Below are 69,550 nucleotides of genomic sequence, written 5' to 3'. Positions count from 1 at the left end.
TCCATCCTGAGGCAGAAAATACTGCTGGCCCAAGCTCCCCTTTTCAGTGAGGCTGAGCAGTGTGGTCAATACTCATTCCAGGCTTTTATTCCTTCCTAGGAGCAAGACAGAAAGGCTCCCCACGTGTGCACTCAAGACAAATCTGTTCGTCAAGAGGTGTTGGCTCCCTCCTCGCTGTGGTTATGGGAAGGCCTTTTTGTTTAAAGAGGAAAGCAAATGAATAGACTCCCCTGACACCCAGCTTTATCAGGCACGGACCCAAGGGAGTCCCTTGTTTAAACATCAGGAGTACATTGCTGGATAACACCCCTCCTCTCCCTCCCCTCTTGGCTTTGTCTTGGTTGGCTCGGGCTGTTTTCTGCTTCTATTTGCTCTTTCTGGGATGCTTGCTTCTTGTCAGTCTTTCTTGGGGAAAATGGGAGGACAGTGAGAGTCCTACAAGACAGAGCTTCTGAGTTGGAACAGTACAGGGCCAGCTCTGCTCCAAGGAGTTGCCATGGCAGGGCTGGAGGAAAGGATGCTGCGAGCAGGTGGCAACATAGTGCAAAGTGTTTGGGGCACATCAGGGCCAGGACACAAGGAGACTGAAGTGGGTGAGAAAGTTCCATCTGTGCTGACCTTAAGCTTCCCTCTCCTCTCTGCACATCTAAGTCAGTAAAGCAAAAACTGGTGTGCTCTCCTCCCTGCCCTACAAAAATAGAGACCAGAGTCAAACTTGGAATTCCCCTCTGTCTCATCACTGGGGAGACAGGGTCTTGGTGGTGATCTCACTTCATCAGAAACCATTCTGTGCACAAGGTTAGCAAGCAGTGAAGAGGGAGGCTAGGGAGGAGGAGGGGCGTTATGGCAGGAAACCAAGAATACATCAGACACTCTAAATTTAGATCTTTTTTATTCGGCTCGGACAATATTCCTTGATTTCTCATTGTTCAGGAGAGGGCAGAGGGCAGGGGATCTATTGAGAAGCTTTGTCCTAAGAGATGCCACTTTGTCTGGGTATACAGGGGTGGAGGGGTCACAGATCAGGTCTGTTCTGGCAGAGGGAAGAGGCATGTGTCCCAGTGCTTCAAATGGCCTTGGGATGGAGAGTGAGCATCTCTGAGCGGCCCTGAGCCTGGGGCTCCCCTCAGCCCCGCACACTCACCGCTATTCAAGGGCACGGCAGCAGTAAGAACTGGCACAAGGGCCCCTTGGCAAGCACCTGTGAGCAGCAAGCGGTGCTTTTGCCTCGGGGCAGGTCCCCATGCCAGTGGGGTATCAGACGCAGGGCGTGTAGGATAAACACACACCCGCTCCATACGTCTCGCTGCCTTTCCGGCGCTGCAGCTCAAAGTCTATTTTTAAACTCCCTCCTTTATTACACAGAGCAGCAGATAGCAATGGCCTGCCTCCTGCCGTGCCACAGGTGCTGCTCCCCCCTGCACCCTGGGCAGCAGGGTCTCTTCCACACCATGCAAGAGACACCCTGCCCAGAGACAGGGATGGGCTTTGGGCACGAAGCCACTCAGCTGCCCTGTCACAGGCTGGGGCTGGGGTGGGTTCAGGCGAATAGGGGTGCCCACCTGCGCATCTGCTGTTGGAAAACAGCTGTTGACTAAGCTGGCACAAGGGTGCCACACGGTGTTTCATTCCACTGTATCAATGGGATGCCAATTTTACTCGGGGCCCGTGGCTTATGGGAAGTAAATGAGCTGAGGGTTGAGCAGAGCATCGCCAAATCTGCCCGCTGCTGGTGTCAGTGCAACTGAGCCAGCATGGGTGGGAGGACCAGCTGTCATGGGTAGTGCACATGGGGCATTTTGCTTCAGCTGGTGCCCTGACCTTCGGTGAGTAGTATTTTGAGTGGTTTTTGCTCTGTGACATGAGCATTGATAGAAAGTGGGGGGTGGGGGGAGGGAGAGCTGCTTGCTTTTGGTTTTCGACCCTCATCTTCATTTCACATCATGAGTCATGTTACGTTCTGAGCTGAGTAACTGCTAGGGCTATTTTTACTCCAGCTCAGCAAGCTTCCTTCTCACTGCTGCCACCACCACCGCCGCTCACTGTGGACCCAGGGGCAAAGGATGGGGAGATGGTGAGTGGCAAAGGATGGGGAGATGGTGAGTGGCAGAGGCTGAGGGCAGGGGAAGCGGTGTTCGGGGTGGTGTCAGTGGAAAGGGGGACCACTGCCCACCTAATCAATTTGGAAACAAAAATAGCCCAGGGCTCTTGAAAAACAACAGACGACCTGCGATGTGTGGTGCATTCACACACACACACATACGTATGTATTTATTATACTGGGAGAGGGGAAGGGGGGAGGGAGAGAAATTCCTTTCGAGTGCTATTCACCAGTCTGGAAAAATAAAGAAGGAAAGCAGAACATTTTTTCCTTTCATCAAAACAGGAAAGAGAGGGGGAATGGGGTGGGGAGCAGATCCATAGACATAATGGATGGTTGCCAGAGTAAGGAAATTGTTCCCTTCTACCCTAAACTTGGGGGTTGGGTGGGGGGAAAGGAATATATGGTAGTGTGAGCAGGGAAGGCTGCAAACCCTCCTCCCCACCTGGCGTAGGAACATGTATGCACACGGGAAAGTGCTGGGAAATCAGTCCCTCCAGCTTTGCCTGAGCTGCACATCCTCAGAGATGTGAGATGCCTTTGCCTTTTCCTTCACCCCAAAGCACAGGGCAGCGAGCTGTGGCCGGCACAAGCCCTCTCCGTCTCTGCCGTTGTCAGGAGCCATGATCTGCCCTCTGCACGCAGCTGTTTGCTCAGCTCCCTTCCCCATCCTCTCCTCTCTGCCAAGTTTCTGCCAGGAACGGGTGAGATGAAGGAGGTGGTGAGGGGCTGAGGGAATCCCTCCACTGGGGAGAGACAGGCAGAGAGGGGGTTCCCGGAGGAAGCCTGGCAGGTCCCATCCAACGCCTGCTTGTCAGGTGACACCTTCCCTTTCCCCTGGAGCTAGCTGTTCTGTGAGGGCTTTACTCATCCTTGGAAAGCAATTTCCCTGCCGGTGCCAGGGGCAAGAAGGAGAATTATGCAAGCCCTGGGCACCCCGAGGCTCTGCCTTTCTCCAGCACCAGCTGTAAACACCAGGCTCCCTGCCTGTCTCTGTCTCCTTCCTTTTGTCTCTCTTCTCCTTTCCTCTTTTCTTCCTCTGTTTAGACTGAGCTCAGTCGTTAGGAAGTTGAGGCAGCTCCCACCGCAGTAACCTCTGGGGCAAAGGGTGTCAACTGCGGCATAAGCTACGTGCGGTGACTCTGTTCTTATCACTTGGGTTAGGGTAAACCTCATACAGCCAGGCAACGTAGTGTAAAACCAGATGTACCCGCAGAATGAGCCTCCACGTGTAAAAGCTAGGTGTAAAAACTTACTCTAGGTGCTTCATTGCAGTGTCACAGCTGCTCCCCTCCATTGACGGCTGTGGCAGCCCGGCAAGGGGGGGAGGAGGGGCGTAGGGATTGCTCATCCTTCTCCTGAACTTAGAGACCAGAACGGGAGCAGCACCTAAGTTAGATACCTTGAGTGGGCGGGCTGACTACACGTTGGCTGTCAACACCTCCTAATTTCTTTCCATTGATTGTTTTTCAAAATAGGACTCATCATGGAGAGGCTGAGACATCTCAGCTGTTCCGATTGAGTCTTGCTTTCCATTGTAAGCCCTGTTTTTCTTCCTGCTCTTTCACAATTCTATTCCCCTTCTGAAAAAAAAAAAATGGTTTAAAAAAAAGAAAAGGTAAAAAAAGAAGAAGATATCACCCCCTCCACATCATGCCTCTGTGCATGGTGGCTACTAGATCACTTTTTCCAGCAGTATGAAATGAGGGGAGAGCAGCCTTGCAGCAAGGAACTGCCTATTGTCCTCAGACACGTGTTGCCCTCCTCCCTAGTGATAAGGAACTGAGGAGATGAGTTCAGCTGTTGGCAGGTTGGAGAGCAGTAGTGGTGGTGCAAGGGTTTGAGTAAGGAACCCTGCTCTAGGCTCTTGTGAAACCGCTGTTTTTGTTGTGGTTTCTTTGCAGGGCTATTGCCTGTTAGCACAGTTGTGACCAGACCTTGTCAAGGCACCATGCTCGAACAGGACATTTTTATGATCCAGCTGCTTTGTGTAGTCTCAGAATATCTTCCCACCACATCCAATGGCAGTTTCAAACTCTTCTCCTGTGACATCTGGGACATGGATAGCACCACAGGCCTCCACAGGCCTGGTGAGGGGAAGATAGAGTCATCCTCATTAGATGTAGGGGTTTGTGGGATAAATTCCAAGCAATTTCACAAAAGCAGGAGAATCAAAAGAGCTTCCACCTGGCTCACAGGTGGTTTTTAGTGCACACACTCCTGTTTTACCTCATAGCAGTGAAACTTGTCCAGTCTTCATTGAGTCTGAAGACCTCAACAGAGATAAATCTATCCCTGTCTTAAAAGCAGAAAGAGTAAGGAAAAGCAACTGAAGCCTGAGAGGCTTGAATATCATATTGCTCTATTTCCAGGCAGGGTCATAGGTAGATGATTAGACAAATTCCAAACATCCTCTTCCTTGCTGTCTGGAGGTTCAACAGGGATTAGCTTTTTTGTTTCTGATGTCAAGTGTCTGAGAACTGCCTGGCATCATCCACATGAAAATAAATAACTCTATTTCTATCCCAGCTCACATGTAATGTAGCCGGATATTTGGGGAAGAAAACCACCAAGAACAAAAAAAGAGCACTCCATGAAGAGCCCCCTCCCCCAAAAAAACCCAGGCCCTGCAGCAGCTCTTGTTGCTACCAAGCAAGAAACTTGCAGCAGTCCTTGCTAGCTTACTGTGAGTCCTTCTCCTCTCTGGCAGTGATACCTCTCTCTCCCTGCTGAGGAGTTTAATCAACCCTCCCACATGCAGGCTGTTCTGTCCTGGCCAGGCAGCTCCTGTGGCATGGAGGACCCCCTACACAGCTTGAGTAAGGTGGTGTTAACATGATGGGGCCACACCAGGTTATTTGAGGGCAGAGATCCTCGAAGGGTATCTAAGCCTCCATTTATGCCTTATGAAATTTAAACACATAATGGGGCCATGGACATTTATGACCTGGATGTCCTCAGCTGCTTCTACACAGAATGACTTCCAGGAGCTGGTTCGGTCTATCCAAATCATAGAATTGTCAGGGTTGGAAAGGACCCCAAATATCATCCAGTTCCAACCCCCCTGCCATGGGCAGAGACACCTCACACTAGATCAAGTTGCCCAGAGCCCCATTCAGCTTGGCCTTAAAAACTTCCAGGGATGAGGCTTCCACCACCTCTTTGGGCAACCTACTCCAGTGGCTCACCACCCTCACAGTGAAGAACATTTTCCTCACATCCAGTCTGAATCTAGCCTTGGCTTTCCTCCTGCTGATTGCCAAGTAGCTCTGCTAATGGCACTTCGCTGGTTAGTGCCATCTTGAGGGACATGAGATGGGACCCAGGCCCTTTTAAAACCCCTTTTTTAGAGCCTCCTACAGATTTCAGGAGTTTTAGCACTCACATAGATGGTAGCTCCAGCCGGCTGGGGGGTCAGAGCCAAATTGTCCTCGTGTGAAATGGCTGCTACACTGCTAGCAGGCCAGGATGGAGAATGAGGAGAATTCTAAGAGCGTCCTGAGGAATCTGGGGTGGGACAAGGCTAGCATGGCTGGAACATCTAAGGTAAAGTCCTGTTAAGGTCTCTGGCAGTGCAAATGAGAAAAGGTATGTGTTGCACTCCTACTTCCTCCCACTTGAGCTCCAAAACTGGGACAGAGCCACTTCAGACTCGGTTTGAGGGACTCCCAGGACACTCCTTATCTCTGAACTCACGCACCTCAAATGACCCCAGCTTTGGAGCTGGCAGGACTCTGACAAACTGCCCACCTGAGGGGAAATCTGGGCACTCTTATTCCAGGGTCAGGGTGAAGTGCAATGGTCCCTTGGGACCTAAGGGCATTGTGTCACGATACCCTACCTTAGGACCTTTCATGTTGTGTTTGACTTACCTGTCTCTGTGATGGGAGGTGCAGAGGAGCTATGCTATTTTAAGAAGGCTATGGAGGACCCCCAGCCCTCCTTGTGTCCCTGTACTTCCTGACTGACATCCACATCCATGACACCAAAGTCAGGTTCAGAGCCAAGCTGGGAGTTGTTGTCAGATGCCTACTACACAACAGCATTTGGTGGGCTGCCTGTTGCTGAGTTCTGGTAGCTGCTCCTCGTACGTGGACATTTTGGACTGTGCATACATGAGTGCTGGCACAAGACGGTGTGTTTTGGAGCGGGTTGGCTGCGTGACACTCACAGGCACCTAGATAGTTTATGGAAGCATGTGTGAGGCTGTGAGATGAGGCCACTGGTATGCTGGTGGGTGTGTGTATGTGAGAAAGGAAGAGAGAGAGGGAGAGTGAAGGAGAACACATGGATGCCCAAGGATGTGTGAACGAGACAAAATTTGCACATAGCTGTGCATGCGAGCGGCTCGACTAGAAGAAGCGTGTGTGCAGCATAGGAAAAGCAAGGAAGATGCTTGGGATTCAGAGCGAACGGCTGCCGAGCTCCTGCGGTGCATGACGGTGCAGGAATGTATCGGTGGATACGAGCCTGCACAAAGATGGTGCAGAAACCCCTCCTGGTTGTGCCTGGAGTGCTCTCTGCCAGTGTGCCCGCAGCGGGAGACCGCTCGTACGTACATGAGAGGGCGTGCATGCGGCTGGCTTTTAAATAGGCTGTGACTCTTTCTTGAACTCACCTGTTAGCAGCCTTCCCTTCCCCATCCCTCTCCTCCCCTCCCTTCTCCCCCCCCCCCCCCCCCCCCCCAGCGAATATCTGCTTGCTTAATTTCCCTTCAGATGTTTATTACATCGTGGAGATAATCATCCAGCAAAATACCTCCTGGTGCCACGAGCAACACCAGATTGTCTTGTAGCAACGTTTAGATTTCTCTGGCTTTTTTTTTTTTCCCTTTCCCCCGCACACAAAGAGATGTAAGATATTAAAGCCGTCTCTGTCTTCTCTCCCCGGAGCTAGTGGTGTAGCAGGGCAGGGAAGAAGATGAGTGAAGCTTAAAGAAATGGGCTCCAGACTGCAACAGCGAGAACCTGGGGCCAAAAAAATAACAAACTACCGTGCCGGGAACTCCTCTCTTCTTATCTCTTGCCGAGGAGGAAGGAATTTCTGTCCCCGTTCCTCACGCGATATTAAAGCCACATTACACGGCTTATTACAGCATTAGTCATTTTAAATTAATTTATCATTTAAATTAACACACTTTTTATTTTGTCAGCAATGGACTGCTACTCCCTCGCTAGATTTTTGCCTTGATACCCAGCCAAGAGGAGAATGGCAAGTTATGCTCCACCCATCTCCTCTCCTGTATAAAAGGAACAGCCCCGAGTGCCAGTTTAGTCTCTCTTGCAGCTCGCAGCCTGAAATAAAGACCCATCGGCTCGCTCGCCTCCCCTGCAATTTTTACCTTTTTTTACCTTTTTTTTTTTTTTCTTTTCCCTCTCTCCTTTTCTTTTCTTCTTGTTGCAACAGAGCACAGGAGGCAGCAGCAGCAGCGGCTCTGCTCCGAGGCTTGTCAAGGCTCAGCACACACACACGCAACCCGGAGTGAAAACATTTACTCTCACCTGTCTTCAAACCCAAAGCAAACCTCACGTCCAAGCAAACTGCCAACACTTCGAAGGAGAAGACACCCAAGCCAGAATCTAATGTAAGGGGAAGAATTTAAATGTGCACTTAGCAACTTCTCGCTGTAAAGCAAGTGGGCATAAGGAAGGAAAGAAGCATTTTAAGACAAGGACCCCTTGAAGAAGATTTTGTGTTTTTTTTTTTCCTTTTTGGGTTTTGTACCAAACTTTGGAAAAGTTGTGGGCTTTTAAATTATTACTTTGTGCATCTTTTTTTTCTAAGAACACTGAGTCACTGTTTCCCGTATGTAAAATCTTTTTAATACATATATTTTCAAAAGGAAGACAATCAAGAGGAAAAAAAACCCCAACAAAATAGCATGTGGAGCACCTAGCAGAAAGGAATCCTGAAGCATCCCTTGTGGCCAGGGGGACACAGACTCTGGATGCGTATAATTTCGAGGGACTGCATTTTTTTTTCCACCGGATTTATGAGATAGCGCAGAGGCAGGCGAGTCACCGAGAATCGCTTGTGTCTCCCCTCACCACTATCACCATCACCACCTCCTCTTCCAAGGGCTCCTGCAACTCTCCCAGCACCAGCCCGGCTCGGAGGGGAAATGGGAACGCGGGGCGCCTTCGATGCCTGAGGTCGAGCGGCCGCGGAGCTGTTTGCGGGAAGCGTTTCCCTCTCGGGGCTCGCCGTCCATGTGCCCGCAGCCGGCGGGGCCTGAAGTCGGGATGAATTTCGGCGTGGTCTTCGCGTTCATCCTCTCCCTCCCCCTGGCCCGCCTGGAGGTGAGTTTCCGTAGCCAGCTGCGGGCGGTGCTGCCGAGCTGCGAGCTTCGGAGTGTGCGGGGGAAGAGAGCGGCGGCGGCGCCACCCGCCCCGCAGGTGCGGCGGGGTGAAGCCCGGAGTGGCTGCGGAAGGGAGCGGAGCCGCACGGCGGTGCGAGGAGCCCCGGCGGGCGGCGGCTTCCCTTCTTTCGGAGGGCAGGGCCGAGCAGGGGCGCGGACGCGCTAATGGCGGGCACAGCCAGCCGGCCGCCCCCGGCTCTGCGGGGCAGCTGCCGTTGGGGCCAGCTTCCCGCCGAGCCCCCTCTCAGGACGGGGCGACTCCCCAGGGACTGGCCCCGCCGGGGAGGTTTCTCGAGGAAATAAACCCATCCCCATGTATGTCCCCCGCTGGAGTCAGCGGCAGGCTGGTGGAGAACGGGAGGCCGGGTTTGAAGTGGTCCCTGGTTGATGAGGAGGCAGGGGTGCAGCTGGGGGTCGCGGCCCCCAGACCGGCTGGCAGCTTCACCCAGCAGCTGTCACCCAGCCGCTGGCTCTGCCTAGTCTCTTGCTCCCTCTGGCTATTTTAGCATCGCAGCAGCAGCATGCGTGAGGCAGGGACCAAGGCCCGGTTCCTACCTCCAGAATAATACACAGTGTGAAACCCAACCTGGCATCACCAAGGGGATGATGGATAAAGGGCAGAGGGCTTTGAAAGGGGTGAGGAAAGGGGAAACATGGCTACTGACAGTGGCACTGGGGTGGCATGGCCACTCAGTAAGGTGTGTGACTGTCTGGGGCCATCTGAAGAGGCAGGAGGTAAGTGTCTCTAGTGCACTTGCACAGTCACACAAGCATCTTGTCCTGCAGCTCTCCTGCATGCTCTGCTCAGGGAGAAGCTGGGCTCAAGGCAGTGGCCAGGTGGTGAATTTAACTGATGAACATATACCCCAACCCTTCTTTAGTGTCTCTGTGAGTGGAAGTCAAAGCCCTGTCCCAAGCAGTGGTGGAGGAAAAGCAGCCCCAAGACCCCAAATCCTTGGGCTTCTACTGTCACCTTTGATGGTCTGATGGCATGTGGATTGAGGGGGTCAGAAAGCCACCAAAACATTTACACACAGCATTCAATCCCCACTTTAGTTCTACCCAAGGTGGCAAAAACACAGGTTGGAGCTGCAGTTTGGGGGGTGTCAAGGGCAGGAAATATCTTTCCACCAAAATTTCCCTTCTGTGGCATAATTTCTTTCTCTTCCTTCATTTTTGGGCAGCCTCTCTTTGTGGGTGGCAGGGAAGGGGTTGGGTACAAAGCATCACATCACCGCCTTTATGGGCCCGTTTTGACCTTGCAAAGCCACAAAGGGAAGCAGTTAGAGCTGTGGGCTGCCCAGTGGTTATGTTTGTTTTGGGCAGAGCATGGTATTTCCTCTGTGGGTAGCACAGATCTCTTGCTCCCTTTGCAATGTGAACCATAATCACATTAAAAGACTGTATGACAGCCTAGTAGAGTTTGGCAATTCTGGCTCAAGGTTTCTTGAGAGGAACCATGATGTTATTATTTTATGACCCAGAGAACCAAGAAGGTTTCTGCTTTGGTAGGTGCTTCTGCCTGCAACCAGTGCTCACATCTGCTTTGAGGGCAGTTGTGTTGCACCCTCTGCACTAGGTGCATACAACACAGCTGCTGTGAGGCTGCTGAACCACAGCCATCCTCTGAATGGGGCTGGCACCTCCTTTCCAGCCCTGGCAGAGAAAGTGCATGGGGAATAGTAGCTGCCCCTGATCAGCGAAGGTCCAAGTTGGGAGATGAAGCCTCCTGAGTTCCTTTCCCTCTTCAATCACACCCATCTGAAGCTGGAAGGCCCTGGAGTTCTTCCACCCAGAGGGAGCAGGAGCCTCAACGGGAAGGTATTTGCCAGTTGGGAAGTGAGGATGGTAAACCAATTTGCATTTGCCCCACGGGCTGTAATAGTTGCCTTGCAACATTTACAGAGCTGGGCTGAGCCCAGTGTGGTTGTGCTGGGGTGAAGCCCCACTGGCAGGGCTTTCTGGAATTCCTGAGGAATGGGGTGCGGCTGGGCGCTTGCTTGTAACCTCAGCCCAGCTCCCGGTTATGTTTTCCTGGTGCAAGGCTCTGGGGTTCTTCCCGAGTCATCCTAGCATGAGGCTGTGACAAGGACAAAGCAGTGGAAGCTGGGATGGATGACATGTCTGGGGTGAGCTCGTGGAAGGAGCCAGGCAAGTTGTCCCTGCCTCCCTCTCACCATCAGCTGATGTGCTGCAGCAGGAGAGAATGACAGTGGTTCCTATGCTGCTTCCAGTGCTGCTGGTACACAGCTGGCCTGAGGGAGGGAAATGCCCTCAGCCCTAGGAGAGGTGTCAGGGGAGCATGGGGAAACTGGGTGGAGCAGTGGAGTCCCCCTTGAAATGGGGAAAGGGTGGGTAGGTGTGGCTGTATTTTAGGAATGTGGGATAGATCAAACATTATGTTTGATTCTTTTAAGGGAGGAAAACATAAACTGTTGTCCTCTGTGGAAGGGGCATGTGTGAGGAGGGTTGTGTCTGCTGTAGGGAGAGGCACAGAGGACAGGCGATGCCAGGAGTGGTGCTGAAAGGATGGAAGCCCTGTGCCAGGGGAACAAGAGCCTCTGGGGTTCAGTGGGCTGCTGGCAGATGCTGGTGGTCCGACAGGGAATGTGGTGGAGTCTCCCCTCAGGGTCCTCATGTCAGCTTCAAAGAGAATTAAAAAATGCTATTTGTTTGGGTTTTTTGCCTGGCTGATCACTTGAGACCCTGCTGGCAAAATCCTTTGCCACTGTCAGTGTGGAGGTGGTCTAGAAAGTCTTCCTCCCATGTGCAAAATGAGTAGCTGAGTGCTTCATTACCTCAGACTGCTGCTGCTGCTGTCCTGTGTGCAGTCACACATGGATGTGTAGACACACTACCTCAAGAAAGAGGACTGGAGGAGTCATCACCTTGGAAATATCCTTAGCTGGTTTGTTTGAGCCCTGAGGGTCTGTTTTCCCTGCCAGCTGCACAGCCTTTTCTCTCTCCTCCTCCTCTGTATTTGCTGTGCTACCAAGAGAGATACACCTTTGGGCAAGACTTTGAAACCCTTGACTGTGAATAGTTGGAGGAAGGACTGGAGCACAGCCCTGCATATTCCCTGCACCACCTCAGCAGTGACTGATGGCAAGGACACCTTTCAGCATCCCTGATGCTCAGAAGCAGTCATTGTCAGAAAGCTCCAGAAGCAGAGTTTGGAGCGGTTAGGGAGGAGGCTGCTCATGGGAAACGGTGTACGTGGGGAGTTAGGAGCAGGGAACGTCCTGTTTGCATGTGTAGCAATGCCCTGAATTGGTTTGCAGTGGCCAAACAACTCTGCTGACGTCTGGAAGGAGGGAGGCAAAGCTGGCGTCACAGCCGCAGCACAGAGACGCTGCCGGGCAGGTGAGGCCTCTGCCCAGGTGACCTACTGCCTTGTGTCAGGTGTGCCCTGGCTCTTGTTCCCCAAGCACCAGCAGCTGAGGGAAGGGCAGGAGATGTCCCTGCCAGTCTCCTGGCAGAGTGGGGGATGCCCCTGAGGTTCGGGGGAGAGCCAGACACTGTGGGCAGAGGAAGGAAGGGAAGAGCAAACTTACTTTCTTCTAGGAATTCAGGGCCTCGCAGGAATATGAGGCCAGGCCTTGGGGCACTTGACAGCCAGCCAGGAGACCATTGAGACAAAAGTCTTCTTTGATCTGCTGCACAGTTTAAAAGCAGATTGTTAACCTGTATAAGACAAATAACTCCAGAGGAGCTGGTAAGCAGGAAAAGCACCAGCTGCTTGAGCTGGTCTGTTGGGCATCCCACCTCTTGCAATGTTCCTCCACCTTCTGACCCCATGGGCTCAGAATAAGATGACTGATGGACCTCTGCTTCTCTGTGTCCCATCCCCACTAAGTGCCCAGAACCTGGGTGTGTGTTGCCCCAGTATGAGAGCCCTCTGTGCATGGGGCTGGCATGGAGGGCCAGAGGCATGAACGTTCCAAATCACAGACCACAAAGGGAGCAAGGACAAACTGTGCAGATCAGGTCTGTGTAACTGCTCTTAGTGCAGCCTTGGGCACAGTACTGCACCACTAGAGGAAAGTAAGGAGCTTCACAGGATTTTGATTGTCATTGGCAGAGCTGCCTCACAAACCCTGGGGAGGAGGACAAGATTATGAGCCATGTGGGCTGGTGATACGCCGTAGCCATGCTGATAGTATCTGCAACAAGAAAAAATTGGCACCTAAAAACTAGTGCTGTGAGCGGGGAGTAGAGCTTTCTCCTACAGACAGTCCTCAGCAGTTCAGCTCCCGAGGGCCTACATTTGCAAGCCCTGATTGGTATCTGTTCCCCCCGCTCCCTTAGCAAGGTGACACCTCCCAGCCTGCCTCCAAAGTCACTGAGTCTCGTAACACCTGCCCACGCTCTCCCCCAGCAAGTGCCGGAGTTTAAAATAAAGTTCCACTTCCTACACGTATTAAGTGTCAGGAAGGACCAGGGGTACCCGTGCGCAGCAGCGTTTGCACACAAATGCATTGGGCTGACAGGTGCAAGCGTTGCACAGCCTGCAGCTTCATCGCCCAGCACTCAGCCCTGGCTGCAAGTACTGGGAATTGCAAATGATACCTTTTCCAGTAAATGTGTGTGGCGCAAAGCAGGGAAGTGCTGCAGAGCCTCTCCAGCACTGGGCTGTTGGTCCCACTCTTCCTCACACAGCAGGAGTTGTCAGAAGGCATCTTCATTTCGCAGCTATTCAGTGATCCCTGAATTACACAAGTCTCCCTCTCGCTGTGCATTCATGACTGATGCCACTTCCCTCTCCCTCAGAGACTGAGGAAGTAATGCCTGGGGATGTAAAATCTGCTTTTTGCTGCAGGCGGACAGCCAGATCTGTGGTGAGATGTGACAGTGACAGGGATGGAGCAAGGCAGAGAGGCTCAATCTGGCTCGAGCTCTCTGGTAGATCTGACTGTGAAGGTTTAAGAAGCTAGTGCCCTCTGCTCTGCAGCTGTCCTAGGAGGTTTCTGCCCCCATAACTTGGGCTGCAGCCACCTTCAAGCCACCAGTCCTAGTTTAAGTTATGGTATTAGAAGGTGAGCTAGCAGGGCTGAGGGGGCAGCACTCCTGTTGCCCTGTTAGTAGAGGCAAAGGGTGAGTAGCCAGGCACATGTGGGAGGGTGCCAGGCTCAAGCAGCCATGCAAAAGTGGCTGCAGGTTTGGGCTCAAGTCCTAATGGTTTAAAACCTAACATTTAGCCACCTGCCTGGTGGTTTTCCTCTCGTCCAAGCAGAAGGGAAGTGTTCTGCACTGAACACAGGCAGGGAAGGAATAGCTGTCCACCAGAAAGACCACACACATGCCACCAACTGCCCATTAAAAACCCACACGAAAATTGCTGCGCTTCACAAGTACACGAGGCAAGTTCTCTCAGTTACAGAGGCATGTGTAGGGCTGTGGCTCAGACAGCATCCAGCAGCCAGCTGAAAGGGCAGCTTTTCCGCATGAGTAGCCCTGAATGAAGAGAGCTGGGAGCTAAGCAAACACTTTGGCCAGTGCTTTCCTCCGTCTCCTTTTCCAGTCTTTCGGAAGTACGTTTTAATCAGTGCTTGCTTTCCCACACCACTCCTTTGTAGTCTTGCTAAGTGCTGTCACTGAGGCCCATTCAAGCCTGGTGCCAGAGTGAAATTCCCAAGAAGCGGATGGCGTGGCACCTGCCTGCACAAACTCTGAATCTGGCCCATCATCTGATGTCTATAAACCCTCTTCCTTAAGATTTTTTTGGCATTGACATGCGATGACATCCAAACCCCCACGTAGTTTCTTCAGCCAAATCAGCTCAAACAGCCTTTCATGTCCTCCCCGCAGCATTTGTGGTTTTACCACAGGCTTGTGCTGGAGCAGCCTCAGCTGCAAAGGTCAATCTTCCTCTCCAACCCTCACCTTTGTTGTTGTGTGTGTGTGTGTGTGTGAGAAGAGTATGCAAATGCTGTGTATTATTGGGCCGTGGTCTGGAAGCACACGCGCGCGCACACGCACACACACCCCGTATCTGACAAAACCCGTGTGAGAGAGTTTCATAACCGAGGGAAATATTGGGAAGGTTTTTATCTGATAGCATAAGGGAAGTCTGTTAAAACGCCTTCACTGCAGGCAGCAGGAATAAGAAGCCACCTGGAGAAGTCATATAGCACCGGAGAAGGAAGCCTTGCTGGCTGCATGGATAGCGTCGAGGGCTCTGCTGCGCAGTCTGGCCATTTGTTGTCTTTTTTAATCTGCCGACCACTTTGCATATGCTTTTTTTTTTTCTTGTCTAGTGATAGGATGAAGAGTAATGGCTTTAAGATGGAAGAGGGTAGATTTAGACTAGATATTAGGAAGAAACTCTAATAGATAGCTATTAGGAAGAAATTGTAGTGAGAGTCGTGAGACAGTGGAACAGGTTGCACAGGGAGATTGTGGAGCAACCTCATCTAGTGGAAGGTGTCCCTGCCCGTGGCAGGGGTTGAAACTAAGTGATCTTTAAGGTCAGGTCCCTTCCAACCCAACCTATTCTATGATTCTATAATTTACATGAGAGGTGACAAGAGGGAATCTCACTTTTGCTCAGGTTTCAGGATGAGGCCTTCATGAGGACATGTCTTTGTGTTTTGCTGCTTCTGTTGTGCCTCCTCCATGCTCCTTCCATTCCCCCGACTCCCGCCTGGTCTTGCAGTCAGTATTTGCAGGTCACCTCTCTAATGCTTGCTTCTCTCTTTCTTTTCTTTGTGTCACCTGGCAGGGGGACCCAATACCTGAAGACATTTATGAGATTTTGGGCAGAAGCTCAGTACGTTCCATCAGCGACCTGCAGCGTGCTCTGCGGATAGACTCCGTAGGTAAATCTCCTCTTCGCCAAACATTCCTCTACTTTTTCTTAACTCTTTGGGGTGAAGGGAGGGGTTGTTCTGTTTTCCAGGTGGCACACTATTAGCAGACCTCACTATAAATGTAGGATCCATTCATGAGCCAGGACCTGACTATTTATACGACTAACCCCCCTGAAACCTATTCCAACCTTGGTGATTCTGTGAATTAGGCACCTAGATGTCTTTTTAGATCTCCTCCTATCTGGTCTATCAAGGGACACTGGCTTCCAAGAGTGATAGGAGTTGGCCAAGTTGAGTGCAAGGAACTGGGGTCAGCACTTTTCACCCTGGGAGAAGCACAGGCAGAAAGACTTGAACTGGGCAAGGATCAGTTTAGCAGGTGGTGAAGAGGGAAGTGGAAATAGGGTGACAGAGTAGGAAAGACCTGACTGAGCTCTCAGGTTTAGCATCCACGAAAGGCCCCAGGCTGCCAGAGGCGCTCAGGACAGGAGCAGCAAAGCATTGGCCGCGAGTGAGATACAGGACAGGGGCTATGAGGGTAGGATTGCTTCACCTCCTGCCCCTAGAGAAGAGCCCCGGGGGCTGCAGCGCCTCGGGGTCACTTGGCCGGGGCTGAGCGCGGCGAGCCGCAGGGGCGTGAAGCGTGGAGGGGTCGGCACGTGTGGGAACCGGAGCACGCGCCACGGCGGCCGGGCCGGCCCCGCGATTTATTTATAAACGGTCTCTTCAGAGCAAATTCCTTTCTATTCTAACCCTGCTCCCGCCCGTCGTCCCCCGGCCCCCCCAGCTCGCCTTCTCTCTCGTGTTTTGTCTGTTTGGAGCTTTGTAATCCTTGCCGAGACACTATCTACGGGGGAACAGAATTTCCTGCTTTTGTTTCCTATGCCAGTCCAACCACTGGCGCAGTCTCAAAAGCATTCCCGCTGCCTTTCAAAACGGCCCTGGAGGGGCAGGGGGGGGAAAGCGAGGGGGAGGGCACCAGCTGCGTTCAGCTATTGTTTGCCTCAGAAAGAGGCGACAAGGCTCCCCACCACCACCAGGGCCACTCCCTGCCCTCACCAGTTCCCTCCTTGTCCATGAGCCGCACAATGGGGCAACTTCCAAAATTAGCTGTTCTGGATTGTCCCAGGCGGGTGCCCCCGCCCCAGCCTTCTCCGTGGCTGACCCAGGGTGTAGAAGGACAACCTGGGAGAGAGAGAGACCCAGTTTTCAATAGGAGATTTGGGTTGAGTCAACAGTTGTTCCTAGTTTTCTGCCCCGCCACCAACTCAACCTCTTTGCAAAAGGCAGCCCCCACCTTTGTTTGCTAAACTGCCAGGAAGCACAGGATAGAGGGGTGGGGAAGGAATGGCTGGGAAGATGTGTGCAGTCTGTCATGTTCTGGTGTCTAAGGAACATATACTTATCTATTGCAGTTACTAACTGCCCTCATGATTAAGAAATAGAATGGCCTTGAAAAGCCCAGTGGTATGGGGAAAAGCTGCAGAGCTTTGAGTCACTGGTTTCACTTCAGGTCCCACATGGGAAAGGCTGGTCAGGGAAACAGAAAGTAGTGCTGTGAAGCTCTGTTGCACCCTGTGACTCTCATCTGCACCCAGGTACTGACCAAGGGATATCACCATTTGCTCACGTTGTGTGGAATTAGTGTATTAGCAAATAAATGTATTAGCAAAACAGTCCCAAAGCACCTGGGGCCATTCTCTGTGCTGTTCACACCCCATGTATGTGTCACAGCTGCTGCCCTCCACTGACTGTGCAGGCAGTGAGGATTAAGTAGGTCCAGGAGTCAGATGAACTGAGATACCACTGACCTGCAGTGATACTGCAGACCTTAACTGCCCACAAAGCAGGCAATTCTCATCTAAGCCAGTGATCCAGACACCTTCTGTAACCCCCTGGAGAGCCAGAGCATGATCCACTAGATCTTGTTTTGGGTGTCTGCCTCAGAGTGAAGTGAATGGTGTCCTAGAATTGATCATGCCTCTCCAGCTGGCTGGCTGTCCACCTCACTCATAGGCATTCACTGCTTAGGCACAGGATTCCTGCCTTGTGAATACAGCCTCTGTGCACCCATCCCAAATCCTTCAGCACTTGCTTCTGAGCTGAGCAGAGAGCAGAGTCCCTGCTCCCTCTTATAAGAGGGCTGCACTAGAGCAGGGCTGAGGAAGAGGGATGGGACATGATAGGTATGGGAAGTCTGCTCCAACACGCATCTGATAAACAGACATCTTCCACTGGCCCCTAATTCCCTTTAAGAAAATTGCTCCCTTGATGCTGACGTCCATTCAGCTTCCTTCAGCTGCTAAAGCAGGTCAGAGAAGGAAAGAGCTATGGCTGGGTGGGAGCTATCTCCAAGTGTGGCCATTGTCCAGAGCTCAGGAGGGGCTGCATGTTGGAGTGCTCCATGGGGATTATGGGCATTTCTCTATTCAGCACTTCCTATGGGAAAAAGCAATGGGGTGGGAGGGAACTGCTCAGGGCTGGCCTGAATGCTATCTGCCTTCCTCTCCCATCGCTGACTGAAATACCTCCAGACTCTGCAGCTTACCTTAGAGCAGGATATGAAAAAAAAAGCCATTTCGACTTTATTTTTCTGTTCTTCTGTCATGAAACTAACCCTAACCTACAGCATCTATAGTGGGTTGGGAGAGAGAAAGTAAGCACCCCACCTCCCACCCACCATCCCCCTTTGCCTCTCTTGTCACACCCAAACTCTCCCAGTCCATCTCAGTGAAGCACATCAGTGTTATATAGCAAACTTGCTGCTTGTTCCATCTGGTCTTTGATCCTCCTTGCTATATTAAGGCCTCAGCCACCTGATCCTCTCTGACACTAGACAGCCCTGCTGTAGGTCTTGTCATTCTTAGACTGGAGTTTTCCTCTCCCAGACCTGATTGTGACTCCTCTTTCATGATAGGCTTGTTATTTTGAACTGCCTAGTCTGAGAAAAGAGCAAACTGAGAGCTCCTGTGCCCCAGCATAGCTGTGGCCTTGCTGGTGGATTTACACCTAGTGTGAAATACTGGGGCATGTCCCCATCTCTGCACTTTGCCTGATGAACAGAGCATGAGTGCCTGCCATCTTCTCCTGCCTCTTACTGGTGCTAACTGATCTTGTCTTCCCTTTTGCAGAGGAAGATAGCTCGAGCCTGGACCTGAATGCAACTCAGATTGGTCAAAACCCCATAGTCCTGTCTCGAGAGCGACGAAGCCTAGGTGAGTGAGGGGTGTTGTACCCTGTGATTGTTGGGGCTGTTACCTGAGCAGATGTGGGTGGGTGCTGATGCCTTTCTGAAATACTTGTGTGGGAAGAGAGGTTATGGAGGGTCTGGGCTTCACATGAGAGCTTGGTGTTGCCCCCCAGGAGGGCAGGAGAGGGAGTCTGGAGCTCTGCAAGCTGTCCTGCTTTAAATCCTGCTGGTGCTGATTTGCTCTAAAGAAGTGTCATCTCTTTTTCCTGGGGGCTCTGTCCAGGGAGGGAGCTGGAGGGGCGGGAGAAAGAGAAAGGGTGTGTGTGTGTGTGTGTGTGTGTGTGTGTGTGTGTGTGTGTGTGTGTGTGTGTAAGAGCGGTGTGAGGCCCCTCTCTTCCAGCAGAGGTGGGTGCAGTGGGTTGGTAGCAGCTGCTAAGCCTGTTTCATCCCTGCTTCTTCTCTTGGCCCTCTGCAGACGCTCTGGCAGCAGCGGAGCCAGCTGTCCTGGCGGAGTGCAAGACGCGGGCGGTGGTCTTTGAGATCTCCCGCGACATGGTGGACAGCACCAACGCCAACTTCGTGGTGTGGCCTCCCTGCGTGGAGGTGCAGCGCTGCTCCGGGTGCTGCAACAACCGCAATGTGCAGTGCCGCCCCGTGCAGATTCGCGTCCGGCACGTCCAGGTAAGGCAGACGCCCCCCGCCGCTCCCTCCTCCAGCAGGCCACCTCCAGCCCCACCCCTCAGGAACTATCACCGCAGCAGGGCTCAGGTGAAGGCTCACACAGCTGTTGGTTCCCCCGCATCCCCTCTGCAGTCATGTGTTCTGCATTAGCACAAAGCGCTGCAGCCTCTGCTGTGGGGTGACTGACATCCGTACCAGCTCCTGGGAGGGCTGGTGCTGTCCAGCAGCTGGGGACTGTCACCACAGCAGAGCAGAGCTACAGGGCACCGGCCCCAGCTGCCACTTTGTGTCTTGGCTGTTTCTGTGGCTGGAGACAGCCTTGTCTGCTGTGTTAGAGCAGAAGAAACAGGACATTTTCACCTCAGGAACTGACTTTGATGAAAAAAGAGGAGGGTTTGCAGTGTCAATGCTCCATCTCCCCTCTGCTGCTGCAGCTTCTTCCCAAGACACACACTGGAGCAGCTTCTCCTCTTTCTCAGCCCCACAGTTACCTCCTGACCCACTCCAGCAGCAAGCATGCACCTTGACAGCTAACCTCCTGCTCTGATCCTGCCCTCCTCACAGCCACCAGTGATGTCCTCACAGCTTCCTCCCAGACAGCTTGTTTAAAAATAATACTCATCCCGTACTAATCCTCTGCCTGAGCTGTAAGAGACTCCCCCAGGCAGGCAGCAGAGGTTGGCTGGGAGAGGTTGTATTCACACAGCCCTTTTCATCAGGAAATTCCTTTCTCAGAAAAGCCAGGCTGAACGAGGGAAAAATGGGGGGGAGCAGGAGTTGTTTTTGTGGAAAAAACAAGTGAGAGGTCAGAAGCCAGCCTGAAAAAGTGACCTGGAAATGGTTTCTTTGAGGACAGAGGTCTCGCTATTGTTTGGCTGGAAGTGTTTGTCTAGCAAGCAGCGTGTGGTCTGAAGCGTGTGGAGTGGGCTTTCAAGGAAAGATAAACAGCCTGGCTGCTTCAGTGTTGGCTGAGGGATGCTGCTGGGGGCAGTGGGTTTAGAGGAATTCAGTCCCAGATGCAGGCAGAGTGAGTATTTATAGCTTGTGGAGCACTTCAGGGACTGCGGTCTTGGTAGATAAGCTGAGTGGGGTCAGGCCTGGCTGCTCCTGGAGTGGGAGGACCCCCTAGAAGCTTATGCCCTGTGGTGGGGTGTGAAGCAGTAAGTCTTCCCTGTGAGTCAGCATTGGTGGAGAGTCTGAGGGAATTTCCAGTGCACCGCCTTTCCCGTGAAACACAGAGCTGAGGGCTTCAGCCCTGCGAGTTATTAAAGAGCTTGAGACAAATTCAGACAGGCCTCAGCAGAGCTGGTTAAGCTGTGTTTGCTTGATTGGTCCTTAGTTTTTATCCTTTTACCCTTCCTGTAGGATCCTGTGGAAACTAATTTCTGGTTGCCCCCAGGTCTCTGCCATCACATCTGTCAGAAACAGGCTATAGTGTGTTCTGCAGGTCCCACGTTTCTGTCTGTGATCAGCCAGTCATCCTGCTTAAGCAGCAGCAACAGTCAGGAACAAGGGAGACAACCAATCACATCCAAACTTGCCTGGCCTAGGTCTGCTCTACTGTTGTGTGCAGAATTAGCTCCCATACAACCCACCCCTGGGTTTGAACCGTGCTCTATAAACTGTCTCCTTACTCTTTAGGAAGAAGGCCAGTGCTGAAGCCTCCTGGCACTGATTATTTTCAGAGCAGGATCTGCAGCTCTGTTCATCTTTTTCTTACTCTCTCTCTTCCAAATAGGTGAACAAGATTGAATTTGTCCAGAGGAAGCCAAAATTCAAAAAAGTTGTTGTGCCTTTGGAGGACCACGTGCAGTGTCGCTGTGAAGCGGTGTCCCGTCCGCCCCCCAGGAGCAGCCGGCCAGGGCCACGCGAGCAGCGCCGTAAGGACATGGGCATTACTAGAGTGGAGGGAGGCATGAGGAGACAGGCTGGGGAGGGAGGAAAGAGCCCTCCACTGGTTTCAGTCTGCTTAACTTCACTGAATCCCATGGGTTGGCTAATCCCAGCCAAGAGACTTCTCTCTTTGCTTGCCAGCAAGGGGCTGAAATAGAGGGGAAGGTGAGAGGTGAGGGGAAGGGCATCGTGGGAAAAGGGAGAGGGCAAAGACCTTAGAGAACAGAGGACAAGGGACAGAAGAACAGAAGGAGGCCTTGTGACCCTCCTGTCGCAGAGCTCTTTGTTGATAGTGTGTGGAGAAAGGTATTTCAACGTGAGCCAGCTGCCCCTTGCTGCATAGACACTCTCCCTTCTGTTTTGGCAGGCTTGTCCCCCGCGTTCACCACAGCCGCTGTCTCGCAGCGGCAGCGAGTACGCCGGCCGCCGGCGCAGAAGAGGAAACATAAGAAGTACAAGCATGTCAACGATAAGAAAGTGCTGAAAGAAATCCTCATAGCATAGAAGTGCTGGCAGGGGAGAGAGCACAAAGCAGGTAACAGCAAGCTGCTTTTCCTGTTGGGATGATGTTCTCCTGTGACATGGTTCTACCCAGACCCTATCTCAGACCCTCCCTGTGTCACTGGACACTTGTTCAGTGTGGAGCTATTGCAGGGCCTGGGCATGATAAAACCCAGGTTGAAGGAGGGGGAAGGATTAGGTTGGGACCAAACATGTGCATCCCATTTAGGGCTTTATAGCTCTGTGCAAAGGTGGAAAGATCATGCTGCAACCATGCTTGCCGTCAGGCCCTGCCCTCTCCTTTCTCTGCCTCCCTTACAGGCAGAGAGTGAGCCTGACTTCTTTCTACACCTAAATCCCCTCAGGGTCCATGTAATTCATCTCTTCTATGTAGCAGCTCTTGTTCTCCTTTCTCTATTGATTCTCTGTTGAAAGCAGAGAATTAATGTTGCTCTGGGGATCCCTTTTGCTTTTATTTCATTAGCTGAGTTGGCAGAAAGACTGAAAATCAGCAACACTTTCAGTTCGTCTCTCTCCTAGTGGGAAGCCTGTGTGCATGAAAAAGGTCATGCCAGGGGAAAGGAGAACAGGAATCTCTGGCAAGAGATCTGGACTTTGTCAGTCCAGGATCTGATTCTTCTCTCCCTGACTTGTGTAAACAGGAGTAAGTCCCTTGTCATTAGAAGAATTTCACTGGTACGAGGGAAAGGAGAACAAATTGGGTTATTAACCCTGGTTTCCCATCAGGGAAGCAAAGGTGCAAAAGAGAGAGAAAGAGTAGCCAGGGCACAGACCATGGGGCTGAATTTGAAGAGAGGCAGTGCAGCCTAACAGGGAAAACCCTGGCCTGTGACTCAGCAGTTCCAGCTCTGCCACAGCCCCTTGAGTGTGCCTGGGCTATTTCAATGCACATTCACTTCCCCTTGCCTTGGAAGAGGAGCTGGGGACCAGGGGCTCCAGGCAGTATCTTGGAATTGGTATTCCCATGCTTAGCACCACAGGGGCTCTGATTATCCCAGAACCTTCCTAGCCAGGCCGAACTTCCCAGGGTAGGAATAGTGCAAACCCATGCTAATCTCAGCTCTGGCTCAAGCAGTCCAGGGTCAAAACCAGAGAAGGTCAAAAGCCTTGCAGGAATTCTGTCTGGCACTTTGACACAAACATTTCCAGAGGAGAAAAGAGGAGAGGAGGGGAGTTGCAGGGGAGAGGGTTGCATATTCTAATGCTGTGTCTGGTTTTGTTTCACTTCCAGGTTTATTTAATGTATTTGCTGTATTGCCCCCATGGGGTCCTTGGAGTGATAACTTTTCCTCTTTGTCCATCTGCCTCGACGTCTGATTCAGACGGCAATTGGTGCTTCCCTTTCCATCAGTGAACCTTCTCCCACCAAAGCCTCTCCCTTCTTTCATTTATTAGCATAATTTTAAAGTTTTACACACACAAAAAAAGAAAAGAACAAAGATGACCTATATATATATATATATATATATATGAGAGAAGAGAACAAAGTACAAATAAAACCATGAACCCTGACAGCCACAAGACGCAACGAAGACAGGACAATGCCTTCCCTGCTCCAGAGGACAATGTGAAAAGGAAAGTGGGTCCAATTTCTTCCGAGGGGAGGAGAAAAACAAACAGACAGAGAGGGAAAGGGAATATTCTCCCTTTCCTCCACGGTTCTGGTAAGGATGGGGGGCCTGGCTGAGATCAGCACTTGCACTGGACCTGCATGTTGGAAACAGGCAAATCTCAGATTGTGAGCGGCGACCGGTGGTGGAAAATGCACTAAGGACTCTGAGTGCCCTACCTGGACAGATCTCTATTTTTAATGTGCTGTGGATATTTTATTTTGAGAAGAGGAGAGAAAAAAAAAAAAAAAAAAAGAAACCACTAAGATACACAACATCTCGGGGAACAGAACAAAACAAACACACAAGAAGAAGCAAAACAGAGAAGCCAAATGCATTCCCCCCCACCCCCTCTCTTTCCCCTCCTGCTCCTGGTGCTGACTGGAAGGTGTCTGAATCATGGGGAAGGAGCAGACGGTGGCAGGATTGTCTCCACGTCCCCGGCCCCTGCCATGGGGAGCCCTCTTTGCACATGCTGGTGGAGAATTCAACTTTCCAGGCTAGGACCTGAAATTATTTTTGACATTTGCTCTGTGTGTGTGGGTGTGTACATGTGTGTGGGTGTGTGTGCGTACACACACACGTGTGTGTGTGTGTGCTTCTGTGTGTGTGTGTGTTGAGTATGTGTATTTATACATACATATATAAATATATATATATATATATATATGTTCTTAAATGGATTTCATTCCCCAGTGGGAGGAAGCTCTGAGGCATGTGAATGCTTCGTTGGGCTGGCAGAAAAGCACACTGTTACTGCAACGTGCCTGTGAGGTCCAGGATGGGATGGAGGCAGAGACATCCTCTGATCTCTGTCTTCTTGCCCTTTTCTTTCACTCTCCTCCAACCCCCCAGCACGACTTCCTTGCAGGAGGCGAAGTGGCACCATTACAAGACCAACAACAGCCAAACTTAGAAGCATGACTTAATCTCAGTGAGCTGTCCTTGCCTGCTCTGTGGTCCTGAAAGCAGAATCCTGTCATTCCCCTGAGGTTTATAGCCCCTTCACGGGTGTCCTGCACACTGTGCCTCCACTGCTCTCTCCCTGCCAACGTCCCCGTATCTCCCAACATTTTCCTCACATTTTCCCTTTCAAATTCCATCCAGATTTTTGCCTGTTAGATATGCCCAGCCCAGCTGGAAGTTGATCCAACATGTGGACAACTCTCTGTGGGTATAGAAAAAGAAACTGGGTCTTTGCAGTTGGCAGCAACCATCTGAGACAGAAACAACCTCTTCTAAATGAGGAGGACTCAGGGAACAACTGGAGGGTCGGTTGTGGAGTCCCTCCTAGGCTACTGCCTGCTCCACACAAGGGAGGGGATCTCTGTGGGCCAGGGCTATTTCTGCACATCCAGTAGCCACCATTAGCAGGAATGTTACATATAATGGGACTTGCCAGCAGCACTTTGGAGTCCCAGGCCTGCATGGTGCCATGATGGGCTCTGCAGACTTACACATGAAGAAAATGCCTGCCCAGAGCTAGCACAGCAGTCTCCCCTGTTTCCCTCCTGCCTCCAGCTGCCCCTTCTCTCGCACAAACCTGCACCTCTACTGCAGGGCAAAGCCCTGAAGGGAGCCAGGGGAAGGAGACAAAGCCACGAGCTGGGAGCTGTTACAAGTTGTGGAAGGATCTAGCCCTCGCCTCCTGCAAGCCCAAAGCACTTCTTGTACCACTGCCAAGACACTCCTCATACCACCATCCTCTATCCCCAAGCCCTCAAGTCTTAAGACACTTGTTTTTCCTGTTTCAATATCTGTTTCCTTCAGTTTGTAAAGATGGTGAGGTTTTATTTTATTAATTTTTTTGGCCTTTTTTTAAATGTAAGATTAATTTATACTCAGTGCTGTATTTAAAGTTGTAAAAAAAAGAAAAAAAAAAGAAAAGAAACCACCTCTCAAACAACATTTTCTCTTTCTTTTGTGAGCTGACTGAATTGTGGAGTCCAAACCAGCTCACCCTGGGGCACAGTGGGATTCCCAGGGCCTCCAGTTTCATTTTCAGGACACCTAACTCTGGGACTGCAGGGCGAAGCCACCGAAGTTGGGAAAGTCCTCTGGGAGCCCACACCCAGCCCTGCACACGGCCGGCAGTGCTGCGCTCCTCCTTCCTGCCCATTGCTGGTTTGGAATGACTCAGGTGCTGAGGATTTTATCTCTGAGAGATCCCCTTCTTTGCTGCTCTGTTTGGACACCCAGCCAGAATTTCCCTGCTCTTTCATCTGATCTCCGGATTCCTCTGCTTTGAAGGGCTTGGGATGGTCGGCACTGTTTACACTGCCCTGAAGCTGCACAAACAGTCGTCCCCTTCCCTCCTTAGTCACATCGTCTAGACAACAGCGGCTCTTCCCCCTGTCGGAAAGGCCGTTTCGTTTCCCTTTCCTCCTCCCAGCGAGGGAGGTATCGCACATCTGGCACTTGGGCACGAGGCTGTGAGAACTGAAGGCAGCTGCTGCCCTGTGCTTCAGTTTTGAGGTTGCCCCCCCCCGGCACATGCACAGCACCTCCTAATCTATGACTCAGCTCTGAGGAGCACAAGCCCAAGTGGGGATTTGTGCTGCAATAGTGAACCCGGAGAGCTCATTGCCTGGGTGTGCTCCAGGCTGTCCTTCAAGGACAAGCCTGGGATTCCTGGATGTGTGTCTCTCTCCAGCATGGTTCATTTTGGGGTGAGGACAAAGTCAGCTGAAGTAGGAGTAAGACCTACCTGCCTTCGAGGATGGAAAGCATGGGAAAAATCACAGAGAGGATAATAACCACATCCCTGCCCTGATTTCCTTAGAACAATCAGGTGAGAAGAAAGATTTTTGGCATGAGATTTATTAGGGCTTGAGAGCCTGTCAGCAGAGAATTTGGGGAGCAACGGGTGCAAAGAGGGGTAGAAAGCATAGCAAGCATAGACGCATCAGCCTGGACAGAGAGGTGGGAGGAAGGGATAAGCATCCCTGGAGGGAACCAGCACCCCTCCGGGACACGGCGGTCCTGGGTGAGGCACGCAAGCCGTCCGCAGGCGTGCGGCTCCTCTCTCAGCAGCTCAAAATGAGGAGGTGCTGAAAGAAGCGGCGGCCCCGGGCTCCCGAAGCCGACAGCTCTGCAGCGCCTGGCGTCCGCTCGCGGCCGCCGCTCAGCTCCCGCTTGAGCTGCGCTGGCTCGCAGCGCCTTGGCCTGCGTTCAGCACAGGTCAGCGAGGGGCGCAGGAAGGCAGGCGCCCGCGCCGCTTCTCGGGGCTGCAGCAGGTGGTTTACATCCAGCCCACAACGCTGAGCTTGGGAAATAAATCTCGGAACAAGCCCTGGGAGGGTTGCAGCACGCTGCTGGAAAGCAGCTCTTTCAAGCAGGGATGCCAGCTTGGCTCGCCTGGTGCTACAGGTAACCTCAGAGGAGCTGAGGAGCCTTGGCAACGCTCCCTGGTTTAATTGCTCTGCTGCTGCTTTACCTAAAGGCCCGGCCTTGGGGTACGTCATTCAATTTGAGGTTCATCTTGTGATGGAGGGAATGCATCCAGCATTCCAGGCAGCGGAGAGAGGCTTCGGTGATGGGTCCTCCTGTGAGAACATGGCTCCTGAAAGCGGCAGACAGACAGGAGAGGATGCTCATGGGCTGTTCACGTTGAAAAAGGAAACCCCTGCGTTCCAGACGGGCTTTGGGCTTTTCAGTACTGGAGGTTTATAACAGCATTGTTGTTACCTGGCTAGATAAAATGAAAAATCAGTTTGCAAGAGCTTCCTCACTAGCCCCAGGAAAACTCTTGGCAGTTTGCTTATTTTGTTGGCACTCAGGAATACAAAAGGCTTAAGCTCACCCCCACCTCACCTGGCTGTGGCTTGAAGGAAGAGCCCTCTTTGTGCCAGCCATGTGACACGAAAACCACACAGGCGTTTTCTTCTCTGCCTCCCTGGCATAAGCTGTGGCCCCCACTATGGCTTCCCTGACCTGCCCACACTCCAAATGTGTCTGGAGAGGACCTGGTGGGAGTGACTTCCGCCCCACTGGATCCTGGGGTAGGACAGGGATGTGTTGGAGGGTGGCCCCATCTTGGTGTCTGTGCAGCAGTGCCTGGTGGGCCCTGGGGGCAGAGAAGCCAGCTGTGCCAAGGGAAAAGTAGGGTACAAAGAGGGAGGAAAATATGAGGGATTAAAAGCTATCTAGGGGAAAAACAAAACAAAACAAAAAGAACACCAAAAACTTCTTGCCTGAGCATGCAGCTGTTCCCCACTTGCCTTCATGCAGCCTATGACCAAATGGTGCCGTGACCAAGTGAACTTATTGCAGGCTTGGGAATTTCCCATCTTAAAAGACACTGCAAGTCAGCCAGGATGGTTTTGGCTTTCATCATAGGGTTAAAGGAATGGCAGACACCCACACCCCACCCCCCCCAGAAAAAATGAGCAGGAAGAGGGTGGGAACTGGAGAGAACCCCAAAAGTTGGGGCCTCCTTGCAGGCAATGCAGGCACTGGATTAACATGAGCGCCCCAGTCACAGTGGCAGGGTCCATGAGGCTCCCAGCAGGGCAGCCAGAAGGCTGAAGAGTCCTGGTAGGCTCGCCTAGCACTTTTCCTTCCCCAGCCAGGAAGATACCAAACAGGATTCTCCCTCATGATGGCCTGCCTTGGTTTCACAGCAAAGGCTGTAGCAAAGCCAGGCAGAAGGCAGCCTCAAGGGAAACAACCCCCTTGTAATGACTAATTCAATAAAAGAAGCTGTTTGCAAGAGATTAAGCAGCAACCCAAACACAGCAGGGACCCAGGCAGCAGGGAGCTTTGTGGTTTCACAGTCTATGTGTGTTTTGAAATGTTTGCTGCGATTTTTTTTTGCATGCACTGCAAAAATGAAAGATGGATCATTCAGAGATGCCAGGCAAGCAGCTCCACTGTGGTTCTTGCCCTTAGCAGCTTTAGAAACTCCCAAGATCCCAAACACCCTGACCTTGAGCACTCTCCACCCCCAGCCAATGCAGTCGAGTGAAGGCAGGCTCTGCTCCTCAAATTCAGGTCCTGCTTGGGTGTTTTCTGCGTGAAGAGAAAATATTCTTCATTATGAGTTTTGACACAGACCCAGGAAAGTGTAGAGGAGATGATGTTAGCTACTGCTGGGCCCTGCAGCACAGAGCTGGCTGTGAACAATGATGTCAGAGTCAGAAGTAAATGAGGCAAACACAGGAGAAGTGGTGATTAACGAACCAAAATGCACTCCCAGAAAGAAGCCCTTACTCAGACATGAGGTGGCAGCCCAGGGCGACCAGGAGGTGGGCTCTGGGTGTCCCATAAGTGACCTGGTGACATCAGATGTTGCCCCATGAGGGTATAGCACATGGGCAGCTTGGTGTACACACATCGGGTCACTTGTGAACCACACCACCTGCCCACGTAAGTGCTTTGGATGCCCAAATTAGGCAGGCATTCTGCAGTGCACATGGAAGGTGGGATGTTCACTCTCTCCTCCAGTGAGCAGGCACCAGGGTTACCAAGGGCAGGCAGGGCTGTGCAGAGAGCAGCAGACCTCAGCCAGGTGTATGCAGCCAGGTGTGGAAGAGGTCCTGGAGATGGCCATCTCCACAGAAGGGATTTCACCGCTTCCCAGGACTTGGCTGGGGATGCCGGCAGGCTCCATGATGTGCACAGGGTGGTGGGGTACACAGGAGAGCTGACATTTGAGAATGCCAGGGTGTTGGCTGCTCCCAGAAAGGAGAGCAGGGACGTTTCCTGTGATCCTGCATACAATGGTTTGATGCCTGCAAGGAAAAACCCTGTGAGCTGCCTGCCCCAAGCCCTGGACTGGCTGCATGTGTCTGGATAAAGCAGGACAGCGAACAGCTGCCCACCCCCTGCTTCAGCACGGCCACAGGAGAGTATCTCTCATGCCAGAGGGCTGTGCAAAGGGGACTGCATCTCTGAAGAAGTGTTATTTAGGTGGAAAAACTGTTTCATCCTGGCTGTGGAAATTGTTTGTATTTCACTAATTGACTGAGGAGAGAGAGAGAGAGAGAAAGGACCTTCCTTCCCTCGGACAAGTTCAGGAATTTTTTCCGCTAATCAAGAAGAAAAACAAAATGCTTGTACTGGGAGGGGGAGGGGAGGAAAAGGGGGATCTCCCTGGTGTCCCATAAACCCAGTGGCTGTGGACAAAACACCACAATTGCAGCATAGCCTTGCCTTGGAAAGATTGCGGCAGCTCTGTCTGGCAGCAAGAACAGGGAGCACACACCTTGCTTGCAGGGGAGCCCACTGTGAAGGATCTCCAGCTGGGTGACAGGCAGCTCCCTCCCAGAAGGATGCATAAATTCAGATCAGGCTCTTGGCCCTTGAAGGGCAGGACTGGCACCTGTTGCAGCAAAGTGGATGCCCAGTGGTGTAGTTTTGTCCCCAGGGAGGGCTGAGGGGTGCTCTGACGAGTAGCACATCCCTCAGCTCATCCACCGGTTTTGTCAGTTGGTTGTAAACCCAACTTAAATGGGTGCTCTGTGCACTCAGCTTTGGCTAGGACAAGGCTCTCCCGGCTCTGCTGAGGCAGAGAGGAACAGCCCTGTAATCAAATAAAGCATTTTCCCGGCACAGCTGCCTTCAAGTGTGTTACATGAAACAGAAAGGAGCAGCTGAACAGGATTTGCAGTTTTTCCCCATGATCTGTATTTTCCCTTTTCCATGGGTAGCCCCACTGCTACGCTGGGACCTATTGTTGTACTTATTTATTTACTCAGGTTTTGTAGATGGTTTCAAAGCTCGTGGCCAGGAAGAAGCAACCAGATGCTGCTAGTGTGTGGGACAGAAAACCTACCCCAGTTTCCCACTTTGAACACGGATGCAGAGCCAGGTGCAAGCCCCAAACCTGGAGCTGAACACTGTTCCTTTCCCTCTCCGCTCTAGCCCAGCCACTGGGAAGTGGGATGAGCGTCAACAAGGCCAAATGCCAGGTCCTGAACTTGGGTCACAACAACTCCAAGCAAAGCCACAGGCTTGGGGAAGGGTGACTGGAAAGTTGTCTGGGAGAAAGGGACCTGGGGGTTCTAATCAACAAGCAACTGAAGATGAGCAAGCAGTGTGCCCAGGTGACCAAGGAAGCCAATGGCATCCTAGCTTGGATTAGAAATGCTGTGTCCAGCAGGAGTAGGGAGGTGACTGTCCCCTTCTACTCAGCTCTGCTAAGGCCACACCTTGAGTGTTGTGTCCAGTTTTGGGCACCTCAATACAAGAGAGATGTGGAGGTGCTGGAGCCAGGGCAGAGGAGGGCAAGGAAGCTGGGGAAGGTCCTGGAGAATAAACCTGATGAAGAGTGACTGAAGGAGCTGGGGCTGTTTAGTTTGAAAAAGAGGAGGCTGAGGGGAGACCTCATTGCTATCTACGACTACCTGAGAGGACATTGTGGAGAGGCTGGTGCTGGTCTCTTCTCACGGGTAATTAGTGATAGAACAAGAGGGAGTGGCCTCAAGCTGTGACTGGGTAGGTTTAGATTGCATATTAGGAAACATTTTTTCCCAGCAAGAGTGGTCAGGCATTGGAATGTGCTGCCCAGGAAGGTGGTTGAGTCACCAAGCCTGGATGTGCTTAAAGGTGATTTGGATGTGGTGCTTGGGGATATGGTTTAGGGGTGAACTGTGTAGAGCAGGGTTATCGGCTGGACTTGGTGATCCTGGGGGTCTTTTCCAACTTGAATGTTTCTGTGATTCTGTGATTGCAAATTCATTCTGTGTGGGTTTTTTCCAAGCAAGAGGCTAGATGGTTGGAATGGTTTGGATTAAGGAGCTGCTTCTCCATTTGGAGAGAAAGCCAGCTTGGGTGGATGTGTGTAGGAGAAGCCCTGGGAGCTTGGTGGCTTCCCATGACCATGGAGAGGAAACGCACCAGTTCCTGAGGAAGGCCAGTCAGCAGCAGGGTATTTTTAATATCTGGAAAGCATTAATATTTATGAACTTGGATTAAAAATCCTTCTAAGGAATCTAGGTGCATGTGAATACCCATCCAGGAAGTGGAGGCCCTCAGGCAGCAAACGGTGGGAGCTGGCAAGGTGCTGCCATGCCCACCATGGTGCTTCACCTGGACTGTGGGTGTAGCCAAGGAAGGATGTCGTCATTGCTGGCAGCATCCCTGGTATTTTGGGTGCCTGTGGCCACAAAGCCAAAGTGTGTCAAGTTTGACAGTCTTACACCTCCCAGCCCAGGGTCCCTTTCTTGGGTCACAACAGTTGAGTGTGGCAGAGACAGCCATTTCAATCAGAGAAAGTGCAGACACCAGGATCTGAAGGAGACCTCAAACAGTTGGGATTTTCAGAAACAGGAATGTGTACTTGTAGGTGATTCTACCTGCACAACCACGACCAGAAGCACCCAGCTGGGTCTACAGGGTCCAGAAAAGCTACTCCACTGCAAGCTGACCACCTGTGTTCAATAGGCTGTTGAGTCCCCTGGAGACTGGGACATGACAGCTTGCCTGACAGACCTCCTGCTGAGCCCATGGGTAAGGCAGATGGGCCTGTGATGATTTCTTACTGAACTGGAGTGGAGGGAAAAAAGCCTGGTGAGACCTGGATTCTATCTGGAGTAGGTACCATCTGGGACTTACTGCAGGCTAAGGTCACTGCAGTGCTTGAATTTAGGGGAGCAATAAGCTCCACTGCTCTCCAGGACTGGTAGAACCTGGCTTCTTGGGATACCTGTCACTAAATAGGAGAGGCCACAGCACCAGGTTTTGGCAGTGTCAGAGTTGCTTTGAGTACAGGCATCTTCATCTTGGGTTTCCATCTCTGATATGAAGTGCCAATAGTTCTCATCCACAGGCTTGAAAAAGGACCTGAGAAGTTTGTGAGGAGCTGCAAGAACCAGCTCCTGAGGGAGTGAACTCGTAGAGGGTGAAGCTAAGCCCAAGAAAGCATGGAGCTACATTTTGGGGAGCTTTTCCCTTCACTCCTTTCCACCCCTCACCCTCCACCACCCAAAGAACCCTCCTGGCTGCCAGGAAACTTGGTTCGGGCAAGCATTTTGCCACCTGGCTTATGCACGCACCAGTCGAGGAAACAATTCTGCACTTGAAAGAGGAAATTTTGGTCCCAGCTATTTCCAACCTCTATTGTTTGTTACTCAACTCATGCATTACACAGAGCAGTAAGCAGGGCAGCAAGATTGCAACATGATGCATGTGCTTTCAGACATTTAATTTTAGCATTGCAAGAAGGATTTGTGGTATCGAGAAAGCCTAGTTCCAAGGAAAGAGGAAACCTGTGATTCTGACACTTGCTTTTGACCATAAAAGGAAGCAGATCATTTGAGAGACCTAACAGGTTTAGTGGTCCAGGCTGTAATCCTCTGGGAGTCCAGAGGATTCCTCCTGGGGCTTTCCCATTCCCAAGCAGCTGGGTTGCTTGGGAGCCCTGGGCAGGGCTGAAGTTCTGGAGTGACTGCAGCTGTGTGCTGCAGATTAAGCTTCTGATCTTTGGACCTTTTCTCTGGGCAGCATGGGACTCACGCATGCCTCTTCCACAGAAATCGTGGGCTGGGCCAGGCTTTGCCAGGGATCATCAGACCTTGACACTGTTCCTCCTACAGCCCCAGATGTGTTTATAAGACATTTGTCAACTTGTGCAAAATCTTGCCATGTTTCCCCAACACAAGGCCTCTCCTCAGCTGCAGATGTAAAAGGCTCTTTGAAACAAAGTTGAATTTAAGGAAATTAGGAGTAAATGGAACTCTGGAGGGAGCCCCTGTGCATCGCTGGGGGCTGAGTTCAGAGTGCAGAAACCCTCTTTGCCTTGTCCTGCACCAAGTGCTCTTGTGCAGTGTGGCTTAGTCCCCTTCCAGTGCAAGGATTAAAAGGGCTCTCCACACTGGGAAGAAAACTGGGACCAATGCACAGCACCCCTTCTCTGCAAAGGCCAGTGAGGACTCACCTTCATGATGAGCAAAGTCCCCTTATCTGCTGTTGACCTGGAGACCTCTGACCCTGCATTGCAGGGGTTCCCCCAGCAGAAAGACAGCAAAGAAATACACAGATCTAACAAGATCACCCTGGCTTGCTGGAAAGTGTCCACCCTGCAAACCAACCAAGTAAAACCCAAACCTCACCAGCTCCTCACCTTGCCACTGACAAACAAGCAAGCACCAAGTAAACCCAAAACCTCTCCACCTCCTCACCCTGCTGCTGCCAGGGCAAAGGCACCAGGTGCTGGGGCGAGGTTGAGGTCCCTGCACCCAGGGTGCTCCAGTGGCTGCAAGAGAGGGGTGGGACTCCCTCAAGAGCCTCTCACCAGCCTGCTGAGACTCAGGGACACAGCAGCTCTGGTCACTTCCTAAAATGCAGAAGCACCCTTGGGTTTTTTGAAATCTTGCAGATATAACATGATTTCAATTCCTCAAAACATGAGGTTTTGCATGTGACAAGAGGCACTGTCCTCTTTCCTCCTGCTGCCTTCCCTTTCCACCAACACACGTGTGAGCAGCTGGTGATGGGAGCCTAGGAGTCTCCTTCTCCTTTTTAGCAGTCACTGGGGCTACAATGGGTGCCTGTTCCATTGAGAAAGTTACCAAACCATGGCAGGTTGTGAAAGGAGAAAGTGAGAAGCTGGAGAAGGTGGGGCAGAGGTGTGTTCCAAGTACCTGGTTGTGCAAGACCCAAAGAATCTTGATTTGACCACGAGACAAAACCATCATGACAAAGTGCTGGCTGAGGGTCAGTGCTGGCTGAGGGTCAGAGTTGGCCCTGTTTGGTTTGTTCTCTCAATGAAAAAGAGGGGAGAAGAAATAAAGCAAAGAGCTCTTCTTGCTGCAGATCTTGAAATAGCTGGATTGCAGATCCTGGATCACTTCTGCAAGGGTGGAGAGGCTGGGAGTGGGTCCAGGCAGTCAGCTGAGGGGCACCCTTGAGCTCTGTGCTTTGTTTGGGAGTGAAGCAGGTCTGTGGGTGCTCTCTTGCACCCCTGAGAAGTGAAATGGTTCTGACAGAAGGAGCATATCTCATGGGTTCCTCCATCATTGTACTAATTCTTAATGGGAGCTTGGGAGCAGAAGTGTGAAGCATTTTCATTTATCTGGAGCAGCAAGAAGCCCATACTGGTCAGAGATTATGGAAGAGGAAGGAGCAGGATAAATCTGATTATTGAGAGCTATATTCTCTGGTGCAGACCAGAGTAACTCCACTCCTGTGTATCCCTGTCCTCCCCATGCACAACACCCTAGTGGGGAAGGGAGTGAGACTTCCTTATCCAATGAAACCCTGGACTGTGAGACCTGAGTGTGAAGTCCTTGCAGTATGTCTTTGCTGGTTGGCCAGAGTGGACAAGGGCAGGACAAAGGGGCTTGACAAGGTCCTGGAGCCTTTCATCCTGCAGCAAGTGAATCCCCGGGATGGGTTCATGCTGGCATGCTCTGCTGCAGGGCTGGAGCATGAGGGCTGTTCCAGAAAAGGCACTCCAACAACTTGTCTGAGAAGGTCAAACCAAGAGACAGGTGCCATAAAAGGGGCCAGGGCTGTCAGGGAAAGAAGAGATGCTGAGAGGGCCATGCTTCTCCCACCTGGGGACCTGGTGGCCACACAGGGGCAGCCCAGGCTGACCCCTTGCCCTGACATCATGACCAGACTCAGTGGGAAGGTATTGATGGAGCCAAAGCATCGGTGCACAGACAGCTGGGGTGGTCACCCGTGGGTGCCCTCTTGTCCCCTCTGGGCTGTTTTGCAGTCGCCAGCCAAGGCAGGAATGCCAGGAATGCAAAATCCTGGCACACTGCCCTGTCGTTGTTCCCCCCCCGCTCCAGCTGCCCCCTGTTTCTCTGTTCTGTCGCAAGAACAGGATATTCACCCCAGCGATGAACACTCACACACGTCTTCTTATCAGGAAAAAACACTCAGTCAGCGTCTGGAATGGGCTCTGATTAACTGTGTGGCCACCGGGGCTTCCTTGTGGGGAAGGCACCTGCTCATGGTGGGATACAAACAAGCAGGCAGAAATGGGTTGGAACGGCCAAGGCCACCGGCATGGTGAGGGCTGGAGGTGAGCATCAAGTGCTGGTACAACCCTACCGCTGCCCAGTGGTCCTTCACCCCCTCCCCTCCCCTCCCTCCTGGCCGAGCCACAGGATGCTGGGGCTAGCCTCTAGAGAGGGGAGCACCTGGCCCCACGGCAAGGGTTGGCCCCTTCCTTGCTGTGGCGGAGCTGGGAGCCTAGAGCAAAGTGGTGCCCCCAGCCCAGTTCTCCCCGCATCGGCCACCCCGAGTCATGTCACCGCGTCCCTGCTTCCAGCACGAGCTCCGCAAAGACGTCCTGTCTCAGGTAAACAGGATCTCGCCGCGCTGTGTGACCTTGTTTACCTCCCTGAAAGAATTTGGCTGGAATTTCTTTTTATTATTTTTTTTCTTCCTAAGGGCTGGTGAGTCACCCTGCAGCAATGTGCGCTGCCTTTCCACACTGACTCACCCCCACCGCCCGCCTCTCCCTCTTGCCCCCCCCCCCCCCCCCAGCTCCTGGGCAGGCGAGAAGACCCCACTGGGCCAATGATGCAACCCAAGCACTGGGTGCCCGCTCCGGTGGCTGCGGCAGTGGCAGTGGTGTCTTTGCCACAGGAAGCATGGCTGAGTGCTTGGGCAGCTCCTGTGCCAAAACACAGGAAGAGCGATGAGAAATTACTCTGTGCATTGTCAACACCAAAACCACCAAAGAACACAAAACACAAAGCACAGAAAAAAAAAACCCTCAACAAAACGAAAAGGGAAAAAAAAAACACAACCAAGAAAAAAAAAAAAAACCAAACCAAAACCCAAGAAAAAAAACAAAACCCAAGAAAAAAAACAAAACCCCCACAATCCAAACAGCCAACCAAAGAAAAAAAACCTGACAACGTGGCCTCCCTAGAACAATTGCCCAGAAGAAAAGAAAACTGAAAAAAACAAAAAGAGAGGCAAATGGACCTGGCCCAGAGCCAGGACCCTTGTTTTCCTTTCCCAGCACAATGCACGTTAAATAATATTTCCTTCTCACAATAAGGCCCTCCTGGGCTGCTTGTTGTTTCCCTCCCCCCCTGCTGCTGCGCGGGGGTTGGTCAGCACGGATGGCTCCCGTCATGGCAGTCTTGGCCCTTCAGAGCTGCTGCTAGTCCCCATCGCTGCGGATTGCCTCTTCCCAGCACCACAGAGGAGCGAGGGCCCTGCGGTTAGGCTGCCTGCCAACTCCAGGCTTTCCTTTGGGGAGCTGAGGGCTCTTCGGTGCTTCTCCCCACCTCTCCCACCCGCTGGTCTGATTTAGTCATTTTGCAGGCTACCATTTCAACATGGCAAACCTCTGTTTCCCAGCTCTGGCTTCATAGAATCATAGAATCAACCAGGTTGGAAGAGAGCTCCAAGATCATCCAGTCTAACCTATCACCCAGCCCTATCCAATCAACCACACCATGCACTAAGTGCCTCATCCAGTCTTTTCTTGAAGATCTCCAAGGATGGTGACTCCACCACCTCCCTGGGCAGCACATTCCAATGGCAAATCGCTCTCTCTGTAAAGAACTTCTTCCTCATATCCAGCCTGAACCTCCCCTGGCACAACTTGAGACTGTGTCCCCTCATTCTGTTGCTGGTTGCCTGGGAGAATAGACTGACCCCCACCTGGCTACAACCTCCCTTCAGGTAGTTGTAGAGAGCAATAAGGTCTCCACCTGAGCCTCCTCTTCTCCAGGCTAAACACCCCCAGCTCCCTCAGCCTCTCCTGATAGGCCTCCTCATCTTCAGGGAAGCATCATCTGCTTGACTGTACCTACTATCTCTTCAAGGTAGCCATTCCAAGCCACCCCCACTTAGCTATACCCAAGCTACGATCATAAAATCATAGAATTGTCAGAGCTGGAAGGAACCTCAAGGATTATCTGGTTCCAACCCCCCTGCCATGGGCAGGGACACTTTCCACTAGATCTGGTTGCCCAGAGCCCCACCCAGCCTGGCCTTAAAAACTGCCAGGGATGGAGCTTCCACCACCTCTTTCAGCAACCCTTTCCAGTGTCTCACTACCCTTGTGGTGAAGAACTTCTTCCTAAGACATCCACAGGCGCTAGTCATGGTGGTCACATTGTATACATCAATTTATTGTCAGATTAAATAAAACAGAATAACAAAACAATATACAGTGTGTGTGAGATGAACAGTTTCATGGCATTCCTGGCCAAGATTCCAGGCTGGGACAGGGAAAATCCCTGTTACTTGCACCTTGGCTCTTCAGTTCCCATTTGGCTTGTGCTCAACTTTCTTTTCTTCGAGATTTCTCTTCCCAGTGACAGTGTCACTGGCACCCAACTGATTGTATTTCAAAGTCTGTGTTGTAGAGGAATCCAAGTAAAACTGTTTTTGTTTATTCTAACTTCTTTCCTGAGAAATTTACTATCTGGGACACTCTGATTCTCATTTGTTTGCAATGCCAATCAAGAGTCTTCAGGAGACTGATCAGATCCATGTCTCTGAGAATCACTGGGATTTCTGCTTAAATTGATGGTGCAAGAAAGAAAGGAGTTGCCCTTCCTCAAACCAAAACAGGGTCTTTGTACACAGAATGTCATTACTCCAGCTGCACATATGTCTCCCCAGATTTCTACTCCCTTACATGAGGACACAGGCTGCTGGGCAAGATGGACAGAGCAGTTCTCGGGTGCTCACGGACATGGCACAGCACTCAGTCAACAGCATGCACAGCCTTGTCTTGACCCCAGAAATGAGGGCCAGGCTCTGCAGTGGAGTAGTGGGTGGCAGGTGTGAGTAGGCATTTGATGTACACATCCACTGACGCCTTAAGTTAAGTAAACTCATTTGCTTTGAGCATTGACTTTGTGCACTGACATTCCCGAGGCAATCCAGAAAAGCCAGATCCAAGGTCCCACCTACCTGCATTGTCTGGGCTCAGACGTCAGGTCCTGCCTCTGGATAATGGATTTGTGTTCCAGGTAGTAACAAATGCCTTCTGAAGGTGACAGCTGGGCACTATTGTGGTCTGTTCTTACACAGAAGCCTGTCCCCTGTTGCAGGGTGTATGTGATCAGTAGTCAGGGTAACCTCTTGGTCAGTGAAAGCAGTGGAAGTTTCTCAGCAAGCTTTAGCCATGACAAAGAAGTTTTGGAGATGGGATTAGTACTGGATGCAGCAGACAGCCCAGCAGAAGGCTGCATGTTTGTACTTCCTCTGTTCTTGCTGCACCCTGCGTGTGTACCCAAACCTACCCATGTGTGGCAGTAACTGTTCACTGACTGGAGCAGAAGGCTCACCTTCTTGGCTGATGGTAGGATTCACCTTGCAGCAGATATCTAAACATTGGCTCTGAAGTCTCAGCTGTCTCAGCTCCCTCAATAGTCAACAGAGCAAGATGGACAAATCCAGAAAGCAACTCAATTGCCTGGCTTAATTGTTTTAAGGTGGAGATGAATCATGCTGTGGCAGTGCTCAGTGCCCTCCTTTGTCTAGAGAAGGAGACAAGGGCTGTTAGTGTTTGCTTCACTTTCAGTCAGCTCAGTTTAAGGTGTTTAATTTTTAGCTGGCAAACAGCAAGCAGAGTGAATCCCACCTCAGGAGAACAATGTGCCAGTGTATGACAAGCAGTAGCAAGTCCAGGGACGCAGCTCCCGTCTCGATTTATCTAACGGCTACAGTTGGTGTTAGAATTTGACCATGGGAACCACTGCCTCAGCAAAATCCAGCTTGCTCGACATGCAGAGCATTCCTCATCCTCCAGCAGCATTGTCAAGGAATATGTTTCTCAGGGACCTTGAAACATGTAGGCAAGAGTTGTTGGGACTAGCAACTTGCTTCTGAGCATGGGGTTTTCCCTGGATCTGTCATGGCACTTGTTTTTATCAGCTGCTAAACCTTTGGCAACTCACCAGCTCCTGATAACACAAGTGAAAACCTACAATAGAGAAATCCAAACATTTAGCCCAAATGACTATGTCCTCATGCCTGGGAGGAGCAATGAGATTGACCTTATTTATCTTGATGTCCAAGTCAGCCCCCGTGAACAGGTCTCGATGACGGAAGGTAGAACTGCTGGCAGATCTCCCACTCACCAGTGAGAGAGAACTTGGTGGAAACTTTTATCCAGCGAAATGTTTGTTGCTTGGCCTCCTCTGCTAAGGGAGCAGGTGCTGGAGGTTGTTTGGCTAGCTGATTAAACAAACCCCAATTTCCTGCCAGACCAGGTGAAGTCAAGCCTTTTCAGCTGCCTCGACCCCAGGAGCTCATCAAGCACCGCTTGGCAGCTGAGTCGCTGATGAATATTCAGCTTTGAGGCAGAGAGTGTCATTCTGGCCACAGTCCTAATGGCAACCACAAGTTCAGCTCTGAAATGGCTCTGGGAAATGCTGCACAACTAGGATGAAAAAAGGGCAATATTCATGTCAGGACAGTCCAGGTTGTCTCAATATTGCTGTGAATGTGCTCTTCAAAACATTTTTAGCAGTCTTTAGGACTCAATCTTGGAGGCAAGTGGTGGGCTTGGGTGGTCATGGGTCAGCCGGCATGTGAGCTTGTCGAAAGCTGCATCAGGGTCATGCCAGCTCACAAGATTGAGGCATTCCCAAGATTGCTGTCAGAACAATCACATCCAATGGCAGTATGTGCTATTTTGACTGGAAAAGTCCATATCTATCTCTATTTTGTCCCACACTTGCACCCAATTTGGGGCTGCTCTGCTTAAGTAGCATGGCAAAGTGCAGCAAGATCCCATTTTTGTTATGGGGGCAGGTACACATCTGGGACGTATGATGAAAATCCTCCAAACTGATCTGTATCACAGAAAGCAGAAGCAATGGTGGTGACATCAGCCATGGCTGAGTGATGGGAAGTCATGTGAACATTCTTAAAAGGAGATGTAAGACACTATCCTATTTATTTGGTATCTCCCAGCTCTCTCCACTCAGGTATAAACCTGCAGATGTTGCCAATCCTCCACTGAATGGAAGACTGCTGGTTCAACAATCCTCTAACGTGTGGCCCATTGCTGCTCTCACCTTCTGTGAAGAGAGATGTTAGTTAATGGAGATATGTTTTTCATTCCTCACATAGCTTTACTTAGTGTTTCCATTACCATTTGTTTTGTACACCCCACCCCCCCTTTAGCAAACCAAAAAGCACTGGCCACGGTTATGCAGAGCTGCAGCAGGCTGCTTTGAGGCGAGGCACGTCCATAGTGACAGCTTTACGGTGACACCTGTAACGTTGCTTGTCTGTTTCCCCTCATGTTTAAATTATTTACTTGCTCAAGCTACAAAACAGTTCTACTGACTGGCAAATTGATTTGCATCAACTTCTATGGGCTCTGATGATTCTACAGAAGAGTCCTACATCTTTTAGGCGGGGGGTTTCAATCGCTCATTTGACCAGATTGTGCCAAGAACCATTCTTCCTGCCAGGCTTTGCAAGCAGACAGTACGTACCCATCAATCAGGCTGAATGAACAGGCTTCCTCAGCAACAAATTTAGCCACGCTGCAATTTCAGGCTCCTCCTAAGAAGACTTTGTGAACTGCAGTTTTAAGGCTGCGTTACTTCAGATGGGAAGCGTAACTGCCTACTGAGAAAAATGGGAACATACACTCCATTTTAAGCTCATTACAGAAAGGAATTACTTGGAGAGTCACGCGGAGACAAAGCTAATATCATCCCCTAGATAGTAACTGCTGCATCTAGCACTGCTCAGCAATGTGCAGAAATAGAAGTGGACAGAAATCTGCCCAGACAAATGCTTCTTTCTGATGTCATTCCAGCACCCAAATGTGGTTCCCGGGCCGCCAGCATCCCCTCGGCCTGACCATGTCCCAGCGCCCCCTCCTTGCCCCCATCCTCCCAGACACCTGCAGTTTTCTTTGATGCAAGGACATGGCAAGTGTTTCCCAGAGACATGTCAGGGCACAGAGGGAGAAGCAGAGAGATGGATTCTATCTGTCAGCTCACAATGAAATACAGTGATACTCCATCCCTCCAGCCCCAAAAGAAAAGTTGATTTTTTTTAAAGTTAAAAAAAATAAGTGTTTGGCTCAATCCCTAGACCAGCTGCTTCCTACATAAATAAGAGGCATGCACGGTGTACAGAAAAGAATATTTGACATTCCTAATCAATTAGATAAGGGGAAAAACGAGACCATTTTCCTGTTCAAAATAAAATTATCGCAGTTACTTCAGATTTCAAGGGCATTTATCTTTCAGCTTCAGACAGAGAGCCACTGAGTAGGCTGCAGGTTACTGCCCAAGGGCTGGAGAATGACTAAGCTGCCAGCTGGGATGGAGGAACCCAGGTCCAGCTCTAGCAGGGCACTGGGATGGGAATAGCCATGGAGGTTGCCAGTTAAGTTAGGTGTGCCTTGGTAAAGGCAGGCTCTTGCGAGGGCTGCACCAGACCAGGAATAACTGGCAGCACAGGGTGGAGGGATTTAGAACACCTCAAACCAAATTGTTCAAGGGAAGCACTCCTGGATCTTGCCTGCGTGCTCCCTGGCTTTGAAAACTTGTATAAACATTTAGACAAGGAAATGCCAAGGAAATCAAGGTGAGAAAGAAGGTGGCTGGGAGAGCTGTAAGAGAACACAGGCGCCTTCCCTACCCCAGTTCAGCTCAGGACATTCCAGTGGAAGAGGCACAAACTGAGATATGTTGGGTATCTCCTACTCAAAAGCACAAGAGGCTCTGGGCCCCAGGGCAAGCACCAGGCATCATTCTGGGGCACAGCAGAGGCAGGAGGCACAGGCATGATGCCCTCTCCTTGAAGAGCATATGTCTCTGGATGGCCAGCAGCCTTTGAGGCCTCTTTGCAAGCAGCAGGAGAAAGGACAAAATGGCTGAGAGGAACAGTTCTGCTGTCTCCCAGTTGAGGGGAAAGCAACAGTCCCACATCAGTGCCCTTTGCACAGCCTTGGTGCAGCCAGGGCAGCTGGGTGAACTGCAGATCCTTTGCATGAGTTTTGCCCCCAAGCAGCTCCAGGCCCCTCTGTGCAGTTCACGGAGGCTTGGGCTCCAGGCGGCTGTGTCGGAAGTCTTGGTTGCTGCTGCTTTGCTTTTTGCAATACCACTTCTGTGTTCTTCCAGGATCTGTCAGGACAGCATGTTTCCCCAGGAAAAAAATACTCAGATAGGGCAATGAAATGTCTGAGCCTACAAACTCCACTCAGACCCAGAGGAGCCCTCTGGAGACTACACTTGCCCTGAAATCCTGGGCCTGTAGTGCCACCTAATGAACAAGCACTGTTCATAGCCCACACGTGTGCTCTTGTGTGCAGGGAAATCATAGAGTCATTCCAGTTGGAAAAGACCTCTAAGATTATCAAGTCCAATGGTTGGAAAAGACCTCTAAGATTATCAAGTCCAACCATCGACCTTACACCACCATGGCCATTAAACCATGTCCCACAGTGCCATGTCTACACAGTATTTTAACACCTCCAGGGACAGTGACTCCAGTACCTCCCTGGGCAACTTATTCTAATGCCTGACTATTCTTTCAGTAAAGAAATTTTTCCTAATATCCAACCTAGACCTCCCCTGGCACAACCAGGCAAAGGTAATTGTGAAGGCTTCCTTAGGGCACTTCTTTCCTCTCTGAACACCTTTTATCTTGCTCCCAGTGCTTCAGAAATCACTTGTTTGATCCTTGCAGCCCAGCCATTAGGCAGCAGGTAACACTGATCCTGTTCAAGGGACAAGCTGCAGAGCTGCTTGTTGCCAAATACAAATACACAAGACAACAGTAAATGAGGAACAGATTAGAGCTGAGACAGGGCAGAGAGGTGACAGTGCCACCTCCTTCTGGACCTACAGGCTTGTTGCCATGCACTACCAGGACCCTACTGAATGACAAACCATGGACTCCCATTTTTTAGAAGGCAGCAATTGGGCTCCATTTAGCTGGTGAGGACAGTGCTCAGAGCAATAAAACTGGTGAAGGGTCTAGAGCACAAGTCTTATGAGGAGCAGTCTGGAGAAAAGAGGCTCAGGGAAGACCTTTTCACTCTCTTACAACTACCTGAAAGGAGGTCGTCATGAGGTGGGTGTCTGTCTCTTCTCACAAGTAACAAGTGTTGTAACAAGAGGAAATGGCCTCACATAGTGCCAGGGGAGCTTCAGCTTGGATATTAGGAAAAATTTACTCAGTGAAAGAGTTGTCAAGCATTTGAATAGGCTGCCCAAGGAAGTGGTTGAGGAAGTGGAATCATTGGAGGTATTTAAATGATATGTAGATATGGTGCTTAGGGACGTGGTTTAGTAGTGGACTTGGCAGCATTAAGCTTGTGGTTGGACTTGGTGATCTTATGGTTCTATGAATGGCTCTAAAGGGCTTAGGGAACATTCCCTCAGGAAGAAACCAGCTGGTGCTCAGTTTTTACATAGGAAATCATCAAGAAGGAGAGTGAATACTCCACACAGAGCACGAGATTGATGCTGGTGGCAATGACTGCCTTCTCAGACCCAGAGAAAAACATTCAGGTACTGAGGTGCTTCCCAGGACTACATTCAGGTTTATGGCCTCTGCTGATACGAGGAGGCACCCCAAAGGGCAAACTGTCACTCAGAACAAGGAGCTCCCTAGAAGCAGAAGGCAGAAAAAGCGAGAACTCAGTACTTTGAGCTTAGGAGTTTGGGCTGTGGATTCATCCTTCTCCTCTTCCACTATGCTTCTTTGTCATGATCTCAGATCAGGCACCCATCAGAGCAGAGGCCTCTTGGAAAGATACTGCCACAGAGTGGAACCTGTGTAAATGGCAGCTATGTGGACAGAACCCTCTCCCAGAAAGTAGGATGTCTGAGCTAAGTGTTCTCATCAGCCTTGAGGGACTGTAACATACTCTTTCCATCAGCTTAGTCTGCTCCACTCTGCCTGGCCTGGCCTGTCCAGGCATGGTTTAATATTTACATCTGAAGTAAGGATGAAGAGCACCTTCTAGCTTCTGCATCCCAGAAGCATAACCCAAACACTTGAAGGTTGGTTTCCTGCTTGTGGTACCAAAGAAAGAGATGTGAATACAAATGCCAGTCAAGTCATGTCCTGCCCAGATGCTGAACTCTCACCAGCGTGTGGAGGAATCTTTGTCTCCCTACCTGGTTTTAAGTCTTTCAAAATTTTCAGGAAGCTTCGGACATGAAGGAAATGGGCACTGCAAGTCTGTTCCACTTCAGAGAGGGAGGAAGAGTCAATATGCACACTCTCACATGCAAATAGTCCTCTGTGGAAGGAAACATTTTTTGGGGCTGGATGCTCTACAAGCAGGAGGTGCCATGAGAGGATCATACATGAGAGTGGGAGTCTTTGGAAGTTTGAAGCAATGAACAGCTGAAGAAGTTTCTCTAGAGCATGTAGGAGCCAAAGCTTTTCAAAGACATATCATATGTTGACAGATGGGCAGGCATTCACTAAAACAACAAAACTCAAATTAATTGAAACAACAAAGCTCAATTTCATTGAAACCACAAAAATATTTTATTTAAAAAAACAAACCACAAAAGCACTTCTTTTCCCTTGCCCACCCACACTTCAAGCCTAGCCTTCAGACTGCTGAAAAATCCTGCTACAGCTTCCCATGGAGCAACTTACCTGAACCGTGTGCCTTGTGAACCAAACCAGCTTTCCCCACTCTTGCTGTGACACAGAGGCACTCAGTGGTCCAAGTGACCCGAACCTGGGGAGATATATGATGGTTCTCTAGCTAAGTGTTTACCTTGGAAAGCAGAGATTGGCATTTCAGCAGCTTCACTAGGACCCATTTAGGTATTTTGCACGAGTCAGGCACCAGATAATGTACAGTCAGGGATGGGGACAGAGAAATGCCAGGAAAATGATCACGCAGGTGAGATGTGCCACACCTGTTCCCTGGCCCAGTGAACTCTGAATTTGTCTTGCACCAAATGAATGTGTGCTCCCCTTGCTCCTGACACAGATAATAATCTGGGGGGGCATTTCCCAGAAGATGAGACCTCATGGCCCTGAAGATAGAGAAGGGACTGGACCTTGATCTCCAGCACTGCTGGGCGTGTGGCATACCACTGAGCTATTGTTTAACAAGTAAGACAACAACAAGTCCTTTACCAGTGGCATTTTTAAAGAAAAACAGTAGCTGCTACTTTCTGCACTGATCCTGGGAAGTAACTGAACTCTTCAAGAAAGACTGGTGGTTCTCAGTCACACCTGTGGGTGAGCCCAAGTGGAGAGGAAAGCTGAGCTGCCTACCAAGCTGAGGTGACCCTAAGGCACAAGTGTTAGCTGTGTGATGTTTAGGGGACCACAGTCTGGAATTCAGTGTTTATTCTCCCATTTAGATGGTACTCCAGGTGCCTCAGATCTGTGCAACAGTGAAAGATAAATTCTGGGTGCTCTGACCTAAAGAGGTTGAAAGGCTGAACAACAGACACATACATGGAGAAACCCCGTGCTGGGCAAAGGGGGAAACTGAACTAACATTGAATGCACAGAACCGGGTTTTTTTCTTCATGGCAGACCCCAACCAGAGCTTTCAGAGGGACCTAAGCATGGCCCAGATGCTCTTTCTTCTATCCCTTAGGACTAGCTCCTTTGGCCAAAGCAAGGAGATATTTATTTCCCTTGTGTGTGCTGTGCAACCCTTGGGGCTGTGGTTTGCTAGCTATCCATCCACTGTCAGGAAGTCCCTGTGCTAGGAGCAGGTCAGAACCTGGTGTAGAATGCACAGCAGAAGTGCAGCTTTAAAAACATTGTTCACTGGCTGCCGTCACGAGGGCTCTGAGTAAAAACCAAGAGCTGCCAACTGGCAGCAGAGGGCAGCTGCATTCCTTCCATGGGTTTTAAGAAACTAACATTAAAGGTACTAATTGATGTGGGCTTACCGGCAAGGTCGTTTTTCTAATGCCTTTGGGCTTAACTGCACTGATACCGCATGCATCCTGCCCGTACCTCAGCCTACACCGCTTGCCGAGCCAGCTCAGGGGGCTGAGCGGACTGCCCGCCTCGGCCAGGGCAGCACTGACCGTGCCATTCGCTGTGCTTTATTCCTGTGATCTGTTCCTAAGGCTGCCTACCGAAACCGGGGTCTGCGTATAAAATGGACCCGTGCTTGCAGAGCAGCATGATGGGTGCCATCTACTGATAATTAAACATACAGCACCACAGAGAGAGAGAGGCTGCGGTGCACACCGAGCCAGTAACACATCGCAAGCGGCACCAGCAGCATGGCTCTTCATGGCTGCCAGCTCCCGTGATGTTACAGAGCCGTGGCAGGATCATGCTCGTGGGCTGCCAAGCCTTGCTTCTGCTGCAAGGTCGTTTCTTGAAGCTTCATCGAGCAGCATTTCTTCAGGGATGTGCCTGGGTTGTTCTGAAGCTATGCTGATCTTTGCTGCAGTCTTCTTGGGGGGGAAAAAAAAAAATCATCTTTGGCAGGATGAGACTTTGTAGAATATAAATGACCATTAATAAATTTTTAGTGTTAATGTAAGTGCTTGTATCAACTGGAAGCTGAATCACTTAATCAGGCTAGTAGCAATTAAAATGGTAATTTTTTTCTGTACTAGATTATGCTTCCAATTTTTACTCAAGTAAAACTCTTTGAAGTTAATTGGAATTTTGATTAAAGACTCCTGGATCTGGGTCTCTGAATTTGTACTAAGGAAGGTTCAATATTTGCTTTGGTTTTCTGCACACGGAGTTCACAGCTCTATATTAGCACAATTGTACAATTAGTCGTAACAAGAACAACTCCAATAAAGATTTCTGTAATCTAGTTCTTGATATACTTTATAGAAGGTCTTTTATCACAGAATGGCTTTTAAAGTACTGCTAAAACAGACTGTAAGATCTAAAAAAGCCTTGAAGGCTTAAATTGTTTGTCTTAATTATTTCTAGCCCCTATAAATGACTTAGTAACATTCACTTAAGGGTAATTCAGAACTTGGGATGGGGAGGGAGGAAGGGACATGTTCTTGCTTGCCACCTTTAGGATTCAGGTTTTTGGTTGTGGCTGCAAAAAAAACCAAATAACCAAGCAAACATAAACAACAACAACAAAACAACAACAAACCTACACTAATTATATTGTAGCCACTGATAGAATGAAAAATAACTGTGCTGTAACAGCTTTTAAAAGCCATATTTTTGTCCAGAGTGTTGCCAGCACACCCACCCCACATCCCCCTGCAACATCAGCCAAAAGGTGACCAGACTATTATGAGACACTTGATAGCATTTCCTGTCAAAAGCAGCAGGTTCTGGTATTGAGGGTGCTTGAAGAACCAGGGGAGTACTGTCATTGCACCAGTCCTGACTCACGAAGGTGTTAGCGCAGCCAACACAGCTGCAAGTGAGGAAAGAGTCCCTGCAAAGGAAGGAGGGCTTGCTCATTAAAAAAAAGCCCAGCAAACAAGGAACACATTTTTTAGTTATGTCGTGGGATTTGCCTGGAACCTTGCTGCATGCTGATGTCATCTTGTGGACAGATTTCACCCCTCCAGGAAAAGAATAGCTTTTTTTGAAAGCCGTGATGAAACCGATGCAAACATTGCTCAAACTTCATTTGGGCCAGCTCCTAGTAGGAGAAAAGGGAAAAGTAGAAAGAAAGAAGGGAATAATTACACACAGAATCAGCAAGGTTGGAGGAGACCTCCAAGATCATCAAGTCCAACCTGTCACCACAGACCTCATGACTAAACCATGGCACCAAGTGCCACATCCAATCCCCCCTTGAACACCTCCAGGGATGGTGACTCCACCACCTCCCTGGGCAGCACACTCCAATGCAGAAATTACACTGACAATACTGAGTGTGTGGGCTCTTGTGATCTACCCCCTGTGTATAAGAAGAGTATTATCAGTTGTGGTCAAAATGCAGGTCAATAGGTTTTGAGAACTCCTTTGGTATTCATTTACAACGTTTCAGGAGTTTTGAAATATACACACACTCTTGACCTTACAAAGACACATTTTAAGTAACAAGTTGTACATATCCTGTCCTAAGGAGTGCAACAGTTTATCAATAATGGATTCACGTGCAAGTTTGTTGTGACTGGGGGATTTTACTGATTTACTTTATCCTCAGGCGATCACTGGAGAACAGTTTATTCCATTTTCCAGTTCAGCACCACAGTAGTTGGATTCGGGGGCAAGGAAAGAGATTGCAAACAGGTCGTTGCAATTTAGAGAGATTTCTGATCTTCTCCTGTCTCTGCTTTTTCTGAAGGTCCTAATTCTTAAGAAACAAAGTAAACTTCATCTTAAATAGTTTTCTCTATTCCCTTCAAAACATAGAAGTATAATATGAGAAAGGATAAAAAAAGATCAAAGTTTTGGATATTATTTTGCAATAGAGCACAACCCCCTTGCATATTCAATAGAATATGCTATTGCAGAAACAAAACTGTGTTATAAACTGCTAGGTCTGCTTCATGGTTAGTCTGACAGTCACAGTTCCCAGCAGCAAACTTTTGAGTTCTTCAATGGCTGCAGTTAAAAGCAAGCACCCTGCCAGTTACTGCATCCACGGGTACAGCTGCAGCATGTCATGTGAAAAGGAACATTTTCAAACTAAATGGCTCGCATTAACTTGTTCTCACTGTAGACTACCATCTTTATAATATTTGCCATCTCAAACTTTGCATATGAACAGCAGCCAGTGCCATGCAGTCACTGTGAAGGAGTGACGGAGCACATGTGGGAGGTGAAGTAGCTGCACGTGGAGGAATCCGTCCCTACTCTGATGAAAAGGTGTCCTAGGAGACTTTAAAACAGTTATCTGCTGTTTAATGCAGCGGTCGGGAGACAAAAGCACATTTCTGTATACCAGACTGGAGGGCAAAGAAGAACGGACCTCTCGCCTGCTCACAAGGTTCCTATTTTCTCCCGCTTTAGCCAACCAAGCCTTGGCCACCTTGAAGAGCTGGCGTTAGATCCTGCTCGTTTGAAGATGTCAAAGAAGCTACGTGTGCGCTACGTCCAGAAGATCCCACAGCACCTGACCATGAAGCCCTTGCAGCGGGTGCCGTGACAGACGGGCCACCTCGGGTTTCTTCAGCACCGCTTCGTGCCGCCTGCCTCAACGCTATGTCACCTGCTGTCTTCCCCCCGATGACAGGCGATGGTTTAGGGCTATTCCCGTGGAGCACGCTGCGAACACTACCGCTTTGCGGCGGCTGGAGACAGCGCCGCCGGCAAGGCAAAGACTCCTCACGCCGCACCGGGCGTTTGGGAAACCGATGACCCTTTCCGTGAAGAAAGCGGGTTGTCAGTAGCAACCCCCCGGAAAGGGAGACGGGAGAAGAGGCCGAGTGCACGGCCGCGGGGGGAGGCGGAGAGAGACGGCGAGAACGAGGGCACGGGGCTCTAGGGGGGGCTGATGTGGGAGCTGCCCCTGAGGCGGTTCTCGCCCAAGCCGCGCCGTGCGCCCCGCCTCCTCTTCCCCCCCCCCCCCCCCCCCCCGCAACCCCGCGCGCGCGCGCCGGGGAAAACGTTGCGCAGGTTCTAAAGCGGGGCGGGGGAGGGGAGGGGGCGCGGCCGCGCGCGAGGGGGCGTGTGTGGGAGAGCGGCGGGTAACGGCCGCCGCCGCCGGGCTACCCTCGCCGCCGCCACCACCACCGCGGGAGAGCAGCCCCCTCTCCGCCTTTGCGACAGCTGGCCGCGGGGCCCGCCGGTGTCCGGCGCCAGCGCCGCCGTCCCGGCCGCTCGCATGGAGCTGTCGGCCATCGGGGAGCAGGTGTTCGCTGTGGAGAGCATCCGCAAGAAGCGCGTGCGGAAGGTGGGCTGCGGTGAGGCGAGGCGGGGCGAGTCCCGCCAGCGGTGGGGGGACGGCGCACCGGGACACCCCCCGCCCCTCCTTATTCGCACAAGCGCGGCGGCCGGGGGGCGTGGTGGGGTAACGGGCAGCGTGGGGTGGCGGCAGCACCACCGCCGGCATCTGCCTGGGGCCTCTGGGGCGGGCGAGCGAGCTAGAGAGAGCGACGCGGCTGCTTGCGGGGTTTGCGTGTGAGGTGGGTGTGGGTGCTTCGGGGAGCCCTGCAGGGCTGTGGGGTGTGGGGGGTTCATTGCTGGAGACTTCAATGTCTGCAGCGTCAGTGGTGATGGCAACGAACGGGACAGCCCGAATCCAAGAGAGGGTTTGTGGAGATGTGGTGGCTAGCTGCTTCGTGACTCAGTTTCCCCAGCCGTGGAAACGCGCTCCGACCCCACAGGTTGTTACAAGGATTAACCCACACGGATGCAGCGCGTAGAGATCCTTTGGTGGAAAGTTCCTTATAGGGCAGTGTTGGCCAACACTGGGAAGCTGATGAGCCCCCCATGAGAAAAACGGAACCGGTTCTCTGGCTCGAGTACCCTTGCTGTGCTGTAAAGGTGTCCACAGCTGCCGTAGTGGCACTTAGGAGGGGTGCTCACCTTGCATGCACTCTGCTTAACAAAGCTGCTCAGTATGACATTAAAGATTTTAGTAGTTGTGTGTGTTGCTCATTGAGCCCTTTGAACACGGTTTACAATTGCTACACTTTTTTTTGGCTTTATTTTCATCTAAAATCTTGTGCTTAGAGTGAACAAGTAAATGGGTAACTCTGAACTTCAGCTGTAAGCTGCTGTTTGCTTGGGTTGAATTGTTGGGTTGAATTGATGGAACAGTGTTGGAGTGAAGCATGTAGCAACTGGAAGGGAACGTGCCAAAGTGATGCTTCCTAGGTCTGAAATACTGTGTTTCTTTGCTTAAAAAGAAATAAATTCCTCTGACACTTGCTCCTGGCATACTTCTAGATCCCTCTTGCCCTTACACATGCTGACTTGTAGGATTGCCTGTAAATGCAGGAGTGGTTGCAGTCTTACTTTCTGCTTAACTTTTGGGGTTCTGCCTGCTGGGCTCTGCAAAGGTGCCATCCCAAACTGATGGTAGTTCAAGCAGGCTTAAATAACCCACCCTCCCATCTGCCCACTTTCTGGGGAAGAAGATAACAGCAATGGTAGCTGAAAGAGGAAGTGGCTTTCTTTTGAAAACAAAGTGATGGGGAGTGAGTTTTTCAGTTTACAGAGTTTTAACTCTTATTTATTTTTTTTAATGGGTTGCATCTCATAGCATAGCCTGTATTTGGTTGCAGCATTTATCTGTTTTCTTCCTTACTCCCTTAGGGTAAAGTAGAATACCTGGTGAAGTGGAAAGGATGGCCCCCAAAGTAAGTTGTGTTTCATTTATCTTTTTGTCCTTGATATTCACTAATAGCTTACACAGTATGTCTCTGCAAATGAGCATCTCATTCTTAATGGCTAACCTCTTGTGCCTCATTCCAATAATGATAAGCAGAAAGAGAGAGCCACAAACCAAAACCCAGTCTCATTTCCAGACTGGCAGCTGAGGGATACAAACTCCATTCCAGTCTGTTCTGAGTGGGGGTTTGCCACACTGAAATACTCCATTGAGAGGCTTTCTAGACACAAGTGTTTTAACATTCATTATGAGTTCAACGGGAACCCTGATTCTTCGGAGCTTGGAAAGACTCCTGCTTTTCTGAGTCAGCACCAAGAGGACCCCACTTTATTTTTAGAGCTGTATGCAGTCTTTTAAAATAGAAAAGAAATTGATTGGCTCATCTTGGCCTACTGCTTCCCCCCCCCCCCCTGCAATTCACAAACGGAAAAGGGCAACGTTTCAGGTTTATTGATTGTAGCCAAATGCAGGTGATCTTTGTCCCTTGAAAATTACCACCATGCCTTCATTTCCTTGTCCAAAACCCCTTTCTATTTCGAGTGCCCTTTCTGCTTTTGCTTTGCTTGCTGTGCTGCAAGAGTGAAAAAATGTTTTTGTAGTGTTGCTGTGCACTGTTTACAGATACTTCTCTTATTCAAATGCAGCTGCTTTCAAGAAGAATGCCTAAATAATCTGTAAAATGCTTTGAGATTAAAGGCATTAGGTGACTGAAGAATATTATTACTATGTTAGTTAGCAGTCTACATCCCATATGGGGTTCTGTCTTTGCTTTTATGTTTGTATCTGGGTGTGTGTACATACACAATGTGCGTGGGTACAACTACATCACGCATTCCGCTGCACTGCACGTTGCTAACCAAAGGGGGCTGCTTTTACGGGTTGGTTGTTGCAGTCAGAAAGCAGGGCTCACTGGGATGGTCTTGACAGGTTGTACCTGGTGCCTAAGAAGTTGAGATGTGTTCCTGCATGCTTAATCCTTGTGCTGATAGGGCATGTGTGAATATAAGACGCTTCCCCTCTCTGGTGTTGGTGGGAGAGGGTGACTATATTCTTGACTGGAAGTTCTGTCAAAGTGCAACCTCGTGCACTTGTTGAGCACCAGTTGCCATTCAGTGTGGGTCATTTCTTGAATTCCTTCCTTCCTTGTCCTTGTAAGTGGCCAAGTCTAATGTAATCACTGGGAGTGATTGAGAAATGTATTTGTAGTCTGTGAGGCACCATCCCCCGTTGGCCAGAATACTGATGTTTATCCCATTCTTCTTTCAACAAATGCATTGAGGTCCCTCTCTTGTAAAGGCACTTGCCAAGAAGGTGGACTTAGGCATGGCATAATGTTTCCTTGGACACAGCAGCCCTTGTTCTTACTGCTGCCTCTCCTTGCCCTGTGCCTTGGAACTCTGGGGGGGCCAGAAACTCTCTTTTGGGATTTAAAAGCATAGCCTTCTGCCCAAAAAGCAAGAGATGTTAGGGTTTCTTTCTTTTGATGCTGTGTCATGTCCAAACCTTCCATCTTCCCCCAGATTCCAAATCTGAAGAGCACTGAGTTTTCTTCTTTTTTTGCTCCTCCATTATAACCGTTCATTCAGTGGGTTTTAAGCAGCTGGAACCAAAGTGCTTTGAGCATTGAAGTCACTTTCATCCTACTAGCAGTCTCTGTTCCCTGTTTCTAAACATACCTATGCCTGTGATGGCATGCAGCAGCACAAGCTGTTTATACCTGCGTCTTGTAACATATTCCAATTCCTCATCCCACTTCTTGTTTCACTTCATTCCCCTCCCCAGCCCTGTCACAGTGCTCTTTGTAATCTCTGTACCAATTATCCCATCATTCCCATTGGAGGCTTCATGGAAGGGAATAACGACAGATCAGTAGTTTGCTGCTTTCCCATGTAATTAATATTTCACTTTTTTTTCTTCTTCCTTTCTTTCTTTCTTTCTTTTTTTCTAATTAAAAACTCTTGTTGATGCCCTGCACCTCCCATTTCTGGATTCCACTCTGGGAGCCAGGGAACGGAGGAGTTACAATCTGATTCTATCTACAAGCTTGTTTACAACTTGTGTTGGAGTGAAGCGGGGAGGGGGAAGAGGAGGAGTAGAAGGAGGGGGAAGGAAGATCATATGATCTATGTTTTCCAGAGTGCCTGCTCTCTGCAGTTCTGCTGCAGCCTGGGCTGTGTGCGCCCGTCTATAGGGCTCTGTGCGCGCGCGCGGCAAACGGAGACGTGGGTTTTTTCATACGCAGTGTTTTGCCACTGCAGCGAAGCCAGAAACAGAGCTGCAGAGAAAAAGGCAACACCCACTTTTTTTTTTCTTTTCTTTCTTTTTTTTTTTTTTTTAAAAGCAAATTCTCTTTCTTCTCCTGCCCATGAAAAGCAATCCAATGTCTTTTTTCCACCCTTGTGTTGTTATTTTTCTGAAAGTTGTAGAATGACTGCCAGAATCCCTGCAGCTGGGAGGAAACCTTCCTCTGTTCAAACAGCATCTTGGCTTTGACAGGCTCATAGTCAAGTTGCTGCAGAAGGCTTGAGCAAAGGAGGGGAGGGATCAGCTGGTTGTGAAGGCATGTCTGTGCTTAACTGTCTGATGTACAGCGCACCTTGGCATACCTGGATTTCATGTGTTTGTTTCTCCCTTTTGTAAAAGCCTTGTACTTTCATTTCTGAAACCATCCTCCAGGAATGCTCCCATATTTCAGTACCTTTCTTCTAACTAAGGGAGAGAGTAAAAGGAAAAGCACTCCCAAACCACCTCCCCTGTGTACATACATGCAAGTATCACGAGCCTTCATATGCATCTGTGCTTCATCCAGAAATGTAAACATCCTAAAATACGTCCCTCATATGAAGGCGTTGACAGGAATGCACACTTGCCCACCTGCATTTGGCTTCTCTCTGGCCTCCTTCCCCAGGGGCTGGGAGGGGCTCTGCCTCCAGCCTGTGGACTTTGCATTCCAGGCAAATCAATGTACTACAGCATTTGAGGTTTCAGACTTGCTTTATTGCCTTTGAGTTTCTACAGTAGAGACATGCCACCTACCTTTTCTGGATAAACATGACCCCTTAGAAGCAAACATGCCATGAGGACTATCTTGTGATGCTTTCACCCCTGCAGTGGGAGGTTTTGACTGTTGCTCCCTGGTATTCGTGCAGCTGTACCCTTTGGGAACCAGTTTTTATATTGCCTCCTGCATGGCTTCAGTCCTTTCCTGAACATCTGACTCCTGTCATAGCTGTCTGACAGTCAAGGAGGGAGATGGGACAGTGGATGACACTGTTCACAGGTTATTTCATAATAGCAGGCTTTGTTTTGAGTAGTTCTGGTCACCCTGACCGCAATGTAGATAGGTTTCTCCTGCACTGGTACAGAAGTACTAATGACCTCTGCTAGACAGAAATAACCTGCAGGGGGAGTCGAGCAAGAGGAGGAATTGTTGGAAAGTTGCCATCAGCTTGCCTCAGGGCCCAGTTCTAAACATGTTTAGTTGAATGGCATCAGTGAAGAAAAATTAAAATCTTGTTGAATGAATACTTTTGGCTCCAGTGATTAGAGGTAATTAATAATGCAGGTGAGAAAGCACACTTACTCTTTGAGCACTCTTAATTTAGAGAGACCTATTTTTCAGAAATCTGTATCAAAGCATATCTCATTGTTTCATGAGGTTTGGTGGATTTGAGGGAGTGCTGCAGATGAAACCTGTTAGGCAGCGACTTAAAATCAGTTTGAGAGTGTCTGCACAGGCTTTGCAAGCAGCGTGGAGAGGAGCCTGTGCGGGAAAGTCTTCCCTGTTCTCCTACAAAGAGCTGCTTGATGCTTGACCCTGCCTGTTCTGGGAAGGGCAGGTGGTGTCTGGGGGAAGCTGGGGAGAGAATGGCTGAGATTCTTCAGACTTCTTGCAGTGTTATGGCAGGCCCCACCAGCCTTGTGAGGACAATATCCAGGGCTGTTGCCCGCTGGCAGAAGGCCTGCAGAGAGAATGTTTCATGAAAGTGTTGTTTACTTTATATTCCTTATGTTTCTCTTCAGATACAGCACGTGGGAGCCAGAAGATCATATCTTGGACCCCCGCCTGGTCGTGGCTTACGAGGAAAAGTAAGGGTGCATGTTCTTTCTTCTCCTGGACACAAGAAAAAGAATGAATGTCTTTATTTCATAGTATGTGCAAAGTGCCTCTCTTGTCCCTACTTCATCCAAAGATGAGATGTATAGCCATGAGTCCTGTTTGATCTTTCTTACCCTGGTGTTGACTGAGGTGAATTAGATGGGCTTAGAGCAGCTTTAATTGACACTGCTCAGGAAATGTGACCAAGAACATGCAGTATTGCCAAAGAGCAATTGGTGTCAGATTTTAATAAGCTCCAAAGCTGGACTGGAGTGATGCTAGGTGATGAATTTCCCTAACCCATTCTTGATCAGCTGAGTCAGAGAAATTCCCTTATTGTCAAGGCTTTCACTCCTACAAGAAGCAATTCTGGGATGTTTTCCAAGCCCACACTGGTCACCATTGGGGTTTAATGAAGGAAATGAGGAAGCTGTGCTGTGAATGGTGGAAGGCCCATTTTGTGCTGTGGTGTTTAGTACTCTGCTGGTTTGTGTTCTTTCACAGGGAAGAGAGAGACCGTGCATCAGGGTACAGGAAAAGAGGACCCAAACCAAAGCGCCTCCTACTGCAGGTAGCCTCTTGCTCTTCTGTGTATTTCTAACTTAGCTGCTGTGCTCTCCCCTGCTCACAGGGACGTGGAAACTGTCCATCTGCTGTTGCATGGAGGAAATTGGCGGTAACAAGCTAACACAGCAGCATGAAGTCAGTGCATGGGCAGATAGTTCTAACCTCTTATCTCAAGAGCCAGCTAATGTGTCTTTAAAAAGTCGAAGCAAAACAAACCCAACAAATGCTCTTCCTCTTTGAACTAAGGCTTTATAAACTTTGAGCTTGGGTGTTGCAGAGTATAGAACAGAATAGAGTACCTGGTTTTCTTGCTCTTTTAATTTCAAGTTGGGCTTGTTGGAAACAGAATTCCAGCACATTTTGATTGTGGCCAAGTAAAACAGCCAATCCTAGGAAGCACATGTTAGGAAGAGCTTAGATAGCAGTTGAAGAGCTGAGAGAAACAAAGTGGTAGAAGCAGCTCAACTTCTCCTAGCTTGTCTAGATGTTGAGGGACTGAACCAAAAGTAATTTCCTGGCCCTGACTGTGTTACCAGTTTTCCACTTTGACCCTTGCTGCATTGATGTCTTGGCAGCGGCTGTATGGCATGGACTTGAGGAGTGCGCACAAGGGAAAGGAGAAGCTCTGTTTCTCCCTTGCACGGAGGTTTGGAGGAGGAGACAGTAGCCTGCCAGGGGCCAAAACAGGGCAGGCAGAGTTCTCAGAGAAGACTGGGGGAGCAGTCCTGCCATTCTCTCTCCGGAAGCAACGCAAAAATCAGAAGTACTTGCGACTGTCAAGGAAGAAGTTCCCTCGCATGTCAAGCCTGGAGGGTCGAAACTGCAGGCACGAGTTCTTCCTGAATGATGCAGTGGACTTAGAGGCCAGGGAGGGCCCTGAGGACTGGGAGACCATGCAGCACACCAGCAAAGAAGGTAAGGGCAGATACACCACAGCTGTAAGGTTGTGGGGTGTGCAAAGCATACTCTGCATGCTTCCTCCTTGCTTTATCCTGGATTTGTGGTTTAGGTCAGATCATTGAAGCAGCTCTCACCGGCTAGCGTTGTGGCCCTCTTATCTGCAAGTTGCTTTCTTGTCTGGATGAATAGCACAAATTTCTTGGTGCTGTTGCCTCTCTGTAGTCTCATATCAGTAACACCCCTCCCAGTGTTATAAAACCCATGGAAGATAGCTGCAAGTTACTCCCTTCTTGCATTTTTCTCCTAGCAGAGGTGACATGCAGGTGTGATGGTAATCAATTCTGCCTGTATTAACATACCCACACATGTTCAGCCTGCTGCTCTGCTAAAAGGAGCTTGGCACTCCTCTCACAGTCCTGCTCTGAGGAGCTTTTAGGAATGCTGCTAGGAACCTGTAGCACATTCCTCTACCCCATCCTTTCCTTTCCTTCTCCACACCCCATATCTCTTGCTATAGAGCTATGTGAGGAGGGGCTGAGAGATATGAAGTGAGGATGGTAACTCCTGCCTGATCCCCACTGAGTAGGCAGCATGTGTGTAGGCATGAGAGATGTCCAAGCACATTTGGCATTTTGGTGAAGGATACCAGCATCTTGTGCAGGAGGGCCGTGGGATGTGTGTGTTGCTCTGAGTTACCAGGGCAACTCTATCCCTGCGTTATTAGAGCTTCTGAAGGCGTAGCTTTCCTGAGGAGTGGAAAACTGGGGCTTGTGGTGCTTGTAGTAGCTAAGAGAATCCTGTTACTCCTCTCTAGGAGTAGCTGTTGGCCAGGCTGGATTGGGCAGGATTTTGGGAAGAGACCTGTGTTCTGGGAATCAACACTATCCATCCTTTCTCCAGGGGGGCAGCAATGAGGGTAGCACAGAGGAACCCAGTGTTCCATCCTGGCAATGGGCAAATGTGTGGGGCTGTTCCCCTCTGTGCTGGGTTCTAAAGCATTTGAAAATTGAGTGAATGACACTACAGCAATGTAAAACTTCTTTTGTTCTCTCCTTGACACATGGCCTGCATGGAATTCCAGTTTTTGTTAGAGGCAATTGGATTCTTTCTGAGGTGAAAGTGGGCACCCCAGGTATTTGAGACAGAGGCCAGGAAATACACTCCTAAGGGGCTCTCGTTCCTTGCCCAGGTTAGGACAGAAAGGTGTGTAGTACATATGTACTGACAGGGAGAGAGTACATTTTCCTTCCTTTCTTTGTGTGTTTTTGTGACTGTCTCTGAGGGCTGGGGAAAAGTGAGGCTTTGAATGACAGAGGGACTGATAATTATCCTTACTGTAAGGAAGTGCAGGGCTGCTTGTGTTTCTTGTATGGAGCTATCCAGGAGCAAAGGAATAACAGGTGAAAGGGAGAGCAGCCTCTCCGTGAAGCAGTATTGATGGATATTGGAGAAAATTGCACCCAGGCTGCACTGCAGGTGCAGTATGAGGAGGAACCTCCATTTTAGATCCCTTTGACTACTGTAGAAGTACCTAAACAGAATGTGTAGATGTTAGTTATTTTTCACTTTTCTTACAAGCAGGTGAGCTCACACCTGGATGAGCAGAGCCAAATAAGGGGCTGAGAATGTGTGAGAGGTGTTAGTGACTTGGGGATGATTAGATGAGCTGGGTGGTATTACAGGGTTTCTTGATTCTTGTGGAGGCTGCTCCAATGCTGTGTCTGGACACAGCTACTCTTTCCTTTTCTTGTTATATCCTGCAGTGATTCACCATTTTCCCTTAGTATGTGAGGGGAGGGCTTGCCCGTGCTCTTGCTTGCCTTGTACATGAGACTCACTACAGGCTGACTTCACCCACATTTGTCAGAAAGGAGGCCCCTTTTGCATCCTTGCCTTCCCTCTCTTCTTGCCTCTCCCTCACCCACTCTCTCTCTCTCTCTCACTAATATGCTCTTATCTGCCTCTCCTTCTGCAGCAGATGTGGATGGCAGTCTCCCTTGGATTCCCACTGTGCCCCCCAGCGAAGTGACAGTGACAGACATCACAGCAAACTCCATTACCGTCACTTTCAGAGAAGCACAAGTGGCTGAGGGCTTCTTCCGAGACCGGAGTGCACAGTTCTGAATCTCTGTTTTCAGTGCTCCCCCAAACCAGTGCTTTTAGGGAAGGATTATTTTTTTTTCCCTTAAGAAACAAAGCAACAATCCAAAATGTCTCCTCTTAAAATGTTTACAAAGACCTTTTCCCCCCTGTCCCCCCGCCTTCCAGATACGCAAAAAAGGGCAGTGTAGGGGGGGTGCGTTTGTCATTGCTTTGTCCATCTGAAAAACTGACAGCCCTTTCCCTGGCAAAGATTCCCCTCCTAGATGTAAAAGCAGCAAGCTGAACAATTCACCTTTTATCCTGTTAAGTGGCAGCAGCTGCATTTGTGGGGAGAGGGCATGTGGAGGTGGAAAGAGAGCTGGATCTCTAGCTGCTGCCGTGTTCTGCAATTGATACCCCTTGGATAAAGATACTTTTCTCTGCATTGCTCTTCCCACCTTCCTCCTCCCTCTCTTCCTGCAGCAGTGAAGGGTGATGGATCCGACCTATGTAGATAACTCCAACCTGTTCAGACTTTCTCTCCAGTGCTGTTTTCCTGATGTCAGGACTTCAGAACCATATTTGCCTGCCTGTGGTAAGTCAGTCTTTGCAGCATGTAAAGCCAGCAGAGGTTTCTCCCATTCACTGTTGATCATGCAAAAAGACTGAACTGCATCTCTGAAATCTGGACTGGTGACATAAATTCAATTTGCCCTCATTAAAAGCTCAGAGACCCAGCACAGTCAAGACATACTGTTCTGTATATGCTAAACAGGATTTCCAGTCTTGGCTCTGCTGTGTGAGGAATGTGTAATGGAAAATGGGGTGTTCTTAACCTTTGCCAAATTGAGTATTAATAACAAATGCTGCCCTGGATCAGTGGTAGTAAGTTAGTGGAAAACTGACTCCTCTCTCCTCAGAGGAGGGGCTAATAGGACAAGTGAAGCATTGCCTATTTCCTGGCACTGCAAAAATATGCAAGATACTGGCACAGGCCCAGGACACAGGAATTGGATAGAACTCAGCTAGAAATGGACCTTGATTAGCAGCAAATTCTGTTCTTGAATCCCATTGAGAGATCCAAGGTAAACAACATGTGGGGAAGGCATGTATTAGATCTGAGGAGCTGAAAAAAAATTCTTAATTCTCAGCAATGAGGTTTCCTGGATTGTACTGCCTGGGGAGTGTTCTTCCCTGACTGCAGTCTCCTCGCAGTATCTGCGCTCCTATACTACTTTTACTGATGGGAACTTCCCCTTGGAAGGCTTAAAAATCTTTGCCAAGGAAAGTGGTCTGCATTTCAATAGACCCTACCCCATCTTGCACTTAAAAATGCCTTGTGCTGGACTGCCTGTGACATTTGGGAGGGTCTTGAAGAATTGCTGTGTTTTGAGTTGGTAGTTTAGCATAGCATCTGCTCTTGCACATGCATGTTCTCTTCCTGTTTTTTTTTTTTTCAAACAAGCAAATTTTATTTGAATGACTTGAATTTGTAAATGTAGACCTTTTCCTATGGCAACCAAGACAAGGAAGCTAGAGTCTAAGGTGGGAACTGCAGGACAGAGTGCTGCAAGGGTAGCATTGGTTACTGTCATGATTACTGTCCTTAAATCCTTTGCTTTCTCTCCCCATTCCTCCTGAAGCATCTCTTATCTGCTGTATTTATCCTAAATGATGCTATGAGCCTCCTGAGGTAAGACACCAGTGGAAATCCTCAGCATGTCTTTGAGGGGCTTTGGCTGCTGGTCTGCAGAATTTGGGAGCTTTGGGGCTTCTGGTCCTCCAAATATCCACACTTTTCAAAGTGCTTGGACTGCCTCTATGGTTTTGATTAAAAGCAGGTTTTACCTCAGGTAGGGTATGGCAACTCAGTGCACACTTAGAATTTCCCCTTCCATCTCAGAGCTGTTTCAGCAGACTTGTCTTCCACTATGTCACAGCAATTCCAGATCTTGAATTTTTGGACTAACCTTTTGTCACTCAAAGAAGTGACATGGGAGTTTCATTATGGAGAAATCTGAGAGGGTGAGAAGTGGAGGCTGGTGGGGAGAATGATGTGGTGGGAGGAAGAGTGAGTGGGAAAGCAGCTTGCAGGAGCTAGCAAGGGCAAATCGATGAGGTACGCATACAGGCTGAGGATGTTTGTTGAACGTGGGTGTCCAGAATGAGGCTTCTGTATCTGAAGTTGCACTCCCTTTTGCAGGATGTGGGGTCAGACAGTGTTGTCATTGTCACTCCCCACACACACACCAACCAAATGTGTTGAATGCTAGCGTCTTTCTCTTGTGACCAGTGGACACACCAAGTGACTTGAGTCCACTCATGAGGGTCATAACGGGTCAGGGATGGATGGTTGCAGAAGCACGAGATTTTACCTTGTATTTTGAGAAGTCTTGAACTCCAGCTCATCCTGCTAAATCTTCACGGAATTTATAGGTTCTGGTTGTTTTATTCTAGTGCAACTTTTGCACTGTCTTCATCTCAGTGTACAAATACCCTGGAAAAGCTTCTTAGTTTCTAAAGTTCCTGGCTCTGGCTGACGCTGAAAGCAACACCAATCCTGCAGCAGGAAAGAGCCTGTCCTAATAGACTGGATTTCCATCCTCTGCCTATTTCTAGGCACTTGCCAGCTGAGACTTCTCAATGTTTTGATTTGGCATTTCTCTTTTAAACATCTTTTTCTCTTGCAGTGGAGTTCAAGACCTGTGGTGGCCTTTCAAAGAGGATCCACCCACAGCTTCACATTTTAATCATTTTTTGGATCAAGCTAGGTTGTGTTCAACTTGTGACTAACCATCTTGCTACACGAAGTACCTGGCTACCATGCTGCTTTGTGTACAGGTCAGTGAGGATTTAACCCTTACTGAGTTAAGATGCAACAAGTTGTGAGTGTGTGTGTGTTTGGTTTGTGTGTGGGAGGTGGAGTTTGTGGCAGGAAACTAAGCAGTTACTGTATTGAGGTGGACTACTTTTGCTCATCCTAAAGATCTTTTTGAGAAGATTTTTCTTTTTAAGACATCTTCTGTTCCATATTGTCTGGTGACATATCATTGTAAACTTCCTTGGTAGAGCTGGTCTTCAGGGACTTGAAAATTAGCTTTATTCCACTTCTGCAGGTGAAGAGATGTATGGAGGTTTTACTTGTGATGGCAAGAGCCCGGGTTTACTTGTTTCTTCTCCCCAATACCATCCATCTGCCAGTTCAACCCCAAATCTGAACATTTAATTGGGACCTCTTGGGCTAACATACCATGAAAATTGGATGCTGTGCTCAGAGCTTCGTTAAGCATTCTGTTTGATTAGAAGAGCCAGAATAGCATCCAGCTGAAGCTGAGTTTAATAATTCTATTTGAAGCACAGGCTGAGAATAGAATTGGGCTAATTCTTCCATACCTCGTTTGGCTCCATGGCTGTAAACAAGACAAACCAACCAGCCAGTGGAAGTTAATGTATGCAAGAAGCAAACTTCTCAAGGAAGAACTGTTCTAATAGTCATTCTTAGAACTGTTCCCATGTGAGAATTTACCAGCCACGTGCTGGAGACAGAAGTTTTTATTTTCTAGATGTTCACAGAATCACAAAATTATAGGGGTTGGAAGAGGTCTCTGGGGATCATCTAGTCTGAGGCCCTGCTAAAGCAGGTTCACCTAGAGCATGTTTCACAGGAACACATCTAGGCAGGCATTGAAGGTCTCCAGAGAAGGAGATGCCACATCCTCTCTGGGCAGCCTGTTCCAGTGCTCTATCACCCTTACAGTAAAGAAGTTTTTCCTTATCTTTAGGTGGAACTTCCTGTATTCTAGTTTGTGCCTGTTGCCCCATGTCCTCACAGTGAACACGCTGTATATATGACTGGAGTGAGTGGCTTCATGAGGTTGGAAAACCTTTATTGTTAACACTGTGTTCAAAAAATAAATAACAAAAAGGAGAAAAAAAAAAGGGGGGGGGAAGATTGCCTTTGTCCCTGGATGGTTATAAAGTAGATATTATTGCTCTGATATAAGTGATGCCTTGGAACAGCAAGTTTTATACATAAATAGTGGCATTAAGCAGCCTCCTAGCTCCTGCATGCTCCTTATTGTCTTGCATTTGCTTGAAGGCCCCTCTGCTTGTGAAGCCAGACCAAGGTGGGTTGTTTTGTTTCTCAAGCAAAGCCAGGGTATTATTGTAAGAACACCCAAAAAGCAGTTCCACTTGCCAAAGTAATCCCAAATTTGTAGGTGAACTGACCCTTGCTTATGTTGGAGCCTCAGACAGAAAGAAGTTTATTGGGAAATGAATGTCTGTTTTTGTTGTTGTTAACATTGTGAAACTGTCCAGAATTGTTCTTCTGGTGTTTTGTGATTGAATGTATAAAATGTTTTGTTCACCTCACTGGGGCCTTTGGCCTCAGTACTGTTTCCTGCTGTATGCCAGCTTAGTGCAGTTTGATATATTCACTGGAAAATAGAAGGGAGGCCTTACACAGGTCAAAAAATAGGCAGGGTAGCTCATGCAAGACCCTTGGTGGCAGCCACAACAGAGGTTGGAAGATGGCAGTGAGGGCTGTCAGCCACATCCCTCTATCTGAGGAAAGCTAAATCTGCTAGTACCTCTCCACCCTTTCCTTTCAAGCTTTAAGTTGGTGCTTCCTGAAGCAGGGAAAGTACAAATGCTTCTTTTTTCCTAAAGCTACCCATTTCCTGTTCCTCCCTTGCTCACCTGCAGCATAGAAAGAAGGGGTTACTGGGCCTTTCTAGGAAAAAAATAGGGACAGCTGTTTGTCAGGGAAGGGAGGGAAAGAGCTGCCTCAGAGTCACTCTTGCTGAATGGTCAAGGAGAGGCCTTTGGGTGAGCTTGCAGCTGAGAGACAAGCATGTTAGAAGTGCAAAGAACTTGTAGTGAAGCTGATGAAGGTGGATGCTTCTTGAAATTCTGAGTGGGCCCTGTGGAAAGGAGATGGTCAGTGCTGTCTTCATGTATCTGTCTTTCACCTTTCAGGAAAGCAAGGGAGATGTGTATGTTAACAGCTTGCATAGGGTAGCTTCTACATGGGAATGTATAGCCATAGCACGTACAGGTAAAGAGAGTGTGTTGCTTTTACTATGCTTGTTGTAAAATAGTTTTCCCCAAGGGCATGGTAAAGTTGCTTTGAGACAATCTGTTATGATCAAGAGACTGTGTTGTCCCCTGCCTGCTGAACTTACTGTCCTGACAGAAAAAGAATGAACCTTCTGGGTGTTGAAGCCCCTGGATTCCACCCAAGCATCTGGTCAGAATGGGAAGCCCTACAAAACAGCTCCAGGACAACTGGAAGGAGAGAGAAGCAATCACTTAAAATTGAATTCAGAACCTTTCAGTCCCTTCCTGTAACAAGCACCTCCTGGAGCAATGACCTCTTTTTCTCTTTCCCTTGCACCCTTAGCTTAGCAGGGAGCAGGCAGGAGATGATCCCTGGTTAACTGGGAGATGTAGAGAGAAGCAGAGCTCAGTAGGAGTATGTAATGGCTAACTGGGAGGAGATGGATTGCTACCAAGTTGGGATGGGGTAGAAGCTTTGCTGCTGAGATTGTTTCCACCTGCTGTGGGCTGCTCTGCGTAGATACTTGGGCTTCTTGATGAAGAGTGCCAGACAAATGGTTAAGGGAACACTCCCAAAACCATTTGGAACCGTTGTCACAGCTTATCTGTTACTGGGCTAGCGGAGTTTTGGCTGGGAGGGGGATTTTGGAGGAGGAGAAGGTGGAATGTCGTCTTTATTATTATTACTTTCTGAACAGAAAATGTAGTGTCAGCACAAAGAGGCTTTTTTCTTTCTTTTTGGTTTTAAATCTGAAGTATGTTTTGAAGCACTTTGGAAATGCAAAGCACTAAGAGTGCTAAGTACTCCTTATCGTCTGGCTGAAAGTGGCATTTGAAAAGCAAAAGATGTGTCTGTTTCAGGCCGCTGGCTGCTCCTTATCGCTATTACAGAGCTGCCACCCAGCCCTTTGCCTCCCTCCCACGGCGGAACGGGGAGCCTGCTCCACCGGGCCAACTAAAGGAGGGCTCCAAAGGGAGGAGAGGAGACCTGCAGAGCTCCTCAGGGTGCAGGTTGGCTTCCTCTTCTCCACTTCATTTGAGGAAAGGAAAAAATGAAATTGTTTCAGTTTGAGTGGTCCTAGTCTGGAACTATGACCATTTATTTCAGCTCTGGAGACATAGAGTTTCCCGTCTGAAGATTTGCACCTTATTAGCTTAGCTGAGGAATGGGGAGATCTCTGTTCTTCTGCAGGGAGTGGGGAGAGGGAGAGTAAGCCAGGAGCTGCCTTCAGCAGTTGCTGGATTTTTCCAGAGGCCGTTTCCTCACCTCATCTCTAACAGAACGGCAACAAAAGAACTAAAACCATGTAGATGAAGCTTTTGTTCTGCATATCTCAACAACCTTTGAGCAGGCTGAAATGAGAGAATCTTTTTTTCCCCCTCACCTATCCTGCTCTGTAGCTGGGGGAACCCCAGTTCTCCTGCTGGGTTTTCAGCACCAAGCTTTTCCCTCAGCATAAGCACGGCATTGGGACTCTTCTGCACACTGACTCGTGTGATTTGGTATGCTTCCTCTCTGCTGGGGGGGAGGAAGGTTGGGGGTCAGCTGGAGGGGAGGGTCCCTGATTATTTTTGTTCTTGTCTCTTCGGTTGTTGCCGTTGTTCCTGTCAGCACGCTATAGAGTACCTGAGTCTTTGCACACAGAAAGCTTCTTTTTGCACAGAATGAGCTTCTAGCTTTTGTACAGACTAATTGAATGTATTTGGGGAGGGGGGGGAACTGGGGAGTCAACCAATTCCAGACAAACCAATCGGAGTATAATGCCTTTTCTGAGCGAGTACATGCTGTAAAAGGAGATTGCAATAGCAAAGGGAGGGCAGGCTCAAGTATAATTTGACACAAAGTGTGGTTTTATTTTTGTACTGATACGGATAAGAGACTGTACAGCATCTATTTATTTAGATGATTTATGTGGTAAATGTTGCAAACAAAATTATTAAAATATTAAATATGAGAACTGACATTTACCTAATGGTCTATTTGTGTGGTCATTTACCTCCCCGTGCTTTAATTCCACGGCTGAATTACTTTCTGCTCGTCACTTCTGTTGGCATAAACATGGAATGCGGCTGGAAAAACGAATGGCAAATGCATGTACATGCATGAGAAGGATCAGGAAAGAAGGATCAATGAAGAATGGAGCCTTGCAAAAGGCTGTTTCTCACATTTGCTTATTACTTTGATTTGAGGAGGTTAAAAGTTTGCATTAATTTTTAACCCAGTAAGTTAAATCTCTACAGAGGTGGCCTGGTGCAGTTGGTCTTTGGATTAGAATTTGAAGAGGAGAATGCCAATGGCAGGTTGACTGCTGCTCTGGGTTTAGGGAGTTTTTGATGTCCTTGCACAATGCTGCAATGCTAGGAGAGCTCTGCCAGCACCAGGCGAGTGCTGGTGTGTCCCATATCCTGTGTCTCTTGTAGCAACAGAGAAAATCTGAGGCTGCCAAACATGCTTCACTCTGCCATCGGGGAAGCCGCTCTCAGGGTTGGCCTGTGGAGCTTTCAAGGAGCTTGCCAGTAGCACAGCAGCTCCTGGGTGGAGCTGGGCCTCTGGTTAACAGCAGGTAACGTGGAGCTTAGCCTTGGAGCCCACATCCTGGAATTGCTGATCCTCTGTGAAGAGAATCCCAAGCATAATTTGTCCACCTCGGTTTCTCACTTGCTCCCCTGAGGTACGTGCCTCTCCATCCTCTGTGGATGAAATTGAGGTACCTTGGCAGCAAATGGTGCTGTCTCACATGCCTTTAGTAGATGTAACGTGGGGGTGAGCCCTGCATCTGAACACAGCTATGACGTCAATGACAAAAGCAGAGGGGGGGGATGGGCTGCATTTCCTGAGTCAGTCATGGCAGCATGGTTAAGTCTTGCCTGCGTTACCAAAGCGCAGCCAGCACGCTCCCCCTGAGCCAGGGAGGCTGGATTGGAGTGATGGCATCAGAGCAGGACTCCAGCCAGCCACTTACTTTCTGGCAGCAGCCAGTGAGTCAGGTGAAGTTGGAAGAAACTGCAGTGCAGAGTTACGGGAAAGCCTACTTTGGAAATCGTTTCTTCCTACCCCTGCCAATGCTGCAGAGGCTGCCTGGCACTAGAAACTCCTAACGGCTTGTCCTTCCGCATGCATGTGTTGGTTGGATTAAAGGATAATCTGGGCAGTACTGCTTTGCCTTTTTTTTCTTAAATAATCTGTTGCTATGCTGCCCCTCTGATCCATGCAGTCAGGCCTGCAGGCCTTGTGCAACTCTCCTGATAGGATGCTTGAGAACAAGGGTGCCACAGTATGTGCCACAGTACATGCCCCGGGGCCCCTGCTACAACAGGCAGCACCCGAAAGGGTAACTGGAGCGGTATGAGCATCTTGGTGTTCTCTGAGAAGCATGGAGTGAAGAAGTGTACGGGCCACTATGATGGCAAGTGATGCCAGGAAGCTGGCAGTCACCACCTGTCTGTTCGGCACCTTTCATCTTCCCTGCTCTTGGTACTCCTCATCCCAGTGTTGTGCTCACCCAGCAACTGTTTTTGAAGTAAGGATGAAAGAAACCTGGGAGACTTTAATAATCACCCCAATCCAGTGGCAGCCTGGGTGGCTGGTCCTGTTTTGGGAATTCATGGGCAGGCCCCCAGGGATACCCTAGGGGTGCGTGAACCCCACAAGCCACCTTTCTCTGGTACATCAAAAAGTTAGCAGGCTGGAGGGGTAGTTGTTCTATCCACTGCTTGGACCATGCAGAGCTACCCAGAACTGCTTCACAGAGAGGTGCCTGGTTAGCTCTCAGTGGTCTGCCTCTGCTCTTGCATGTTTCAGAGTTGCAGAGAGAAAAATCTTAGTGTGTTGACATGGATGACCACAGAGCCAAAGGTTCACTTAAAAGCCAATGCAGTGTTCACTTGAGGGGCTGCAGTGTGCACCAGCTCCTAGTTTAGGCAAAGGAATGACTGTTTCTTTACAGAAATTTGCTGCTCCTGACAGAAACCTCCCTGGAGCAAACAACAACAGACTAGTCTGATCAACCCTTGGACTTGTTCTAATGGAGGTAAGAACTGCACTCCTGCCAGGTCACGGGATTGCAAAAAACGAGCCTGGAGGCAGCTACCAGCATTGAGCAGGTGAGTTCCCCGTTATCAAGTGCTATTTAAGAAGTGCTCTTGCACCTGCTGCTCTTCCCCTGTGCTCCTACACCACTCACCAGTGATTTTTTTTGGCAAGAAAGGTCTTGTTGCTCCCCCAAAGCTTATTTCCCTGTGCTGACTTCTCAGTGCTAGCCAGAAGTGCTGTGGTGTGTCCAATGGCACTGGGTTCTTGCAGACAGTGAGGTGCCAAAAAAATACTTACATTTCAGTGTCCATGGTGAACAATAGCTGTGCTGGTGGGGTTTTCTACAGTGTTTTACTGGAAATGTGAATGAAACAAAGGAAATGCCCAACAATGCGCGGAGCAGCTGGATATTCTGCTGCTATTTTGCTTTCTGAGAGTAAAAGCTAGATGAAAGAGCCTGGGGTCGGGCAATACCTGTACAGTGGCTGCTCGCGGTGATTTGAACAGTCTCTGTGGCTGGAAAGAAGGTCCTGCTGGCAGGTGAAAGGAGGAAATGCACAGAAAGCATACATGGAGTTCTCTGAAATTCTGCTGCTCCTTCCTGTCCAAGATCAGGAGTACCTTGTGCTCGTGCTCTGAGGTGAGGTGAACTGAGCCATCCTTGACCCCTACGTGCACCTGGGGACAAGGCCATCAGTTACAGCCGCAGCAGGTGTGTTGTGTAAGGGCTTTTCTCCCCTTTGATTTAGGATTGTCGGCTTTATAGGGTGGATGATTTTTAAGGTCCCTTTCAACTCAAACTGCTCTATGATTCTGTATGGGTGGTTGGAAGTTCAGTTGCTTGATGCTCAGCCACAAGTGTAAAAGCAGTTGTTTAAACACAGCTTACAGTAACAAATACATTAATTTCAATGTGAATGGTGTTAATGAACTCTGAATGTGCAAAGTTAAAGGCAGTTCAAAAAGTGAAAGGCAAAACACGGTGAGTGTGATCGACTTGTTCTTTTGAAGGCACCTTTAAGCCTATAAAGACTGGGAATAAATTAAAAAAGAAAAAAGAAAGAGGTGCCTAGAGAAGTAGGGCAGTCCAGGAGGACTTGTCCCATTCCAGATGCAACTCGAGTGATCTGTCAGATCACTATGCCTATGATGGTAAATACCCGAGAAAAGGCCTATTCTCAAAGGGAGTGATATGACCTAAATGGGGAATTACCAGTGGTGAAGTACACTGTGGTTCAGTCTCTGACCACAGAAACAGATTGTTCTGTTTGCATCTCCCGAACCAGGGTCTCTTGTGACTGCTGTCCATTTGGTGTCTCGTCTCTGTCAGCATTCAGCAGCCTGTCCATCCGGTCCTCTTAAAATGAGGACAAGGTAGTGGGGAACACACACATCCTCTTACTTTTCCTCCGATCAGAGACCTAGCAGTGGCTGCAACATTTCAGCTGCTACCGTGAAGAAAAACACAAGGCTATCATAGATCTTGCCTGAATCATAGGCAGTGAGGAAAGTGCTCAT

General features: G+C 49.6%; 2 protein-coding genes across 3 annotated transcripts; both read left to right on the top strand.

Moving 5' to 3' along the window:
* The first annotated feature begins 7,376 nt into the window (after positions 1 to 7,376).
* PDGFB (platelet derived growth factor subunit B) lies at positions 7,377 to 23,426 on the top strand. The gene is made up of 7 exons (XM_068142472.1): positions 7,377 to 8,400; positions 15,181 to 15,277; positions 18,400 to 18,483; positions 18,934 to 19,139; positions 20,878 to 21,019; positions 21,400 to 21,567; positions 22,786 to 23,426. Exons 1-6 carry the CDS (start codon positions 8,245 to 8,247, stop codon positions 21,534 to 21,536), a joined length of 822 nt encoding a protein of 273 aa, XP_067998573.1. The 5' UTR covers positions 7,377 to 8,244; the 3' UTR covers positions 21,537 to 21,567; positions 22,786 to 23,426.
* A 26,192-nt stretch (positions 23,427 to 49,618) lies between these two features.
* On the top strand, positions 49,619 to 65,967 carry CBX7 (chromobox 7). Of its 2 annotated transcripts, none has more exons than XM_068142471.1 (6): positions 49,619 to 49,847; positions 51,215 to 51,258; positions 55,314 to 55,379; positions 55,894 to 55,960; positions 56,532 to 56,871; positions 58,835 to 65,967. In XM_068142471.1, exons 1-6 carry the CDS (start codon positions 49,779 to 49,781, stop codon positions 58,978 to 58,980), a joined length of 732 nt encoding a protein of 243 aa, XP_067998572.1. In that variant the 5' UTR covers positions 49,619 to 49,778; the 3' UTR covers positions 58,981 to 65,967. The 2 variants fall into 2 exon arrangements, with proteins under 2 accessions (XP_067998572.1, XP_067998571.1); XM_068142470.1 differs by having other exon boundaries at positions 58,832 to 65,967.
* The last annotated feature ends 3,583 nt before the right edge of the window (positions 65,968 to 69,550 follow it).

This window comes from Melanerpes formicivorus, unplaced genomic scaffold (assembly GCF_026170545.1).
Source record: "Melanerpes formicivorus ecotype bairdi unplaced genomic scaffold, bMelFor1.0.p_v2 SCAF_8, whole genome shotgun sequence".
NCBI classification, from domain to species: Eukaryota; Metazoa; Chordata; class Aves; order Piciformes; family Picidae; genus Melanerpes; species Melanerpes formicivorus.
Note: the sequence above shows the minus strand (reverse complement) of the source record. Positions and strands in the feature narration are given on the sequence as shown.

What these genes read in the sequence shown, in the direction of transcription:
- CBX7 (XM_068142470.1), top strand. Translation starts at nt 49,779, where the DNA reads ATGGAGCTGTCGGCCATCGGGGAGCAGGTGTTCGCTGTGGAGAGCATC. An exon ending in TGGAAAGGATGGCCCCCAAA is followed by an intron (nt 51,259 to 55,313) that starts GTAAGTTGTGTT and finishes GTTTCTCTTCAG; the next exon opens with ATACAGCACGTGGGAGCCAG. An exon ending in GCAGCACACCAGCAAAGAAG is followed by an intron (nt 56,872 to 58,831) that starts GTAAGGGCAGAT and finishes CTCCTTCTGCAG; the next exon opens with CAGATGTGGATGGCAGTCTC.
- PDGFB (XM_068142472.1), top strand. Translation starts at nt 8,245, where the DNA reads ATGCCTGAGGTCGAGCGGCCGCGGAGCTGTTTGCGGGAAGCGTTTCCC. An exon ending in TCTGCGGATAGACTCCGTAG is followed by an intron (nt 15,278 to 18,399) that starts GTAAATCTCCTC and finishes TCCCTTTTGCAG; the next exon opens with AGGAAGATAGCTCGAGCCTG. An exon ending in TTCGCGTCCGGCACGTCCAG is followed by an intron (nt 19,140 to 20,877) that starts GTAAGGCAGACG and finishes TCTTCCAAATAG; the next exon opens with GTGAACAAGATTGAATTTGT.